Below are 72,089 nucleotides of genomic sequence, written 5' to 3'. Positions count from 1 at the left end.
CATACGCACTTCTCACTTCACTCTGCTGCCTGTCAACCAAATAAATAAAATGTAGGCATGCGCCATCAGGGGAGGGAGCTAAGTCAGGCAGCTCTCTACTCGACGTCTCATATGTACAATCTCATTTAATTCACAGATTCTACCAAAGCTGAGGCCAAGACGGTAAGGAGGGAGAATGCAGAAAAACAGAGTGAAAGGAAAGTGCCTGTTTTGTGTGGAAGCACCAAGGGAAAGAAAGGTCACATTGCCAGCTGGTGCTATGCTGTCTGTCATCAGGTTTTATAATATGGTGTAAACACTGGGGTCTGTGACACTGAACAAGGAGGGAATAGCTTATTCCCTCCCAAAATAGCACAAATGCCAAGCAACTTTAAGTGGCTTAGCCTCAGGATATTTCTCCATTCTCCAAGAATGTAAGGTCACATTAAATTATTTAGAGACGTAAGGCTTGACTGTATCAAAAAGCTAAACATTGGTGCATTATTTTGATGATGGTTGATTGAGGACTTGCTGTGCTCTTGAGTTCAGATTTCCTAAAGAGGCCTAATATTAAATCAGTTGTTGAATTATGAAAAAATAAACACAACATCTTATTAAAGGAAAACGGAACTATACATGTATTAGTGAAAAACCTACTTGGCATAATCCTCTGAATTTAAAATAAAGAAGCTGTCTCCCAGGCAAAGGTTGTCATTCCATAGGGAAGACTTGAAATGAAATTATAAATCCCCAAACAGAGATTTTATTAGAGTGGAAAACCTGACAGAATCATAACCACAGAAGCAGAGTAGCAAAGGCTATGATGAGCACTGGCTCTCTAAGATTCTTAAACAATTAGGACAATAGAGAGAAGAAAACATTAATTAATAATTTTATGTGTACTCATGGATTTCACTAAAGTGGTTATATTTTCCTTTTGTAAAACTAATTTTTGATAATTCTGCTTGAGAAGCTATTTGTTAAAAAAAAAGAAAAGAAAGAAAACTCTGAAGAAAGTTTCTAACTTGAGAAAACTTTTCTATCTAACCAAAATGCCTATTTTTCAGAATATTAAAAAAACAAAAAACAAAAAACTTCCAAACTCAGTCTTCAAAAAATCTGTGATATTTCCTTCAATAAAGGGAAGAGGTTGCTTATGCAATATCCATGTCTTCACTTCTATTATCCATCTGCCACCTACCTATGCCTCTTACCTAAGGGCAATGCTGCTCAATCTTGAGCAGTGGGATCCTATGTTTGAATACAGTTGTGTCTAGAGACCAGATACATAAATCAAGGGCAAGGTCATCCAGAGAGTTGAAGACTGGAAGCTGTGAATAGGGAACAAAGCCCACTTCAAATGGTTTCTTCTCCCCACTCAGAAGTCCCTAACTCTCCAAGGAAACCATGAGAAAAATGCCCCCAACCATATTCTTAACCAGATTTGACTTGTTCAGGTTCCACTCCACTCCATTCTCTGTGGTTAAATGCCTGGTCATGTTTCTAAACTCCTGCCACATGTTGATCTTCAGGAAAAATAACAGATGGTCACAATGATAAACCATAAGTCATTTTTTTTTCTATTATAGAGTTAACTAGCAATTTTGAAGTTTTTTGGATAAAAAAATGGAATCATAATAGCAGGTATTAATATTATATACAAATACTGTAGTAAGAGGTTATTTTTCAATGCTGTATCCGGGGGGGTGGGGGAATCAATGGTGTGTGTGTGTGTGTGTGTGTGTGTGTGTGTGTGCTGAGACATTTATTTCAAGGAATCGACTTGTGCTTGTTAGGGCTGGCAAATCTGAAATCTGTCCAGGAGGACTGCAGGTGGGAAGGCCTAAGGTCTTAGTTTTGAGGCACAACTTCTTCTTTTTGGGGAAATTTCAGTTTTTGCCCTTAAAGCATTCTACTGATTGGATGGGGTCTACCCACGTAATTGAGGGCAATCTTCTTGAAGTCAAATTATTGTAGATTTCAATGACATCTTCAAAATACCTTTATAGCAACACCTAGATTAGCTTTGATGAAATAATTGGGTATTGTAGCCAATACATAAAACTAACCATCAAAATGAAATGTATAATAATTTTCCTTGATATATACACACAAAATAAATGCTAAATAATGTATTCATTTAAAGGAAGTACAATACATTTAATATTTAAAATTTACTGAACTTGAAGTTTTAAAACAGAAAAATACTATGCCCCGATAGTTGATCTTTGTTTCATGAAAAATATTATAGGTGAAGAAAATTTTTTTTCATTTTAGGCTTTTATTAATGGAATTGTTAAGGTGAGTTCAAAAGCATCTTTTAATTGGTGTCATACAAACTCATTTCCATTTTTAAGAATGAAAAGATTTGTGTGCTTGTTCTAATTTGGTTTTACTAGTAAAATCAATATTACTTTTGCTAAATTAGATTTTATATCCTTTTATGTGTTCAGAGTATTACACAACACTCACATCTCCTATAGGAGACTCCTCTATTAAAGCATTTACAAAGAACTCTAGCTTTTAGTGATGAGTCCAACACTTAAAAACTCCAGGAAACATCACTGGATAATATTCAAATGATTTAATATTTGGTCCTTTTCGAAGGGCTTAGGACATATATCAAATTTCCATGTTTAAAGACTTCTTTTATTTCTAAATAAAATACAAATTTTGGGTTATTTCTTAGAACACATCTTATAGGAGTTATATACCTATGCAATTATTCATATTTATTTTATCTGCAAAAATTCCACACTGTTCGCAACAAGGTCACATCACACACAGGGCAGGAGCCCTTGACAACACTAATTGACGAGACTGTGACCACTTCTCCGTGTTCCTAGTTCAGTTCCCAGATATGTCAGCGTCAGTCAACCTTCAGCTTTCCGTGTCCATATGTCCTTCTCTTACTTTTTTTTTTTTTAAAGATTTTATTTATTTATTTGACAGAGAGAGATCACAAGTAGATGGAGAGGAAGGCAGAGAGAGAGAGAGAGAGAGAGGGAAGCAGGCTTCTTGCTGAGCAGAGAGCCCGATGTGGGACTCGATCCCAGGACCCTGAGATCATGACCCGAGCCGAAGGCAGCGGCTTAACCCACTGAGCCACCCAGGCGCCCCAAAAAGTATTTTATTTATTTATTTGAGAGACAAAGCAAGAGAGAAAGCACACACACACACACACACACACACACACACACACACACACACACACTGTGGGGAGGGGCAGAGGGAGAGGAAGAAGCAGACTCACTGCTGAGCAAGGAAGCCTGAGCACAAGGGCTAGATCACGGACCCCTGAGATCATGGACCTGACCTGAAGGCAGAGACGCTTAATTCACTGAGCCCTGACACCTCTTAAAAAAGACCCTGACACCTCTTAAAAAAAAAAAAAAAAAATCTTGAGGCAATTTTAGGATTCCCCAGTCCCTTCTCTGGGGTGAGGAGATCAGTATTTGTTCAACTAAATAAGTCAACACATTCCCTATAATAACAAAACAATCCTGATTCCTCCCTCCTGTCCCTATATTATTGTCATTTGTTTTACTTGTATGTAAGTCCATCTACAAAAAGGCACAAACTTTCAGTTATAAGAGATATAATTTCTGGGAATCTAATGTATAGCACGGTGACTATAAAAAAATAAGAAAAATAAAAGTTTTTATTTTACTTCACTTATTTCTTCTTTGATGTTCTTCCTCTCCTTATGTAGCTCCAAGTTTCTAATCTATATTACTTTTCTTCTCTCTAAAGAACTTCTTTTCACATTTCAGGCAAAGCAGGTCTGCCAGCCACAAACGTTGGTTCACGAACTCAGGAGTTGCTTGGGTAAAACCTGAGACTGGCTTCCTACACGGAGGGCAGGAGAGACCTAAGAAAGAGGCTGCCTCTCCAGACCCTTAGGTGGCAGGTTTCATGAGCAAGGGAACTTACTTAACGAGGCTTGTCCCTCGTAAGGTGGCAAGACCCATGTATCTCAACACCCACTCCTCAGAATCTGACACGTTTATAGAGAGGCCTTAATGGGGTTCCACCACGTACACTGCTCAGATGGCCTCCACACTTGCTTGCTCAAGGCTGCATCGTTGAAGACATCCGGCTGTGTGGATGGGATGCTATTTGCTCACTTCAAAGACTGAGAGGGCGCCGGAGCCTCCAATAGTCCAGGGCAAACTGGAGGGTTAAGCCATGGCCACGTTCTGTCCTTGAATTCCCCGGACACCCCAACCCTCAAAACCGCCTCTTATACACTCTCACACACTTCCCTTTTCTGCAGTGTGCATAGCAGGGGCAGCGAGGGCCTCTGCTAGCATGGACGGGGCTCTTTGGCTGCACTGGAGGGAGATCCAACAGCAACAATGCAGGTTTGAGCAAGAGAAAACACAGATTAACACAATGATCCCCAGAATAAGGAATTTTTTTTGTTATTGTTCCCACCAAGAGCCCAGTTGGATTACACAGTGATTTCATTTGTGTCCTCTTGTGATTTAAAGAGAATACGTTATCAGGGATGCCTGGGTGGCTCAGTTGGTTAAGCAGCTGCCTTCAGCTCAGGTCATGATCCCAGCGTCCTGGGATCGAGTCCCACATCGGGCTCCTTGTTCTGTGGGGAGCCTGCTTCTCCCTCTGCCTCTGCCTGCCACTCTGTCTGCCTGTGCTCGCTCTCTCTCTCTCTCTCTGACAAATAAATAAATAAAATCTTAAAAAAAAAAAAGATTTAAAGAGAATACGTTATCAGACTCATCAGGTATGAACACATAACCCTCCGTCTCAATAATGACCAAGTACCTTTTTGGAAGGCAATAATGATGGCCAAGGCAATTCTGTTTTGGAAGACAGCTTTTCCAATTAGAGACCTGTAGTGTCTGGTAAGGACAGGCATTGCCAGCGACCATTTAAGGCTCATCAGTGAATTTTGTAACAGCTTCTATATGTCCTGTCACAATCCTCAAGCCAATGGAGGGGGCAAAAATGGCAGCTGAATGCTCATACCAGTAGAAAACAGAATGCGCCCTCTTTCTTAAGGATAGAGAGGTTGGCAATATTTATTATTGAGGGGCAGATTCTCCTCTGTGCCCAGGGAGAACTGAGGGTGCAGTGCCCCAACCACCCAAGTGTAAGCCAAGGACAAAGATTGTGCCACATAGCCTCTGGGTCCCATTCAGGGCCACCAAAGGACGCCTGAGGAGGAGTGATGGGTCATTGCCAAACCACCTGCTATCCTTTAATCTGACAGGATGTCCACATGGTTCGAGTGATCTCAATCCTATATTCCTAATACAGTTGGGTTGTTTCTGTTTAAAGCGATTTTTCTGTTCCCAGCACAGGGGAGCCCTGGTAGTCAAATGGCCATAACCTTTCGGTGAGCCACATGAACTTATCCCAAAGCTGAGTGCACCACCCATGGTTCTGATGGTGGTAGTTTTAGGATCTTCCTGATCAGCAGTTGGATGGGCTGCCTGTGTGGTTTGCCAGAAAAAGATTACCCATGCCCAACGTTCCCAATCGTGTGTGTCACAGGCCAGTTTTCTGGATCAGGACTGGTAATATCAGATGAATTAGGAGTACAAATTCTAGGTTGTTTCCCTTAATGTACTGTTCTGAACTTTCCAGTTTCCTCCCTGACGTGGTGATACCCACCATGGCAATCTGACAAACTTAGAGAGGGGCAGCTGCCAACATACCATAACCTTTGGGCCCACTGTAGAAAAGTATTTTCATCAAGTGCCCACCCTGGGATCAGACACTACAGAAGGAGCAAAAGTCCAAAGGAGAAAAGAGAGATATTTAGTAGGAACTTGTGTGGGAAGATCCTCTTCGTCTATAGTAATTATATCTGTGATGTGATCCTTAGACGTTAACATGTCCGCAGCATTAGAAACTTCACCTGGTTGTATATCCATACATGTTAGCTGGGGAAGGCAGAATGCAGGCATGAGGAGAGATGGTGGGGTGGGATATGTCTGATTGACCCTCCTGTATTCTCCCCTCTTGCAATGGTGTGTGTTCTATTCTAGGTATAGGGTGTTTCTAGAGGTCCAGCTTGCAGCAGGACAGTGGGATCCTAGTGGAGACTGAATAGTTGCCCCCTTACCCAGGAGTTTAGAAATAATTCATCCATCCCAGTGGGGCATCCCGTTGCAAATTCCAGTAGATTCTCCTTTCCCAGGAGTGATGGACCTGGTATTCTCAGCAGCATAGCATGTTGATCTGATCAGTAGTGAGAGTCTGGCCAATTTCTGTCTTCTGTGACTGCCATACCTTTAAGGCGTTGGGTGAGTTGGCAGTGTTCCCAGTCTGGCATAAGGGGCAACAGACTGCACCGGGTAATCATTCAAATGTAGTGGAGCCTGGACAGTAGTTGAGTCCACTTAGCCGAGTTGGTTTTACCTGTTAGTAATTTAACCTGCTGCTTTAATACTTCATTTTTCCTTTCTACCAACTCTGATGCTTGTAGGTTACAGGAGACATGGAATCTCCATTCAATGGCATGTTTTTTCCCAGTCTTGGACATCATGACCTGTGAAATGGGACCCCCAATGACTGATTATTTGATGAGGGTATCCATTCATGGTACTCGGTTTCTCTAATCCCTTAGTGGTGACAGCCTGATTTTCACTGTGACAGGGGGAAAGCTTGGGTGAGACCAGAAACAATGTCCACACCAAGGTATACTTAGAACCATTATTTGAAGGCAGGGGACACTATAATCAATTCGCCATTCTCTCACCAATTGAAAACTCCCGTGGATGGCCCAAGACTCCTTTGGCATTTGCCTTGGATGTTGTTTAACTCAGAGGACATGCTGTTACTGCAGTACCCAAACCCTGTATTTCAAGGGTAATCTAGGGTCCTGGGCAACACACTGTCCTAAGTGGGCACAACAGTCCTCACTTTTCCTACACAGCTAATCTGCTTTTTCTCCTGAAGAGTCAGTTGCTAGGGTTCCTACCTGAGCTAGGGCATTAACTTCTTGAATGCCAGGAACATTTGTTCTGTTCCATGGTCGATCCCCGAAACATTTTTTTCTCCATTATCCTCACTTTCCTGGAGATTCCAACCCTTGGTGTCCCAATCAGGCTTTGTCACAGCACCTGGACCTTAATCCCATCAGCCTGCGGCCTCTTAGCTTTACTGAAGTGCATGCTAGGGTCTCCAACTGCTCTCCTGCTCTGCCGCCTTGCCTGTCAGCCCTGCAGCCAGCGGAACTGTGGATACCACCCGTCTTCCTCGAAGCTTGACTCTTCTTTCACTTCTAGAACTCAAGCTTCAGCCTACCCAGTCCTGCGGCAGCCGTTCACCTGTGTTCACCTCTCTCTTATGCACAAAAAAGAGTTGTTGATTTTTCAGTCTGTCCCTGTTTCACTTGTTGTTAGGATGGAGAGACAACTTCCACAGTCTTCACCTATGACTTTTTCACTCTTTATTAGCATACTAGTTACCTGTTGCCATGTAACAAAGTGGCCAAAAAAGGTGTCAGGTAACACAGTGCCACATTCCCCAAAAACAATGCATCAGGAATGTGGGGGCAGTCAGATTGGTTGGTTCTGTCTCTAGGTCTTTCACAGGGTTGTGGTTGCAATGCGGGTCAAGGCTGGAGCCGTCTGAGGCTTCACTGGAGAAAAGCCCACCTTTAAGCACGCTCATGTGATTTTTTTTGTCAGTCACATTGTAAGCAGAGAGTTATGGGAAGAGGACGCCATGACAGGTAATGATTCTGGGGAAAGGTGAATGCAAGGCAAACCAGGTTGGATAAGTATGACAGGTCTCATGAAGGAGTTTGGTCACTTTCTTCCAGTGGAGAACACCTGCAGGCTTTGAAGCAGGGAGGGCATGGGAAGCACTTAGTAAAAACTGTTCAGAGAAATGGAATGTTAGTAGCTTCATTGCTTTATAGTGTGAGATCAAAGGGCGTTAATTAGGGTGGCTGGGTGGCTCAGCAAATTAAGAGTCCAACTCTTGATTTCAGCTCAGGTCTTGATCCCAGAGTTCAGGAGATTAAGCCCCATGCTGGGCTCCATGCTCAGTGTGGAGTCTGCTTGGGATTCTCTTCTTCTTCTTTCTCTGCCCCTACCGTGTCTCTCTCTCTTGCTCTCACTCTTCCAAATAAATAAATAAATAAATAATTTTTTAAAAGGTGTTAAATAGCAGGTATAGCAAAAAGACCCGTTGGTCAAGGTTTACGTCAAGAGAGACAGAAGGCTCAACAGAACTCAGCTGCCCCTCTGCCTGCAGATCTCAGTAAGCTCTGAGCCTCCACAAGTTTTAGGGTACTCTCTCGTCAGAATTAGTCTCTGAGCAAGCTTCAGAAACTAGAGAATGTGTCCCTGGGCTGGGCTACACTATATATCAAATATCCAAGCATACCAGCCATTGTATTCTTCCGCTTTGGATGTTTTCTGCGGCTCAGGCAATAGGAAAGTTAATATGTATCAAACACTTATCAGTGGCAATGCTCACATAAGTGCTTTATGTGAATTAATACCTTTAATCCTCATAAGAGTTGCTTGATAAGTTACTATTATTACTCACATTTTATAGATTAGATAACTGAGACGCAGAGTGGTTAAGTGGTTCATGGTTACAGAGATAAAGGGTGATGTCGAAATTCAAGCCTAGGAAGTTAAACCAAAGACTTGATCTCAGCCTTCTCATTGATGCTACTTTCAGGGAAATTACATAAATACTCAAGCTTGGAATTGTGCTTAGATGAATTAAATCTCTGCTGCAGACAGCTCAGGGGAAGTAAGCATAAACAGTCTAATCTAGCACCCAAGATAAACCAGGGTCTATTTTTTACTGTTTCTAAAGGACATTTTTCCTTGAGTTCCACTGATGCCAATAGGATAAGAGAAATGGATTGTCAAAGTCCCATGTAAAGGCATTATTGGTAAACACTAGTGTAATTCTTCATGTTAAGCAGCCTGTTTTGTTCTTTCCACCTCCAGAATCCCTGAACCCCTGAATGTGTCCCATTTCCAATTCTCTGTAAGATGATTTGCCTCTTTCTCCTCAAAGTCAAACCACACCGTAACACATGTAATTAGTCCACTACTTATCGAGACGAAATCTCTATGTCAAAGCAAATCAGTTACACTGCTACATGGGTGTGGCTTAAACGGGGAATAAACCAATGTAACTGACACTGACAATCACCTTTCTTTTTTGTTACACATGTATTCTAGACCAATGGATTACGAAATATGTATCCAAATGTAAGTCTGTGTTTATTCTTCTCAAAATGGGGAATCACATAATTCATATTATATGCATATCTTCAATTTGTTAGTCTCTAAATTTGTAGCTGTTATTGTGGCTACTTCTGACCTACACCTATTTCTACTTAATGAGGGCCTTAGGTGTTAATTTTTTAGGTGTAATTCTCAGTTTGTCATATGAAGAATGAACTTTGTCTCTAATTGGACTTGTACAGAGTATGCATCATAAAAAAGAAAAACTAAATACTTTTTTACTTTTATTAAATTAGGTGTATGAACCCTTTCAAGCATATTATCTTATATTTATACCATTTTTAATAAGTTTGGAAGATTAAGGGCATTATTTCTTGGACAAAGTTGGAGAGAATCAAATCCTTTTTTTTTTTTTTTTTTTTTTTTTAGAACGTGTTACAAACAGTGTCTTCACAGCTGCCAGGTATGTCATAAATTACATTTTTCCACACTGTTTGTTTTTAAATAAGAGGATTTCATACATTGCCAATCTGCTGTAATCTCACTAAATTGCATTTTAACCAAACTCTACAGAATATAACTAAGAAGGGCCTCTAAAGATTTTGTAGGCGCACACACAATGACCAGCCATGTTTTCCAGTTCCTGCTTGTACCCACCAGGGAAGAAGTAGATGGTGCCTTCTATGACACTAATGGACCTTACTCTTTTATTTTATTTATTTATTTATTTATTTATTTATTTATAAGATTTTTTTTAAAAAAATTATTTATTTGACAGACAGAGATCACAAGTAGGCAGAGAGGCAAGCAGAGAGAGCGGAGGAAGCAGACTCCCCATTGAGCAGAGAGCCCAATGTGGGGCTCGATCCCAGGACCCTGAGATCATGACCTGAGCCGAAGGCAGAGGCTTAACCCACTGAGCCACCCAGTCGCCCTGGACCTTACTCTTAATGGTGACTCCTGTAGCCGGAACACAGAGGCCCTGGGAGTACCCAGCGCACTGTAGGAATTCTTCCTGCAACAGCCTGACAGGTGCTTGTCCAGTCTTCCTGACTCAGAGCCTCTGCTCTTGCGTTTCTCTCTGCTTAGAATAAAAGCAAAAGATCTGCTTAGACCTTCACATGGGTAGAGCCTCAACTTTAAGCTGACTCAGATAATACTTCCTCAGACACTTTCCCTGGTAAATGAAAGAAAGAAAAAAAAATTCCAGCAGCTCCAGTGACAATGGCTTCTTACACCATGGGTTAAGCATTGCATCGTTCGGAGCTCTAACTATTGAAACATCTGTATTAATTTGCAAGGACCGCTGTAGCAAAATACCACAGACCAGGTAGCTTAAACAAAAGACATTGATTTTCTCACAGTTTTAGAGTCCGAAACTCTGAGACCAAGGTGTTGGCAGGTCTGGGTTCTCCTGAGGCAACTCTGCCTGACTTACAGATGGCCTCCTTCTGGCTGTGTCCTCACACAGTTTTTCCTCCATGTGGACACATCCGTGGTGTCTCTCTCTGTGTCCACATCTCCTCTCCTTACAAGGACACTAGTCAGATTGGATTAGAGCCTGCCCTGGCGGCCTCATTTTAACTTAATCACCTCTTTAAAAGCCCTATCTCCAAATACAACCACCTCCTACAGTAATGTGGTTTAAGCCTTCACCAAATGAATGCGGACGGGGCACAAATTCAACTCAACACCATTCTTTGCTCAACGGATTCTTTCCGATTTCTGGATGCCTCTTTTATGTCAATACTCATTTTTGCAGCATTATCTCATGCCCTTCATGCACAATACTTCACTGAACTTATTTGAAAATGTCCACTCATTTACTGTAGCAGAGGACAGAGTGTGCCTCTTCTATTTCCTACTGCAGTCACCACGAGTGACTAAAGTCCTCACTGGTGCCCTCTGAATCCTTTGCACCACACCAAGGTGGACATTCCTGTTGGCTGTTCCCAACCAATGACTCAATGCAGCAATGACACTAAGGCAGATTCTTTCCTATGAGACACATAGCTCCTCTGGCTAGAGACTTTGGTTTGAGGATTCTCATAAGTCTCAGGAAAATGTCTTCAAACTGTTCTGCAGGCTAAGACTTTCCTTCTATCCCTCTCCATCACGGGGGTGAGATCTGCACTAGGCTGATAGCTTCCCATCCTCCTCTGGCCGCCTTCTCATTTTCCCTCTCAGGCATTTCTCCCAATAATCGCTTGCACATCTAATCATCTTGACATCTTCTTGGAGGACCTGGACAATTTGCCTCCACTGAGTAAATGATAGAGGTCTTCTCTTTTCTGAGAATGTGACTTAAATTGAGAGAATGGATTCAAGAGTGGAAATTCTAGCAGGCAAGGGGAAATATATATATTTTAGAGAGCCGAAATGCCCTTGAAATAATTCAGCACTTATAACAAGTACATGAATTTAATTAAAGTGTTTCTTAGACTTCTAAATAAATCATTAGACATTTTAAAATATAAATTTATTTTATATGAAATTTTTATCCTGAACACAAGAATATTTTATTCCTCTTTATACTTAAACAAAATATACATTTTTTCCTCCCCAAATTATCAACAAGTCCATAGGGGTCTGCAGGGATTAAGACCACACATTCAGGATAAAACCTTCCCATTTGAGCCTTCAGAACATTATCCTCAAACCTAGCCCGAGTCCCACAGCCCCACTATCCCTGCCTAGTCTGAGACCAGTTAGAACTAATGTCATTAAGCCCATTACCTGTTTGTGTCAATCACCACAGGGAGTCCCAGGCTTCCAGGTTTCCCTCACTGCACACATTTTAATCACTATATGTCTTTGCATATCCTTTATTATGTCTCTCCCTTCCATCTTCCATAACTCCTAAAACCTCTCTAGTGAGCCCTCTGGAATTTATCGTCCATCATAAATAAAACTCCCTACTCTCTTCTCTAAAAATTACCTTCCATCCACTCTCAATGAAACTTAAATCTCCCGAAAGGATGTGGCTTCCTCCGCTGGTACTCAGGAGGAAACTGTTTTGTCTCCGTCTGCCCTCATCCCAGTGGGTTTGAATCTGGCTAAGTGTTCTCTTTGACCTTACTGCCAATTACAGGGTGCAAGCCCTCTATTGTCCTAAAACTCTGAAACATTGATTATGAGGCCATTTGCCTTGGCCACGTATCTCCAGTCCCTCACTAAATCTGCTCTAACCACAATGGTCTCTGGAATTTTCCTCAATTTCCCTGGAAAATGCCACTCTTGGGATCATAGTACTTCTTACTCCCTTTCCTATAACATGTTCTCAAATATTTGCTTAAGTTGGCCTGTCTCTTCCTCTTATTTAGAATTTTTTTGGTCAAATGTCAAAGAAAGTTATTCTCTCTGCAATATTTAACATGGCAACTGCTTTCTACAACTTTTCTTATAATCCATTGCTTATATTTTCTCCATGGCACCTGTTTTTATTCATATCCTCTATCAAGACCTTAAACTTCAAAAACATAGGTTATGCCCTTCCCTGAGGAATAACCAGAGTCTACTATAGAATAGGCACTCAACCGACATTTACTGGATGGATACAATAAATTGAATTTATGGAGATTATAATCTTTCTCCCCTCCGAAGGATAAATTAAATACTCTTTTAAGAAAAATCACATTGATGGGCGCCTGGGTGGCTCAGTGGGTTAAGCCGCTGCCTTCGGCTCAGGTCATGATCTCAGGGTCCTGGGATCGAGTCCCGCATCGGGCTCTCTGCTCAGCAGGGAGCCTGCTTCCCTTCCTCTCTCTCTGCCTGCCTCTCTGCCTACTTGTGATCTCTGTCTGTCAAATAAATAAATAAAATCTTTAAAAAAAAAAAAAAGAAAAAAAAAAAAAGAAAAATCACATTGTTCTCTGTCCTTCAACATATTCCTATTGTTTTTTCTTTCTGTTATGTGTCTGATATTCTGCTAATAATGCAAACATGAATAAAGCCTGATTTCTTACCTTAACATGTATGCTTTCTAGCTATAAGACAGAAATATATACAGATTGTCATAATAACAGGGATAAATATCTATGCATATTTAGGTTTTACTTTTCTCTGGCAACTATGTATAGGATAGATTTGAGGGGGACAAAAGCAGAGACCAGGAAACTAATTAGAAATGCACACTATAGCCAAATGATAGACAATGGTATCCTATGATAAACTTCTTATTTAGAATGGGAAGGGGCAGAAACATAAAACATATTTAATAGAAAAAATTCAGGAAAAATAATTTTGATTATATTTAAAAAGTGAGAAAATACAAAAGACTGTGTGATAAAGAGTCATTAGAGGAAATCAGTGGAGAAAGATGAGAAATTAACATTTCATCTGATAAATGTTGGTGTCTATGTGAGATACCTAGAAGAATATATCCTGGATATTGGTCTCAGTATAAAGCTTGCTGGCGAAGTATGTGATGGAAAAATACATTTGGGAATTCTCAGTGTGTCTGAGCCTTAGAAATAAATTTAGGCCTTAGAAATAAATGAGATAGCCCAGGATAACATATAAAGCCAAAATAACCAAGGCACAAAGACTAACACTGAGGACAAGAACTTGGAACACTTATAGAAAGTAGGATGATTTTATAGAGAGAATAAAATGTCAGAGAGATCACTCTCCAAAAAAGCATAGTGTGGTATGACACAAACCAAGAGATTAGAGAGTATGAAGGATGAGAAAGTAAGCAGAACTCCCAAAAGCAACAGAGAAGCTCAGCAAACTCAGAAATGACCATTTTCATTGGATTCAAAGTTAGGAGACCACCAATGACTACCAAACCAGTTCCAGTGCACGGGAGAGAGAAGCAGGCAGGATGCAGGGCCCTGGAGCACTGAATGGGTTTGAAATTGTGGTCAAGTGTGGCAACAACGCTTTCATTAACTGCAGAGGAAGGCGAGTCAGACATGGGGCAGCAGCTGGCTGGAAGATGCCAGGGGAGGCTTGGGTATATTTAGAGGCTAAGAGGAAGAAGCAGAAAGGAGAATGGTGAAGATGCAGTAGAGAGAGCAACTGACGGTAGGAAAAATATTCTGGACAACATCGTTCAGGGGTGGAATAAAGAGCTGAATTGGAGGGGCCAAGAGAGGCCAGAGGACTATGATGGTCTTAGGCGTGGATGTAGATTGGCTTGTAGGAAGGGCACAGCCTACCCGATGTAAATTGACACTAATAGTCTCATTTTCTTAAATTTAATAAGAGAAGTAAGTTTCTTGCTGATAATCGTAGGCAAGGGGTTCCAGCATTAAATAAGACATCTGTGAGAGCTTGGAATATTCATAGAAGGGAATGGAAGAGAACGATAGTGTTTATAAGTCATTGGAATGAAGACACAAACGTCTTGGGGACAACCTGCATGGGTGGGTAATATCCTCCAATAATCCTTAGCATCCCCAACCGCGAATGTTAAGGCAGTGCTGACATTGATCCTGATTTAGAGTTTTACTAGGAAAGTGATGTAAAACAAGGTAATTGAGAGACCAGAGGGGAAAGAAGTAGAATTGATGATTGCTCCTGCTTTCTAGGTGGAACCAGGAGGGAAGAAAGGCCAGCAGGAGTTGATAGAAAAGGAAGAAAAGGATCAAGAATCTTTAAATTTCTTGCAACCAGAGTAGAAATGATAGGTATAAAATCATGGGAGATTTGGGAGGATGGGAATTTAAGATTAGAGAGACGGTTCTTGTGGAAGAATCTTTCAGGAACATTTATTCCAGATGATTTTACATTCAAGAAATTTTCTGATAAGAAAAGGGGTAAATTTTATTAGATTTAAGGATGTCCATAAATTTGAGAGTAGGTAGGGTTTGGGAATCCAAAGAAAATATAGAACTATTATAGTTTAATGTCTAGACAAGGGATCTGAGAGAGAAATAACGTGTTTGAGGGCACACAGATACTTTGTGGAAGAATCTGGATCAGAGCAAGAGCCTCCTGATGGATAGAGTAGATTTTTTTAGATTTTTTTATTTGTTTATTTTAATGTTGCTTCTTGTTATCTAATACTGGGGAGTATGGTAATGGCTTCTGATTCTTCCCTGGAGTTTAGGAATCAAGTGCTTGAGGTACGTGGTGGGCTCTTTGTGAATAATAAACATTAGGAAAAGTAAGCAATGATAAGAAATGAAGATTTACTTTTCTTTTGCTCATGAATTCATTCTACATTTTTTATTAATAAAAATCCTCTCTCTCCCTTTTTGCATATACACCTTATAGAAGAGGAAAGTTGTAAGGCTGGTTAGAGATTTCAAAGGAATTTATTATTGTCTTTTATTACTTTCAAATATTAGTCCAAGAGGAAATCTAATAAACGCATTATTAAAAAAGGAAAACAACTTACATTTGCATATTGAGTTGTATGTGTGTTTGTGGCATTGCTGCAAACATTTTCTCCAAATTTCCCACGTTGACTCAAAGTTATTCTAGAATTCCAGAGTTGGGGCGCTGATATGCTGATTACCTGTCTCCCGTGGAAAGAAAAGTCTACTTTGAAGGTGGTTTAAGGAGCGGCACCATGCACAAATTTGCACACATTGCTAGCTCTTTGGCAACAGGTGTCTTGGGAACATAGGACATGTAACACAACTCACTGAGCTGACTCCCACAATGGATTTTTAGTTAGCTTTCAAAAGATAAATAAAATTGCCTTCTCATCGCTTGAGGAAGATAACGCATAAGCACATGCCAAATGACTGTGACTAATTCTACAAAGTCACCTGCCACAAGGAGCAGTTAAGCATACTTGGACTCTTTGTAAGGAGGGAGGTACTCTTTTATAGTAATAGTATGAGTAAGGTAATTTACTGAGTCAGTAATAAATTTTGGCAGATACAGTTAACTCTAATCCTCTTAGATAATTGGTATATATTATTAGTTAAGTAGCTTTAAGGCCTAGTGTTTGAAAATACAATAGATGATGAACGTGTATCATGAAACTAATGATAATACCTTATACTAGCAAGTTGAAACCACAAATACATTGAAAAAAATCATTCACTATGCTCATTGGGATTTATTCCTGGGGCAAAAGTGGTTCAATATTTGCAAATGAATCAACAGGACATATACCAAAAGAAAAAGAATAACAACAATATCAATAGATGCAGAAGAACCATTTGACAGAATTTGTATTAAAAGTGTTAAGGAAGGGGCGCCTGGGTGGCTCAGTGGGTTAAAGCCTCTGCCTTCAGCTCAGGTCATGATCCCAGGGTCCTGGGATCGAGCCCCACATCGGGCTCTCTGCTCAGCAGGGAGCCTGCTTCCTCCTCTCTCTGACTGTCTCTCTGCCTGCTTGTAATCTCTGTCTGTCAAATAAATAAATAAAATCTTTAAAAAAAAAGTGTTAAGGAAATATATTTATTTATCTGGTATTTGAGGCATATGAGTTTAGAAAAGCATTCAAGGTAGGTGATGCTCAACTTGATATAAGACTTAGAATTTGGGACATGTATGTCAGGTAGAGGGAGCATGGAGATATGAAAGAGAGAAGTATGCTTGGGGAATAATAGCTACTTTTTAATTAATGGAACATAGGATGTGTGTGAAGTAGGGATAGAGGCAAAGCTAAGGCTATGCTGGAGGTAGGCAGGGTCATGGTCCTAAAGCAATAATTGATTAGGTATAGGGTGAGATCAAAGTCAATCAAGGAGAATAGGAATTGGAAATATTATTATGCACAACAACTGAAGTAAAATTTAGAATTCACCAATACTATTCTCTGTAAATATCATGGAAACTGCAGTGAAAGTATTATCTTATATAATATGGTTACGTTATCGTCATTTTCCAATGAATGAAAATGCACAATTTATCTCAAGAGACATGCTTCTTGAAATGAAATTGTGTGGCTTATTCTCAGTCCTTAACCTATTTGATTATTTTTCAGTATTTTATACTATGAAATATTATCATCATGAAAATCTTTCTGATTGGCCTACATAAAACTACACTATCTAATCATTTCTCCAGTGCCTTCTTCAAACCTGTGCTTCTAGCTGTAACTAACATTTCTCCTGCCCTTCCAGTAAGTAAATGTGTTAACTTTCCAATAACCTCACTCTGGGCCACCATGATTGCCCGTACACAGCACACTTACCTTCACAGGGACAATCACCTCCCCTCTCGCACTTGTCAAAACCTATTCGGGTCAAGCTCCAGGAAAAATGCTACTCTTTACTCGAAGTTCTAATTAACCAGGAAGGTCTTCCCTCTTGCTCCCACAGGTGTGTATAACTCTTTAATCCAAGACTAGTCTTGTTACCTTCTTTCTTGAATTATCTATCTGCCACAGAAACCTCCAATACAAGATGTTAAGTTATTGAGGGTTCAGGCCCTGACCATCGTCATGTTCCCTAAGACATCTTTTTTGTTCAGTTGCCGATTTCTGCATCCCTCCTTCCCACATATCTCGGGTGGTGGATCTCTGCTAGATATGCAGTCTAACCCCGGTGCCCAGCACTAGTTCTGAACAAACCAACTTTCAGGTATCATGTATTTAAGCCATATACCCATCCATACTGGCCATGGATACATCCATCCAGTTTTGTTCTAAGACACGAAACTGTCTACCAGTTACTCTGACTCAGCTACTCAGCTGATCCTTCCCCTATCCCTTTACCCTTGACTGTTCTGTTGATATTTATAGTAAGGAATAACATCTTCAAGTCCTTTGGTCTCAAATCAGTGAGACCCAGGTCACTGATTGTTCGAGTTTGTAGACAGTAGCTGTTCAATAAATGTCTGTTGGAAGAGTAAATGTGTGCATGAATCAGTGAATGAATGATAAAGACGTGGTAGATACACACATTGATTGCCACTGTCCTGCAAAGGACACTCGGCATAAACACCACCCCTCAGGTATAAACTTTTTTCCACTATGGAGTTTTCCTTCTGATCAGAAGGGTGTATTATTTGAGGAATGATCTGCCAGAGTAAATCCTGCCCTCTCTGTGTGATAAACACGAGGGGAGACTCCTACTATAAATGAACTATCTGGTATTCGATAATGTCACTACACATATAAGCGTGGCAATATAAACTTTTTAAAGCAGTAAGGGAACCTTATGATTATTTACAATTTACCCTTTACACAAATGAGTCTCCTGAGAATAAAAAAGGTCAAGCTACTTGCCTAAGTTTCAAGGAAAACTGCAGTAGAATTGAGACAAAAGTCATGGTTTCCTAACTTATTATCCAGTGTTCCTTTCATTATAAGTACATTTGCTTTATGACATTAGGAATGAAGTAATTGACTATCGCTTCGTTTTTATGTTTCCTGAATAGTGATTAAATTTTTAGTATGTTATTACTGTGCCACGAAATTACCAACAATCTTGATAAGGATGTATTGTTTAAAGGGTGATTTTTTTTTTTTAATACATCACTCTTTTCTTGACACAAATGAGGGCTTCATATGACGTTTTTACCACAAACTGTCTGATCTGCCCTACAGCTTATTTAAAAAAGCAGTAAATGTAGAGTTAAAAATTCAGAGTAAATACTCTCTCAATTCCCAAGGCAACAACTTACAAAGGGAAAACAACAGAGGCCAGTGGAGGAACCCCTAAGATGCCTGTTTTGTGGCCCTAGTGGAACTTTGCACTTCCTGAAATCTCTGGAGGAAGGGAAGCCATTTGTGTTAGCACCGCTGGGGTGAGATGGTCCCTGAGAGTAAGTCAGGGCACTGCTTTGGATGTTGCTCTTTGCTCTTTCCGGCCCCTGTGAGACTTCTCAGCACACTTGAAGCAATAAAGGAAGGAATCAATTCAACTTTTGTGCTTGTAGAGCAGATTCAGAGATATACTTGTGTGAAAACATTTTGCTTTCGCATTGCTAGAATTTATGGTTGTACTCAGTCCTGTTGTACTAGTTGCCGGGACTGCCGTAAAAAAGTACCATGGATGGAGTGGTTTAAACCACAGTTTGTTTCTTCAAACAGGGGTACATGGACTGGCCTGGCTGGCAGCAAGGATCAGGGGAATGTCAGACTTCAGAGAGAGCTCAGCCTCATGTCTACCCACAGCCGTCCACCCCATGGCTCATAGACCCATCCTTTCCTACTAGTGCCCTTGCCTTCCCAGAGGAAGGGAGTCAAGGCAAGGATGGTTAAGTAGGCTGCAGGGTCATTAAAACACAGCAGGGTTGGATTTGGTGGGTTTGTGGTGTTGGCCAAATACTGGACCGAAAAATGGCCCCTCTTCCTCATCTTTGCACCCCAACAATCCCAGGACCAGAGGAACAACCTTCTCCTGTCCTCAGAAGTCATCCATTTTCCTACCTCAGGATAAGTGGGAGTTCCTTTTTTTCAGGAAAGAAAGTGTTATACTCTGTTATGTCCTGCACCCAGGAAAATCCATTTCTCTTAAAAAAGTTGACACAATCCTACGAGAGTCCTTTACTGGGAATCAAAGTCAAGCACAGCTGGCAGAGCGTGTGACCAGAGCACTCCTGGACAAAATCAAGAGGGAAGGGGACAACTGTAGAACCATGCCTATCTGTGGGGAGTTTGCCTCAGGCACCACAGAATTTGGGTGAAAAACTGTGTATTCAGAAAAATCCATCTTGTTATTAATTTTTGAGAATAAAATAAAATGATACAAACAGTGTTCATGCAATGGGACAAAATCATTCTGATTTGCTATCAGAGTACCCAAACCTGAACCTACTTAAAAATAGATGAGTCAATCTGCCAGTGAGTCTGGGAGCGCCTGGCAATGGCAGGATTTGTGCTTGGATTATTCTTTCAGTAGATCTGACCAAATGGCATTAAAGTGATTTGAACTCTGAAGTTCCAGCCAGAACCTAAAAAGTCTTTTGCTTGGTTCCCAGTTCCCCTGCTACCTGGAAATCACCGAGTTGAAAACGCCTCCAGTTCTAATCCATTAAAGTTAACAACTTTCAGAGCCATTAGAGATAACAACTTCCTCTGTCACAGTTTCTCATAAGAGCCCCCTGTGAAGGATTTATGCAAAAAGTGGATCAAAGGAAAACAAACAAATTCAAATGTTGTGACACACTGACAGGAGAGATGAGAGGAAAGTGCCGGGTCCAGACTTCTGCGTATATTCTGCTCTGACATGAGTCTGACTGTGTCGTCTTTTACTTCAGGATGGAAATCCGTGCTTGAGAGTGGTGATCCAGGCTTTCCCTTTCTCCCCTTGGTGTCCACCAACAATGGCAAGATGGGAAGAGGGCCCACCATGGCAGAGGCTGAAGTCCTCTGCTGGAAACTCATTCCTTCAGAGGGATGATGTCCCCTGGACTCCCTCAACTAAGCCTGCCTCTTGGGGGCGCAGAGGTCACACAGCTCCTTCAGAGGTTCTTCCTGGTGAAGCTGTCTCTTGCCGGAATTTGAAATTTGCTTGTTCTAAGGCTTAACTGTATTATTTGTATTCTTTTCCATTTTTCAGTGGTCAGAGAGCACAGCTTCTGCCTCAGAGAATGTGCCCTCCTCTCTTCCTACCACATCCACTCCTTTCTTAGGCTTGACCCAATTCTATATCTTTCAACAAGAAACAAAATCCACAATATTATGAAAAAGAGGGCCTTCCTCAGGTGCTCCTTTAAACCTACAAACATTCAACATGTTTTTCTTTATACTGTTGTAGACTTTTTAAACAATTCAATAGGAAAATGTCATGTTTAGAGTACAGGAGCCTATACTTCCATTCTACTTCAGAAACAGTATCCAACATTGGACAATAGAAACAGAGTAGCTCATGGACAAGAAGTCAGACTCGACTCAGTTCAAATCCTAGAGAATCTAGGACTGGATAGCTCTGTGACTTGGGAGAAATCGCCGACATGTCTGCGCCCCAGCATCCCTGTCTCTAGGGTGAGGGCGGGGATACTACCTACCTCACAGGTAGCAAGTGTGAAGCTCTCAGCCTGACAAAAGGTAAAACATTTGCTATTTCTGTTCTGACCTTTTAAGTATTAATCAACCTGCAGATTCCGAGCTAAATTGTATTCATGTTGCTGAGACTAAAGAAAGAATGCTTGTGTCTCTCAGTTGGCTCACAGAGCCGCTATAGATGTATTAGTGACAGCCGCAGACCGCCCAATGATGATATTCACAGCCTGTCTGAGATAGTCTGAGAGTCACTTTGGAATGGCAGAAACCAGAGTAAAGGGGATAATAATGATGAAAGGAAGAGACTTGAACATATGAGATTTAGGAGGGTCAGTCAGAATAAAAAAAAAAAAAAATCATGTTTTCTGAGTAAAGAGGAACAGGAGAAGAGAACAAGGGAACCAGATCTGGCCAGTCTTACCAAATAGAAAGCAGAGCATAAAGAACAGATGAGAAAAGGTTGTTTCTCTGACAAAACAAACAAACAAACAAACAAAATCAATCAATAATAAAAAAAGATATAAATTAGCTTGCCTGCCAAAGCCATGCCTCCCCTCATTCTAACCTGGTGGCTTTGGGTGCTGGCTCAGGGAACAGCACCTGTTACATCACTGGAGATGTCCCTCTCACCTGTTTCCCTCTAGACAAGCACACGGGCTATGCTGTTTTCATGCTTCTAACATATGAGTAACTGCATGAGTAATTTTGTGTGTGTAACACTCATTTTAGCAGTTTATTTTGAAATATTTTGGGCTTACTAAAGAGTTGCCATTTTTATAGATCATTCATCCAGCTTCTCCTAATCTGAGCATCTTATGTTACCACAGTACAATTACTGATACCAGGAAACCAATCCTAATGCAATGCTATTTGCCAGTTTTCCCATAATCAGTACAGCAAACTCCAGGAAAATCTAGCTCCTACCATCACATTGTGGGTTAAGATTCAACATACGCATTTCAGGGGAATGCAAACATTCCATCTGTAACACTAAGCAACCTCTACATCAAGGAATACTCAGATGAAAATTTGTTTGACTAGTAAGTAATGAAAAATCCAAGAGAAAATTTCACTTGTTAAAATGATTACACCTTTGCAGTTCTGACAATGAATAAGATTCTTTTTTTTTCTTTCCCTATAATTTAACAAAAACAAAGTTAATCCTTATGTTTCATTAACAATTAACTTCCAACCATGACATGCTGCTTACTATGTTTGCCCACATTTTTAAATATCATCCTGAAATTACTGAACCTACATGATGAAAAAATGTAATAAGTTTCCATGTGGTATGAGATTTTTGAGAATGTGGCAGGATCCTTTGTAAGCCTTATCTCTAACAGAATCTTCTTTCCTTAAATTCATATCATGTAACAACTGTAGGAGGCAAACATTCCCTGATGATAGGAGACTAGACCATGGGACCCTTCAGGATACTGTCCTGTGTCTTTATCCATAAAAAACAAAACAAAACAAAACAAAGTACAGTAGGAGGGAGGGGGGCCATTCGGGGGATATCAGGTCCTAAGGGTAGAGCCCTCATGAATGAGATTAGTGCCCTTATAAAAGAGACCCCAGAGAGCTCTCTTCCCTTCTCCTCCATGAAAGGCTATAAGAAGTCAGCAGTCTGCAGACTGGAGGAAGCCCTTACCAAAACCTTGTCCTCAGGTTTCTACCCTCCAGAAGTATGAGAAATCAATTTCTGTTGCTTTTGAACCACCCAGTAATTTGTTATAGCAGCCTACGCTAAGACACTTAGCTTGTTACACATTGTAAAATAGAGTTAAAAGTTGAAGTTTCAAGGTCTTTGTTCCTATATACCACACATCTACAATTTTTTGTCAGATTATTTTTAATGTTAGCCAGAGTGACCAACAAGATTTATGATCTCACTTTTTTTGGTAATAGTTCAAGTAGCATGTTAGGGGAACTCATTCGTAAGTGTACTGTATACAACCCTTAACTGTGGTTGATTTTGATCATCAGCTCAATTGGTGGTATGGCTGATCTGTACTTTGGCACCATTAATTTTCAAATCATGTCTATTGCACCATAAGGATGATAAAAGCCTAAGGAACTTGAAGTTAGACCGCACATGACTTCAGGGTCATAAACATGTCATGTTGACGACACTACAGTCTGTCAAGCATTCTCATGCTAGCAGAGATCTTAAATCTTTCATCGCCCACTATTTCACATGACACAGGATGGAAAAGATCCCAAGGTCTTACATTAAGCCCACTCTTAAACATCTTGATCTTAACCATTTTGCAGATGTCTTTTTTTGTTCCTAGCATTACCAACTTTGTCTTTTCAAATAAAATCTTCTCCATTTATGTGCTCCATATGACTTTAATTCTCCCTGTTTAAACCACTGGAAGAGGTTCTCAGTAAATCACCACTTCTCTTTCAAGTTATATCAATATTTAAAGAAGCAAATTTCTTTTAGCTCTTTCGACTAGAAATGGAGTTATATCAATTGTTGACCTGTGAACCGGTCCCTTATATATTTAGAAAGTTTTGATGTAAGAAGGAAATGAAGGTTCAGAATTTTAAAAGTTCTCTTTATTATTTAGCTTCTATCCTCCAGATCCTTGATTCAGTGTTTTATACAATAACGTTTTTGGTGGTTTGCTTTAGTCTACTCATCACTGTGGCTCCCTTCTTAATCTTGGATTCACATTTTCAGTTTTATGTTTCTGATCTTATGCCCTATTGGTTCTTCCGCTTGCTTCTTGTTATTGTTTTGCCAGACTCCACATCCTTGTTTTGAGTTGAACTTTTAACCAAAAGTTCTGTATGGTCTAGAAAACAGTACTGACTCTTTTTTAATTTTTTCATTTATTATGACAACTTTCTTACTCAAACATAATGTACATCCACTTTGATAGAAAAGAAGATTGCAGTCTTGCCTGTCCTGAAGACATTCAATCTGGTGGAGTAGATAAAAGAACTAGAATACACTATGGAGAGTGTTAGGACTGAGGTTTGGACAAAGTGATATGCCACTGCAGAGAAGGCACAGCAAAAGGAGAAGACCCTTCATTAGCCGGGGGTGCAGTAGGGAGCCATTAGAAAACTTGACAAAGGGGCTGGCTTTTGATCGGAGCCAGGAAAAATTAATAAGAATTTAATAAGCTCTTTCTTCCCTGTCTACTAACTCTTAACTTTTGACAAAAGCTTTGATTTTAAAACATCATTTTTTATCCTTTATGTCTTTCTTCTGTTACCATCCTATTTCACTTTTTTTCTCATCAGGGCTCACCTTCTTGAAAAAATAGTCTGCTCTATTTTCCTAACAACCAAGCACTCCTCCATCACAGCTATCCAGACTCTGCTCCAGCCATGAACAAAAGCTATCTGTCAATTCTCATGGATGACGTCCTAATTGCCAAATTCAATACCAACATTTCTTTCCTATCTTATTTGACCTTTCTGTATCATTTGGCACAAGTTACCACCTCCTTCTTGAAACTGTCATCTACTTACTTTCTTGTCACCACTTTCTCTAACTTTCTTCATCTCTGGGTGGTCTTCCTTAGGTAATTTCTCTTCCACCTTGTACTAATTAAAGAATCCTACAGAGCTCTAGGGTTCCCTTGATTAATTAGATACTTTATTTAATAACAGCTAAGTGTCTGATCCAGAACTATCTAGAGCTGAGGGCTGGACCTGCATTTCTCTGGAGCAGATGCCCTGTCTGTGGGGATATCACTATTCTCACATCAGTGGATGCACATTCAGTGTCTGTACGCGGTCTACTCTGTGTAGAGTCTAAGGACAAAGGAGATGTGTACACAACTAGTTAACACATTATATGTGAATATCAGTGGGGTTATATTTGTTCTCCTTCTTCTTCTGTTAATATTCTTGGCTGTCTTATTTGTTTGGCAGAGATAATTCTGGCTTATATACTTACACTTGCTTTTATTAAATCCATTGGGCTTATGGTTCTTTTCTGTTTGCAATATTTCCAGAAGCAACTGACTCAACTCTTATGCAGTCCTCCGTTATGTATTAGTTACTCCTTCTATGTCATTAAGAATAATGCTGAATTGGAAAAGGATGATGATCTATCCTAATAGTACCTCATTAGACACTCCTCTCCAACTGTATGGTGAGCTATTTATTCAGTCCCCGTGACCAGCATCCACTTACCTACAATTCATCAATAACAACTTTAACCAGGCTGTCATTATTTACCAATTTCCCAAATTTCTTTTCTTCATTTTTCTCTTTAAAAAATAGAGCCATATAAAACCCATTATCAATGGCTCATTGATTTTTATGTCCCTCCTTATTTGTTAGCAGGCTTTTATTTTCTCTGCCCTCTTTTTTTTTTTTTTTTTCCACTTTCAATTTTTAAAAACTCTACTCACTAGCTCGGTCTGCGTGTTTTCCTCTGTCAGTCTTCCCCACCGGAAGTTTCCTTTTTCAGATTCTGTTCTTTGGTCCTTAACAGACTTTTGTTTGTTCATATATCTTTTAAGTGCCATACTAGACATTAAACTATTGGAGAGATAGGAAAAGACAATGTGCATGCTTTTAAAGTGAGTGTTTCACGAATGATGTCTTTTCAAGGTGATGATGAATGAGAATCACAAACATGTTTTATGAAATTATTTCTTCATGTTCAGCTTTTGGCAGTGCTTATTTTCAGAGACAGTAGTGAACTCCTAAGACACGGAAGGGGTTGGAGGAGCTGAGAATCTTTAGCTGTAGGAGCCACATTTCAAGGACTTTGCTTTGGCTTTGCATCTTGCTGTTGCAACAAAGATTGTTGTCATGGATCAACACCTCCCTAAGTGCTGGAGAAAATGTTTTCCACAAAAGGAGCGCCATCTGCTGAGTTTCATATCTTTTACAATTTTCATATTGTGTATTTAAATATTTTAATTGCTCGTACCTTTTAGTTTTCATGTGCTTAAGAATTTTTAAAGCAAAGGGCACTACTACAACACATTAAATAAAACAACAGTTACAGGGAGTTATGTGGAAGGATGTGGTAGAAGTTACCTGGATTCTCCAACAAGTTATTGCATGCCACTCACCCTACATAGAAAACAATCTAATTAAACCTTTCTTATAATACAGCATTATGAAAGGGAGAACTGAATCTTATAGCTCTATAAAGATTATACTTAGAAATTTTGATTTTCAATTACATTTGATTTGTGTCTCCTAAATCAAAGATACTTTAAAATTTCTTTTCTTCTTATACTTCTAACCATTATATAGACCTTATTCATTATAATATTACCTGCTTTTTCTATATTAAAAAGCCAAAAATAATTGTGGGGTAATGTTATTACATTTCCTTTTCATTTGAGCATTTCCTTTCAGTTCTCAATATTTGCTAATTCCATTTACTTTGTTATTCTTCAGTGGCATATGAGAACTTACCATCTTACAGCCTCATTAAGAAAGGTTTTCCTAAGATGGAAATGTGACTATATACAGGAAATTTAAAAAAGTGAAATTCAGCCTCAATAATATTATTCCTGTATACCTCATCTTATCACCTCCAGTATTGACTTTTCTTTTCTTTCTTTCTTTTTTTTTTTTTTTTTTTTCATTTTGGGAATAGATTTCTTTTGAAATTATCTTTCAACTTTTTTGAGTCTTATCACTTTCAAAACCTAATGAGGAGTAATGGATGCTGGAATTTCTATCCCACAGTAACAACTAGAAAACAGAATGAAATATATAAATAATTGTTTTCAGATACCGAATAACAGAACCAGGCTCTGACTCTGAGTGGAGGGAAACAAAGTGAGTCCTTTGATTGGCCTTGGCTTTCACTGTGAATTTGCTTTCTGGGCTCTAGTATAGGAAGGAAGAACTCAAGGAGATCACAGAAATTTGTTGCCTTGAAGAGGTAGAGATCAGACACTGGGGAGACCAAAGTGGCAGGTAACTGTGGGGCACAGTGGCACAGAGAATGGAGCTCTGCATGTAAAGAAGGAGATCAATGAATATTTACTGGGATCACCTGGAGTCTTGCTGAATACTAAACTGTGCAAACACTGGTCCTAGAAGATTCTATTCAACCGAGCTCTATTCTAGAAGCAAGCTAGTTCTAGGAAAACTAGCATAGAGCAATAATCAGGAAGCTGTAAGATAAACTGTTCCCAGCTCTCAAAAGTGCTTAGAGGCATTCAAGTGCCAACAGAGCAATAATGGAGACACTTTGTTAAACACTGGCATTAACTAGAGAGACCAAAGTGGACATATTTTACTGTAAAGGGTAAAATAGCCCTGGAATGAAGACTATGTAGATAAGTTCTGACAAAGTCTAAAATTAATAGGTCTACCAACAAATAAACTCCACTGCCTAATAAAAGACAGCTCTATTCTACCTTTTTAAGGTAAGAATGCAAAACTTAGACTCTTGATAATGTAATTATCACAATGTTAAACGTCCTATTAAAAAATCTAGATATGTGAGGAAACAGTGAAATCTTGGTGTAATTTAGAGAAAAATTATAAAGAAATGCAGAACAGGGGAGCAAAGGCTGCTGGGGAGACGGCAGAGTAGGAGGATCCCCGGCTCAGCTCTTGCCACGTGGTCGCCTAGAAAGCACCCCCATTGGCATAAATAACTTGGAGAGCAACCGGATAGCTGGGAGAATGGACTTTCCGCAGCCTGACATAGACAAGAGGCTACTGCGAAGCAGATCCACCCTCTCCAATCGCTCTTGGCAAGATCCTTCAAAGCACTGCCCCAAGCCTGACAGTTTGTGAGCAGCCCAGACGAGGGCCAGCACCACTCCAGAGAGTCCTACCCTGGGAGAGTGGAAGACAACCACACACCAGCCTGCCTGCAGGCCCTGCCCACCACCAAAAGCTTCTTAGGGGACAACACAGGAAAAGTGCCTGCAGTTTGGGGCTACTTCATCTCTGGTAGATGCCTGGTCTGACTCAACTCAAGCCCAGGGCAGCCCCCGACTGGCCCACTAACACCACGGTGACCAGACTCTGCCCACAGCAGGCAGAGAGTCATTGCAGGCAGGAGTGAAGGCAAACACAGCTCCACCACAATGGTAGGGACACCCCTGGGGTAACAACATGTAGGAGACACCCCTGAAGTGCCAGGTTCTAGGGAATGGAGACATTGCAATGCAGGACCTTTTTGTCATAAACGCACTACTTCCAAGTGTGGGAGACGTCGCTGACTTTCCTAACACAGAAAAACAGACACAGCAATAGACAGAATGAGGATACAGAGGAATATGTCCCAGATAAAGAACAGAAACAAATCACAGCAACATACCTAAGTGAAATGGAGATAAGAAATATGTCTGATACTGAATTTAAAATAACATTCATAAAGATCCTCACTGGAATTGAGAAAGGAATGCAGAACTTCCATGAGACCCTCCACCAAGAGAGAGCAGCCTTAAAGAATGAATTAGAGCTAATGGACTTACCTTATGGAAATAAAAATAGACCACCTGGAATAAATAGCAAACAAGAGGAAGTAGAAGAACAGATCAGCCACCTGGAGGACAGGGTCTTGGAAAGTAATCACGCTGAGCAGATGAGAGAGGGAAAAAATACACAAAATGAAAATAGATCTAGGGAACTCAGGAACAGTGTCAAGCATAACAGTTGCATGACAAGGATCCCAGAAGGAAAGAGCAAGAAAATGGGGCAGACTTGTCTGAAGAAAAAATAGCTAAGAACTTCTTGAATCTGGAGAAAGAACGAGAAATCCAGATCCAGGGGCACAGAGAGCCCCCAACAAAACCTCCAAAGAGGTCTGCATCAAGACACAAAGTAAGTAAGATGGCCAAAAGTAGTGATAAAGGGAGAATTTTAAAAGCAGCAAGAGAAAGGAAAGCAGTGACATACATGAGAAACCCCATACGGCTGTCAGTGGCTTTTCAGCAGAAACTGCAGGCCAAAAGAAAGAGGCATGATAAATTCCAACAACTAAAAGGAAAAAAATCTAGAGCCAAGAATACTCTATCCAGCAAGGCTTTCATTTAGAATAGAAAGAGAGGTAGAGTTTCTCAGATAAACAAAAGTTAAAAGCAAAACCAGCCACGTCCCTATCACCCATCAGCTTTTGGGTCCCAAATTCACAGACCAGCTGCCCTCCTGCCCAAGTGAGCATGCCACGGATTGCCACCTACTCAGTGCCAAGTCAACATGCCTTCACCACAGATTGATGAGGATACAAACTGACTCTCTTCCCCTCAAATTTTAGCCCCTGTGCTCAAGTTTGTGCAGAAAAGTGGGCATAATTATAACAGCAGAATAAAGCCTCCCAGACAGTGACACTAATTCTGTGGAATATACAATAGATAAAAGGAATGTGCTAGGCTGCTAACATCTCCAACACGCACATCAAAGAACAATACACACAGCGTGAGGCTAATTACTAAAAGAAACAAACCCAGGAAAAATAAAACAGGATGAAATCAGAGAGGGAGACAAACCATCAGAGACTCTCAATCATAGAAAACAAATGGGGGGTTGCTGGAGGGGAGGTGGGTGGGAGGATGATTCACCTGGGGGATGTACATTAAGGGGGGGCACTTGATGGAATGAGCACTGGGTATTATATGTAACTGATGAATCACTGAACTCTACTTTTGAAACTAATAATACACTATATGTTAATAAATTGAATATAAATGAAAAGGAAACCCACCAAAAAGAAAAAAAAAATAAAAAGAGAGAGAGAGAGATTCAGAATTGACAGTGCAGTGGAATTGGTGAAGACAAAACTTTAAAACAATGTAAAAGATCACTGAACATGAATATATTGACAAAGAAACTATTCCAAACTGAGAGAAAAAAAGGCTGAAATGTATAAACAGAAATTTTGAGACAGATCTAATGATATCAAGGGAGATGGAATGTGAGTCCCAGAAAGTAGGGTGCCCAGAAATAAAATGGAATTAATAAGGGTCATATTTTTCAAAATTTGGTGAAAAATTTTAACTTTTAGATCTAAGATATTTAATAAATCACATGCATAATGTCAATGTTACATTATAAGAAGATTCGCATGTAGGATGGGACCTATATTTGTATGACCATTCTTGGAAAATACCATTTATGAGCACAACGTCAATGTACAAAAATCAACTGTACTTCTCTTTATACGAGCAATGAAGATTTGGAAAATAGATGATCAAAAAATAGCACTTGTAATAGCTTAAAAATAACATGAAATGATTAGAAGTAAGTTGAAACTACATGTGGAAAACCTGTACAATGAAAACTACACAATATTGTTGAGATAAATAAAAGAGGACCTACGTACATGAAGAGATATACCCTATTCTTGGGTTGAAAGTGTCAGTGTTTTTAAGATGACAGTTTTCTCCAAACAGACCAGCTGACCCAAGGGGATTCCATTCAAAATGCTAACAGGCTTTCAAAGTTAAATTTATTTATTTAGGGGGCGCCTGGGTGGCTCAGTGGGTTAAGCCGCTGCCTTCGGCTCAGGTGATGATCTCAGGGTCCTGGAATCGAGACCTGCGTCGGGCTCTCTGCTCAGCAGGGAGCCTGCTTCCCCCTCTCTCTGCCTGATTCTGTGTAGTTGCGATCTCTCCGTCAAATAAACAAAATCTTTAAAAAATTTTATTTATTTAGGAAGGGAGTAGAAAATGACAAGCTGATTCTAAAATTTATACAGTATTGCAAAATATCTATAATAGTCAAAAGTAGGTTACAGAAATAAAAGTTATCCACTAGAAGAATTAGTGGAGGAAAGGTCAACATTGGTATATTAAAATATTTAATTTACATTTTTAGAAACCTGAAGAAAGAATGGTAATAAAACTTTCTACATGCTTACAGATTATTTTTGAATTTTTTACTATTGGAGAATGTTTTCTGCATTAATAATTCCCTTTGTTTAATTTTTGAGTATAAACATCTGTAACAAACATTTTGTATGCAGATATACAATATGTAAGTGGGAATATAAACTCTTAATATTCCCAATTTGCCCATTTTAAGTATTACAGATGGCGCTACACATAAAACTATTTACTTTATGCCTAACAAATATGAAATTATTATTTTTGTTTTAATAAAAAATAAATTGCATCTAGGCATATTATTCCTTCACTTCTTATAGAAACTAAAGTCTCAGGACCAAATATTATTTACAAGGAATCATAAACTAAGCTACCACCACTTTACAACTGGATATTGGTCTAGAAATGTCTTTTTCTGGCTTACTTTTGATTCATAAGAAAGACCTGCATTTGCAGTGTTAGATGCTTGAAGGAGATAGAAACTTATATTTGCTTAAAATGTTATAGGATAATGACCAGAAATTTTTCAAAAATGTTTCTAGGAAATTATAGATACATAGTGAACAACGATACATAGACATCACTTCATAGCCTTCAAACCAGCAGAGTAGAAATATAAATCCCATGACACTACCTGCCCCCCTACCCTTGACCAAGTAAAATTGTTTTTTTTTGTGCTTGAATTTATAAAACCATTTTGGGTTTCTGTGTCTTCTGTATTTGACCTATATGATTTAATGTTTTCCCCAGTAGCAGGTTTTCCCTTTGTTTGGAAACAAAATGAGTTAATCATTTGACATGTCCTGCTGTAAAAATCTGTATTTATTTCTGGTGATGAGGAGTAGAGAAATATCGTGGTTTCAAATCTGTATTTCTTTGGACTGATACTTAATAATTAAGAAAAGTCTCTGAATTAGCTCAGACATATTCTTTACTGTGGTGATCTATTGTATTATTTCATAGGCTTAAACATATTTCAGGGTATATCAACCTTTAAAACTTATGTGTACTATTTTATTGCATGTTCAGAATTGGCCTTTTTCTTAGATTTTTATCTTTTGAATTTTCTAAATTTGTGAGTTTAATTTTAACTCCCATCATTCATAATTTTACATATTTCCATTGAATTTATTAAATATTTATAATTGAAGAGATGAAATACAATTGAGATGAAACATTTGAAAATTGCCTTCTTTTAAGGTAGTGCTTTCAACAACCATTCCATTAACATTATAGATGACATTAGCAAATAAAGCCTGCTTATAGGAACAATACTTTGCTTCCCTCTGTGATGGAATAGAATCAGAGCTCTACCAAATTTCATTATATGGATCAAACAGTATCTATTAAACACTATTCCACATTTTGTGAAATTATTTTGCTCATATTGTGAAGTTTACTAGCATCATGCTTTAAGAACAAAGAAAAAAGCAGAACAGCTGTTTAGAGGTATTAAATTGTTTCTTAAACTCTCCCTTCCCCTAATAGTGTTCAATAAAATTTTACCAGATTCAATTTGACCTGATAACTCTAAGAAGAAGCAAGCAAGGCAATCATCAAATAATGGTAACATAAAAATATGGTGTGTGTGTGTGTGTGTGTGTGTGTGTGTGTGTGTGTGTGTGTATACATATATATAATAAAACTTTTTTAAGCTCATCTACTAAATATTTGCTGAATACCTATGTACCAGGAATTTATAAAATATAATACATATTTTAAAAATGATTTACTGGGCGCCTGGGTGGCTCAGTGGGTTAAGCCGCTGCCTTCGGCTCAGGTCATGATCTCAGGGTCCTGGGATCGAGGCCCGCATTGGGCTCTCTGCTCAGCAGGGAGCCTGCTTCCCTCTCTCTCTCTCTCTCTGCCTGCCTCTCCGTCTACTTGTGATCTCTCTCTGTCAAATAAATAAATAAAATCTTTAAAAAAAAATGATTTACTATTAGCATGTAAGTCATACTTTTTTATAAATATTTTATTTATTTATTTGACAGACAGAGATCACAAAGTAGGCAGAGAGGCAGGCAGAGAGAGAGGAGGAAGCAGGCTCCCTGCTGAGCAGAGAGCCCGATGCAAGGTTCGATCCCAGGACCCCGGGATCATGACCTGAGCCGAAGGCAGAGGCTTTAACCCACTGAGCCACCCAGGAGCCCCTGCAAATCATATTTTAATTACATATGATTTTCAAAAAATTAAAAGGATATAAAATATTTTAGTATCCTTTCTCTTCCTGTGTCTTTTGAAGCCACTCTCCAAAGGAACCTGTCATAAAAATTTGGTATATATTCTTCCAAATTCTGTGATTTTTACCATCACATAAACAACATTTGTATTCATTCACATTTATACCAGATTTTATATACATCTGCATATATAAACAAAATCATTAAATAAATTATGTTTTATTTGGTTTAGTTTTCCCAGGAGTTGTTTTTTTTTCCTACTTAAAATATACCCTTAAAACATAAATATTTAAAAGTATTTCCATGTCAGTACATGGAGTCTCAGTATTTTTAACTTCTTTTTTTTTAACATCTCCTTTGTAACCCTTTGTGTGAGAATATCAGAATTTTTCATTATCAGGTACAATACTGAAATGCATCTACTCATGATTTGGTTACTACAATTTTCCCTCCACTGATTCCTGGGGTTTGAGCAATGTGACTGGCAGGAAACACAAACTCCTCTGGAGGAAAACTCTCAGGGAACACAACACATTTCCCGCAAATAGAGTCTGAGTACTGCAAACCCACATGAGATCAAGCAAGCTAGTTCTAAAGCCATCATTCACCAGAATGCAGCTAACAGTGAGTACTGCTTACTTTGGTTCTAATTTACCCAGGGAATTTGACCCAGATCATCATCTAAAGTAAGTTAGTTTCTGCAACCTTGTTCCTCTATATTTTCTATGTGGTTTTAATGTTGTACTTACAACAGTATTTCCTCCTCTTTTTCTAAGACAATTTTTTTCTTCTTTCACCTAAACTATTGCATTGTTGCGGGGGGGGGGACGGCTATGTCTCCTTTATCATAGTTTCCCAAACACTGAGAACAGTGCCTGTGAGCAGGGATCTTCCAGAAGGGTTCCTAATAACTATATATTACATATACTCCTTGTTTAATTTATTTCTGTGGAAGGGAAGGTGGTACAACTTCAATGTCATGCAAAGCCATGATACTTTGGTTCATCAACACGAGAGCTATCCTATCATTCATTTAGAAAGTTGGTTTCAGTTCATTGCTTTACTTTTACACAGGAAAATAAAAGGCGATTTATTTTTTTGTGAAACCAATTGTCTTAGGAAGAGAAAGGAGGAGGCATTTTGTAATTTTGTTGATGTTGGTGGATTTAGATATTTAGATACTTTTGATCTAGTAAGATTCTGAGATCCTGCATCCAGCTACACTTTCTGAGCCAGCTCAGTTCCTTGGAGGCTCAGTTTCCTCCTCTTTAAAATGAATATAAATGTGGTTTTCCCATAGCGAGTATTGTGTGGATTAAATGAGATACAGCCTGAGTCATATGTCAAGTGCCACAGTCTCTGACAATAAAGAGGGCACTATTAATACTGGGATTACATTAATTATGACAGCATATGGAGTGATGAATAATAACAATGAGTAAGAATAAGAATAGGCATAATAACACTTACTGAGTACTTATTGCGTGCCAACAACTGTTTTCGGTTCTTCACATACATTAACTCATTCTGTCTTCATTACAACACTTTAAGATGGGCACTGCTGTGTCCCTATTAGATAGATGAGAGAACTAGGGCTCAGAGGTAAATAAATGAACCAAGATTATGTGGTTAAATAGAGAAACCAGGCTTCAAATTCAGGACTCACCTGCTGGTGATCCTGGAGATGACAGAGAAAGAGAGAATGACTGCTATCTCTGCGTGAGTACTTCCAACTATTGTCCTTGTGTTAAAGCCGAGTGAGTTAGAATGATTCTAGCTTTAAGAATTATGCCAAATGTAGGGGCTCCTGGGTGGCTCAGTGGGTTAAGCCTCTGCCTTTGGCTCAGGTGATGATCTCAGGGTCCTGGAATCAAGACCCGCAGTGGGCTTTCTGCTCAGCAGGGAGCCTGCTTCCCCCCTTTCTTTCTCTATCTACTTGTGATCTCTCTCTCTGTCTAATAAATAAATAAAATCTTTAAAAAAAGAATTAGGCTAAATGTAATAATAAGTTCATAATTCTCAGGAGATATAAAGTTACTGATCTTTTATTTGCTTCTGCTAGTTGCTAAATTTTCATCTTGCTGTTAGATTAAGCTATGTCATAATGAAACACATAAATCTACTTGAGTAAATTAAATGTATTAATTGACTCTGTAAGACCATGTCAGTAACCTACATCCCTATAGTAATGCAGTAAAATTTCCTTCCATCGAATTTCCATTTTTTTCCCTTGTCTTGTCCTTTATGTTTGTTATCTGGATATTGATACAAACAAAAACACTGAATTTCTACTTACAGTATCATGCATTTGGTTAATTATTCCTCACACTGTTTAACATAGTGTCAGATTAGTTCTAAATTTTTATTTTATTTTATTTTATTTTTAAAGATTTTATTTATTTATTTGACAGAGATCACAAGTAGGCAGAGAGGCAGGCAGAGAGAGAGGAGGAAGCAGGCTCCCTGCTGAGCAGAGAGCCCAATGTGGGGCTCGATCCCAGAATACTGGGATCATGACCTCAGCAGAAAGCAGAGGCTTTAACCCACTAAGCCACCCAGGAGCCCCAGCTCTAAATTTTAAAAAATTAAGGAGAAAATAAAAACAGGATTTTACAATTAGTATTTTTCCTTTATATGTCTTGATCTGATAAAAAGCTCATATTTCATAGATGGTCAAGGAAATAAGGAAGAACATAATAAGAAATGCATTTTTGTATTTAAATATCATTTTTAACCTTAAAAGAAAGAAAAGTATATAACTAATTAATTGTCTCCTTAAAAATATTAGAAGTTAGGTTAAGCTGATGATTCTATTAAAGAAATTAGATAACTCTGCTCCACCCAGACCCACACTACTGAGAGTGCTTGTAGCCATATCCATGAACATAGTGCTCATACTAACATAGTTATTTTCATTATTTACTGGGAAATTCAACATTATTTGTGTGGAATGTGGGATATTCAGTAGATGGTTTTATGGGGGGGATTATAGTATTCAGTTTTCAATTTGTAAGTATGCAAAGGAAAAGATTATTGTTATCCTTATGGAATTAAACTCTATTTGGGAAGAAAAAGTTTATACCTGTGGATGGCTTGAAAAACATTTAAAGGAGCATATAATGTACGGACATATGATTGTAGAAAAAGTAGGCATTCTGAGTATGGGGAAGATATAAATTAAAGATGTGGTTTGAACTGCACCACAGAGGGAGTAAAGAATAAAGGTTTGTGGAATAGTTTCTTCCAAGCCATGCTTTGAAAGGGTTGATGTTATCATCAGAAGTTTAAAGAAAGATCATTTAAATTCCATTCTCTACAAATCTACCACTTCTTGTCCATATAAGAAAGCTGCCTTTACCCACTCCTTTGCAGGAAAAATAAGATCAAAGCTGATAAATAAAAAGATCCCTGAACTTTCTCTCAACATCCCTATGAACTTAAATGTATGCGCAATGATTCCCATATTCCCCTTTGAGGAAGGAACTGATGCTTAAGCTGCTGGGTGTGCTGTTCCCAGACAGTCTGCAGCTGAAATCTCTTCAGGGTCGGTCGCAGCTACAGAGAGCCTCCCTGCCAAGTTCCCACCTTTACCAAGACAGCAAGCCCAGGGACTGATCATAGTAGGACTGTACAGACCCTGGACAATCTGATGGGGCATTCTAGCTCCAGGGATCCCTCTGGGATGACTCAAGGCTGTCATTAAACCTGCTACTTAGTTTTCCTTCTTTTTCTTTCTAATAATGGTCCCTTCCCCTCTTTTCCAAAGCAAGATTCCATTAGTTTCCCTTAATGAGCACCCTGCATAAAACATTTAACATTGTCAGCCATAACTTTTGAAACAGTCTGTCCCCTTGTCTTTGAAGTCAATACATCCCCTGATTGTCTTCACAGTCTCATCTCCTTCACCTAGCTTTGTCTTTTCTTTCTTTTCTTTTTGCTTTTTTCTTCTCTTCTTTTCTCTTCTCTTCTCTTCTTTCTTTCTTTCTTTGAAAAAGAGGGAGGGGAGAAAGCGATTCGGGAGGGCAAAGGGAGAGAGAGAGAGACTCCTAACAGGCTTCACACCCAGCATAGAGCCCAATGTGGGGCAGGATCTCACCACCCTGAGATTATGACATTAGCCAAAATCAAGAATTGGAAGCTTAACCAACTGCATCACCCAGGTGTCCCTTCCTTCACCTAACTTTTAATTGTTTTCCATATTAGGATTCATCTTAGATCCTCATGTACACATGATCTCCCTAGACATGAATGAACAAATCACATTCATTTCCATGGTTTCAATTATCATCTATATACATCACAAAACTATATCTTCAAGCCAATATTTTTCTCCTGTAATCAACATCTACAAATAGAACTCCTTATTGGCTTTATAATTGGAATGCCCACCGTGGCCTACAGCTCTTATTTATGCCGCCGTGATTCAGTGAATCACTAAGTCTTGTTGCATCTACTTCAAAAACGCTTTTGTATTCTAACAGCTTTCATTTTCTTTTCCTTTCTTTTCTTTTTCTTTTTCCTTTTCTTTTTTTGGTTGGGGGGGTGGTTGTTGAGGATCTTCATCTTATTAACTCTAGTTCAGGCTATCAGCATTTACCTTTCTGTATTCTCTTCATTTTCATTTATCTCTGCACCTTCCCATTGATTTAGAACTGGGTCCAGAAAACTTTCTTTGTAAAGGACCAGACAGTAACTACTTTAGGTTTTGTTTGACTCACACGGTCACTGTTGCAAATTCTCAATTCTGCCATGGTAGCATGAAAGCACTCACGGGCAAAATGAAAATGAATGGTCATGCATGTATCTCAATAAAAGCTTGTTTAAAGAAGTAAAACAGGGTAAAGGGCCAGATTTCCTTTATAGCCTGAATCGTTATTCTTCCCAGAAGATTTCCCTAACTTCTTTTTCTTTAGATCTCAACTTAGATATTACCTGCCTTTGTTTCTTTGCATGTGTTTCCAAAACTTTATTTCTCCTATTACATTTTATTTCAGTTATGTATTTAATTGACTGTTAACCCATTAACTTACAAACTGCAATAGAGTAGCAACTACACCTATCTTGATAATCTTTGTATCCCTAGGACTTGTACAGTGTTTGGCCCAAGGCAGGCACTAATAAGTATATCTGGATGAATGAAAGCACACTCAAAAGTATGGATTTGGGAATAAGCTAGGTGTATTTAGGGGAAACCAGAATTGCCTAAAGGCAAAACAGGCTATGAGTATGGGTAACAATTTGATGTGAGATATGATTATACTTTCCTAGAAGATGCATAGAGTCAGTAAATTATCTTGAAAACATTCTAGGGTTTGAAATAGCCTTAGGAATTATATATTGCAGCAGTGAAGTGGACTCAAATTTTATTTTTCTTCCACATGATTCAAAGGTATAATGCACTTCCATCAATACAGCACACCTAATGAATTTTCAGTGTAGGTTGGAGGGGTTTTGGTGAGCGTAAAGGAAATTGGTCCCAGGACCTGAATGCCTGCCCAATTTGGACTCAATCTAATTGTTCTTTCTCATGAATATTTTCTCAAAGCCAAATGCCTCATTTCAATTACTTTCACAGGCATTTTCCTCCCTGCCTCTGAATCTTTTCATCTGCTATTACTTCTGCCTTAAGCAACCATCTCTCTGTTCTTCATTTAGTTTCTTCCTTCTCAGTCTTCAGAGTTCACAGGGGGTTCTTCGGGTTAACTAACTACATATATACCAAACATCCTAACCCTGTAGTTCCTTTTCAGTGTATCAGATTCCTTTTTAGAATCAATCATCAGCTATTGGAAATTGGCAGTGTTACTGGAATTGCATTGTGCCCCACATTCTCTGTGAGGAGAAGGTAATGATGGTATTTACCACACTGGTTTATGTGAGAATTGAATAAAGCCTTGAAACGTCTCTGGAAAATACTACAGATTGACTATGTAAAATAAGGATGATTAATTTAATTATTAATTATAGGAATATTGATAGTGATTGTATTACTACTTACTAATTAACACATATTAGCTATTGTTTTTTAATGATCGCCCTCACTAGGCTGTATAATCAATTAGAAAGGGGCCATACGTGATTTTGTTCTAAATTATATACCCAGTGCCTATGATTGTGACTGGCACTACAGTTACTGTTGGATGAATGAGACAGTCCTGATAGCCTTCTCTCCACTGCCCCGGGTGAAACTCCTTGAGCTAACCAGTATCTGGGGCTAGACCAGGCAGCAGAGGCTTACAGAGGGCTGTACCTTGCTCAGGTCACCTAAGGAGCAGGTGTGAAGTGAGGAAGTAAGCTGGAGAAATTTATCTTCTCCAGGTCTGCCTATGTCAGGTTTTATCTCACCAACTGTTAAATATTTACAAGGTTTTCAATGCCACCCAAAGCTTCCTGTTTCTTTGTCAGTTTCCATTTGTAAAGCCTTGTATATAGAAAGTTTTCATTTCAAATATTGTCTATCTCCAAAGTTTGTTCCTACATCCCAGTTCCTGAGCACAAGGGGGCACTAGATAAGCCAGTTGTTTGCTTTTGCCAGAGGTTGGTTGTCACTAGTTCCCTCTGGTGTACATGTTTGTATATCTATGAAATTTCACAAATAGAAAATTTCGTATGGGATTGGGAGGGAGACAAACCATAAGTGACTCTTAATCTCACAAAACAAACTGAGGGTTGATGGGGGGAGGGGGTTGGGAGAGGGGGGTGGGGTTATGGATACTGGGGAGGGTATGTGCTATGGTGAGTGCTGTGAAGTGTGTAAACCTGGCGATTCGCAGACCTGTACCCCTGGGGATAAAAATATATGTTTATAAAGCTGTAAAAAAAAAAAAGAAAAAAGAAAAAAAAATTACAAGTGGGGAAGAAACCAATGGCAGCCAGTCAGGAAAAGTGGGAACTTCATGGTTCACATAAAACGAATAAAAGCATTTCTAGTATTAGAGGGTGAATATTCCAAACTACATAGCTTACACTTGAATGATAAATATGAATTTGTAATACTTGACTGATGCTAAAACCAGCACTTAATTCCTAAGAAAACGGTTTTGAAACTATTGCATAGATACCAGAGGAAAAGCAGCTTATCTATTTTGGAAAATAAGACTGTTCAATTTACTTTCAAGTATACTGGTAAACAAACATTCAAGGTTACAACTTACAATGTACTTTTAAGGTAACAATATTTCCCATTAAGCGCAACATGATAAATCTTTTTAAGGCTTTTTTGGATGTATTTTTCTCTGAGCTTTATTTAGCCTTGAACAAGGCATCCTGATGAAAAAATTTCCTAGAAACCGATGTTGAAAAACAAGAACTTATGAAATCCCATTTTATCTACAAAGAGACAGCAATGAAAAGAAAAAAAAAGAAAAACTTATTACAACAAATGGAAAATTGTAACTCCTTTGCTACTAAAAATTCCTTTTATTGTATTAACACACTGTCAGAACACATAAACCTATTTTGTATAGCAATCAATTCTAAAACAATTACATAGCTTGTACCACAGCTCTGGGAAAGATCTTTTGAGTTGTCCTGGCTGAAAAAATTCTCTGAAAATAATAGACTATAATTTTGAAGAAAATGACCAAGGAATTGTTTTTCCAAGGGAAAAATATTTTAAAAAATAAACATTTTTTAGTCAAACTAGAAAACACTGATACACATAAAAATAGAAATCATCTTTAATATTTGGTATCCATGAGTCATTTTTGTGGGCATTTGGGTATATAACCATTTGTTCTTTTTATTCGTATATATATATATATTTTTTTTTCTCATTTGAAAGGGTTGCCACTAACTCTAAAGGGATACTATTTTGAGGAAGTTCGAGTGTTTTTCTTTCCTTCCCTACCACAGAGCTAGGTGAATGTTATCCTCATAGAGAAACTCTTTTGCCAATATGGTACTTAAAAAAAGTAGAGTAACAATAACCGAAAGACAGATAGATAAAACCCCTTGTTTCTCAGTTCTACACATAATCTGTAATGTGTAAAAAGCTTACCATGAATATCTCTAGAAGAGCACAGAAGTGCATGAGGTTAAATTTGCATATCTAGATAAACCAGAGATTAGGAACAGAAGTGTGTTCTGTAGGATTAGAAGCCCTGTTGGGAGCCATCAGTAGAACTAAGTGAAAAACAAAAAAGCAGATGCAATGAGCTACCTACCAGAATGGAGAACAGCAATCAGACCAGATGACCCTCCCTAGAGGGACCCAGACACTTAAGCTCTTGTGGAAATTCAGATTAATCCTAGGGAGAAAAGAGGTGAAGAAATTTAAAATGACAATAATAATCACAAAGAGACTGAGATTGCATGGGGGTGGGGTGGGGATCTGTTTCCATGAATTAGAAAGCTTAACTTTTTTGGCAACAGTCAACAGAGGGGTCCTGACCTGACTTGAGTGTACTTATGGCTAAAGAGACCTCACTGCACATCCAAGATGCATATCTTAACCTGTTGTGTATACCTTCATAAAGGTAACACTGTTTCTGAAATGCTAATATATTTATTTTAAATTTATTTATTTGTTATTATTATTATCATTATCATTATTATTTAATAATCTCTACCCCAATGTGGGGCTAGAACTCAGGACCCCAAGATCAAGAGTAGCATATTCTACCAACTGAGCCGATCACGCACCCCTCAAATGTCAACATATTTTAAACATTTTTCCATAGCAGTATCTCAACCAAATAATTCAAATTCAATGCCCATATAATTTTTCACTGTATGAGTTTATTGTCATATATTTAACAAATTCCTTGTTTTTGGATATGCCTTGTTTCACACATCTTTATATAGGTGTACATAAACTATTTTAATCATTTCCTTTAAATTAAAAGTCTAACTCTTTACTTGCTAGATCACATGATATCTACCTTTTAAGTTTTTATGTGGAATATCAAATATTCCTCTAGAAACATTGTACCAATACATATGGCTGAACAGTATCCACAACAGATCTCTTCACCTTTATCTGGGGAGCAATGAATAGGAAAATATTTGGAAATTTGATAAACATTTAACATTATCTCAGGTTTTTAAAGTCACTTTTATTACAGGTGGATTTAAATGTTTGTCTCTAGGTAATTGGTTATTTATTTTTCATTTACTTATTTTTCAAATTACATTTATCTGTTTTTATATATAATATTAATATTGATTCTGTCTATACCATATTAAAATATTTCCAATTATCTCTTGCTTTATTTTTAAGTAACTTTTTAGTTATAACTTTATTTTCTTTAATTTCTTAAACTTTAATAAGTTTATATATTTTATATATAACTTTATATAACTTTAATTTCTTGTAACATTACATACATAGTAAACAGCGCTCTTGTATACCCTCTAATTTTCCCTAATGTTAACATCTTAAATAACTATGGTACATCTGAAAAAAAACAAGAATTTCCCTCCAGTACAACATATTAACCAAATTATAGATTTCATTTAGACTTCACTGGTTTTCCCAATAATGTCCTTTTTCTGTTCCAGAATCTAATCCTGGATACCCCATTCCATTTGTTATCCTGACTTTTTAGTCCACTTCAGCCTATGATAAATTCTCTGTCGTGCTTTTCATGATGGAAACTTTCAGAGACTACTAGTCAGGTGTTTTGTAGAAAGGTCTTCAGTTTGTGTTTGCCAGATGTTTTCTCATGATTACACTAAGATTATTATGGGTGTGGGGGAAGAAGACCACAAAGGTGAGGTATACTTCTACTACAGTTAGTCTTATAAGTCAACTTGGCTGGGCTATAATTCCCAGTTTGTTTGTTTGTTTGTTTGTTTGTTTGTTTTTATAAGATTTTATTTATTTATTTGAGAGAGAGACAGTGAGAGACAGCATGAGCGAGGAGAAGGTCAGAGGGAGAAGCAGACTCCCTGCGGAGCCGGGAGCCTGACATGGGACTCGATTTCGGGACTCCGGGATCATGACCTGAGCCGAAGGCAGTTGCTTAACCAACTGAGCCACCCAGGCACCCTAATCCCAAGGTTTTTTTTTTTTTTTTTTAAAGATTTTTTTATTTATTTATTCGACAGAGAGAGATCACAAGTAGACGGAGAGGCAGGCAGAGAGAGAGAGAGAGGGAAACAGGCTCCCCGCGGAGCAGAGAGCCTGATGCGGGACTCGATCCCAGGACCCTGAGATCATGACCTGAGCCGAAGGCAGAAAGCCTAACACACTGAGCCACCCAGGTGCCCCTCCCAGTTTTTTTTTTTATCAAACACTAATTTAGGTGTTGTTGTGAAGCCATTTTGTACATGTGATTAATATTTACAATCAACTGACATTAAGGAGATTATTCTAAAAATATGGGTGGATGTCATCCAACATTTGAAAACTTTAAGAGCAACAACAGATTTCTTGGAAAAGAAGGAATTCTGCCTTAAGGGTACAGAATCAAACCCTGTCTGAGTTTCCATTGCCCTACAAGTTTTAGACTGCCAGTTCCAACAATCATCTGAGCCAATTCCTTTAAAAAAAATCTATATCTTTGTATCACCATATCTATCTACTGTCTACTGTCCTTGTATCTACTTTCCAACCCATCTACCGATCTATTACTATTACTATTTTCTGGAGAATACTGACTGACACATTCTTCCCCATTTATTCATTTAACCTTTTATTTATATCAATATTGATGAATATATACTTATTTTGTATTTTGGGTTGTAATACCGTATTATCATTTATTTTGTTGCTCAAATTTTTCTAGGTGTGGCCTGCTCAAATTTTTCTAGGTGTGGCCATTGGGAATTCTTTTAATGGGCTCCTGTGCCCTTTTTACACACCCCCAGCTTTGCTTTGCTTTCATTAAACTTCCTTTCTGGCACTTCAGGGTCTCCCAAATACTCTTGTCATATTTTCCAAGCCCCAAGAATCAGTCATTTTTCCAAAGACCTTGGTTAAACTTACTGGGGAACTGTCTTTGGGAAACAAGAGCTGAGTTCTCGGTGTGCTCACTTCTACAGATATGTCATTGTTTATAGGTCCTGTCAGTGGACAGTGCTAAAAAATATGTGTGTGTATACAAAGCTATGCATATGCGCACATGTGAAGTGTTTCCAGTGCTAATCCAGTACCACAAGACATTCTAGACTTCCTTTCTAGACTCCCTCTCTTGTTTATTTTTAACTTTTTTATTTGACAGTGAGGAAACTGGTTATCATTAACTATAATTTATTTACTTGTTGCTTTCACTGTGGCATACATGTAGTTTCAGACTTGGTAACCCATACTCATGGGAAATCAATTTAATAAATAGAGTATGATCTTTATATATGGTTCTTTTTGTCTGCAGCCTTAGAAATATTCAGTAGAAACATTGTTTCCCAGCTACTCAGGTCAGTTACATTTTACCTTCACTTTCTTCATTGAAGTCAGACTGTATATTTATAATACATTTAGATTTGTATGTCACCTTCTGTACTCCAGGTTAGAATCCCTTGACATTATGGTTGTTATTTTAAATTTTGTATTCCATGAAGTTAACTCTCCATGGGTTTTGACAAATACCAACACTATGTGCCACACTAAGTTTCATACAGAACAATTCCATAACCTTAAAAATTCCCCTGTGTAGCTTCTTTTTCATTAATCAATTTCTTCTGCACCAATCCCTCTGATGGTTTAGAAAAAAATTGTTAATCTGCAGTTTCTTCTACTCAATGTGGGGACAATGCTCCTTGTAATTCAGCACATCATTAGTCTGGAATTGTTGATAAAGGCTTTAAGGAATTCAATGGGAAATACTTTTTTTTTAAATATTTTATTTATTTATTTGACAGACAGAAATCATAAGTAGACAGCGAGGCAGGCAGAGAGAGAGGAGGAAGCAGGCTCCCCGCGAGCAGAGAGCCCAATGTGGGGCTCAATCCCAGCACCCTGGGATCATGACCTGAGCAGAAGGCAGAGGCTTTAACCCACCAAGCCACCCGGTAGCCCCAATGGGAAATACTTCTAAAAAAATCCTATGAGATCAACTGGATGTCATATACTTTTTAAAGTTGACCATTAATTCATACCATACTCAAATATTAAAATGGACTATAGATCTAAAGGTTTAATCAGAAATCATAAATTTCTTAGAATAAATTCATTAAAAATTTGGGGTAGGTAATGTTTTCTCAGAATACAAATAATGGAAATGCTAATATATATCTTTAGAACTAGGTCAGAATCACATATCTACATCTGTATGTATAAACTTGACTTCATGAAAATGAAATGTTTTCTTTCTGAAAGACACTTATGAAAATAAAAAAGGCAATAATTAGATTGGGAGAAAAGTACTTATATGACGTTTATCAGACAAAGAAGCTATATGCAGAATATATAGACATCTCTTACAATTCAATATTAATACATTGATAAAACCTACGCACCTGCGTGGCGTAGTTGGTTGGGTGGCTTAGTTGGTTAAGAGTCTGACTGAAACTTTCCGCTCAGGTCATGATCTCATGGGTCCAGAGACCCAGCCACACCCTCATACACCACCCCCCTGCTCTCAGAGAGTGAGTTTGCTTGGGATTCTTTCCCTCTGCCCTTCCTCCACTAGTGTGCGCCTGCACTCTCTTTTTCTTTAAAATAAATAGATAAATCTTTAAGAAAAACACTGATAAAACCTCAGGCACTTCATAAAATATGCAAATGTTCAATAAGCGCATGAAAAAAAAAGCACAGTATTATTACTTACGAGGGAAACTGCCAAATTAAAATCTCAATGACATAGAACCACAAACCAATTATAGTTACTAAAATTAACTTGAAAAATTCTTACTATGATTTTTGTTCTCAAGGATGTGGAGCAACTTGAACTCTCACAGACTATGGGTGGAAATGTTCAAGTGGGACAACCACGTTGGAAAATACCTCCTATCTTTTTACAAAGGGAAGCATACACGTACTGTGACTCTTTGGTACTTACTCAAGAGAATTAAAAAAAAAAATGTGTATAAAGATGTTTACATCAAAGTTATACCACCTTCATTTCCAGAAGCCCCAAACTGGAAAGTGTTCACCCTCAGATGAATCAATACACTGTGGTACACTTAAAAGTAAGTGCAAAAAGGCAAGGGGGAGGGTGTCAGTGGCAAACTCATGGTAAATACAGATGCATCTCAAAATGGTTATTCTGATTGAAAGACTGGGTGGGGAAGCCTATAGTAACTGATTCCATTTGCAGATAATTCCTGGAAATGAAGACTAATCTGTAGTGACAGAAAGCCTATCCGTGATTGCCTGGGGATCTATTAGTGGAAGTGATATGAAGGGATACAAAGAAATTTTTGAAGGTGACAGCAATGTTTCGTGTCTTGGATGTGGGGATAGTTTTATACAGGATGCACATACGTTCTGAAAACTTTAATCCTACAAACATACTTGATTAAAACTGTGTTGTTAACGTACCAGGTCGGGTAGGAGACAGGTTCTGAGCGGTCTGGGGTACGACGACTCGGTCCCAGCATTCCTTCTGTCCTGCCAGCAAGATGGCGGCGCCCATGTCACAGCTCTTCTGGGCAGGCCGGAGCTCTGGCACCCCAGGGCCCACAGAGGTCTTGCCCTTGGGGCCGCGTGATGCCACTCGGGCGCTCGTGGTTGCTGGGAGCGCAGAAAACTCTAGTGTTCAAGGAGTCCTAGCCCGAGACGGGAATGAAGATGGAGCTCCTGGAGCTCCCCCACGGTGACGGGGCGGGCGACTCCTCTGACCGTCCACAGAGGCTTCAGAACCTCGGCCGGGCTTCAGGTGCGGCATCTGGCGGCGCCGCACGGCTTGCTTCACTACCCGGGAGCCTGCCACGAAGCGAGCGCCCTGGCGGGGAGGCGCCACCTTGCTCCTGGGACCTGAGCGGCAAACCAAGGAGCCAAGGGAGCCGCACGCCTGGTGTCGTCGGGGGCTGAAAGCCCGGGGGCGCTAATGACCAGCGGCTCTTCCCAGAGGGGCCGACCTGGGGCTGCCTCGTGGTGCTGGACGACACGGCCCGGGACCAGAACCACCAGCGGGTGGCCTCCTGGCGACAGTGGGCAACCACTGTGGCGCGGGCATAGCGCTGGTGCATCTGATTGGCTGGGCGACATCGTGCAAGCTCGTCCACACTTGACAGGAATCTGTCCCACGAATTACAACTGGAGCAAGTCTGGTGAAGTATGCGGGCAGTTTGGCTGCGTAGACCGAAGGCATTCCATTTGAATTCTGTCGATTCTTTACTGGGCGGCAAGATGAGTCGCTAGAAGGGCCCCCGAAGGTCTTCCCCTTAATGTCCCTTCCAGAGATGGAGCACATGATGCAGCTGCAGGTCAAGAGAGACAGAAGCGGGCTTCTCAAGAACGACTTGCTGCTGAAGGTAACAGAACTGGTTCATGGACAAGAAGGACTGGGTTTTGCTAAAAGGCATAGAAGCCCTTTGCCTTTGTAGCGTAGATGCACTGGAGGTCACGTGTGATCAGGAGTTAGAATGGCTGTTTAAAGATTTATTTTCTTTATTAGTTCTTGACCCTGGAACAAGCATCCTGGATCCAGGCCTCAGAGCAAATGCTATTCCAGGGTATTGAATGATAACCCCGGGCAGAGTCAGTATGAATCACAGACAAGTAACAAATCCTGAGATGTTTTATTTGTGGGACAACATATTCTTGAGAATGACTTTCATCAATTAAAATGGGAAAAAGGAGCTACAGTATGAAATGGCTTCGGCTGTGATGGAAATCCTTCTGACTGTTCAAAGTTCTCCATTATTCATTCTTAAGATGTGCAGAAGTTTGGCTCTTAACACCGTCGAACTTCACAGCGTCAGAGCAACAGGGAATGGAGCTCACTCGAGGCTTACAGTGTGAGTAATTTCATTATTGATGTAGATTGGTTAATAAGGAAGGTGTTTGTGTCATGAGGGGTATTTTATTTTCTGATCTGCAACCACAGAAAACCATGAATTCCTGGGTTAATCTCTTTTAAAAATAGTACTTCATGAAAAAACTAAATGCTGCCTTTCATATCCTACCTTTCTTGCTCTCATTTTGGAGATGAGGAACAGCAATGAAAAAGACGTGTGTAAGGGATAATGGACACTTTTATATCGGGGACTACACATAGCTCATTGGTCTTACTTGTGTACCGTTCTAAAAGCAGCAGCACCTCTAGTGTCCATGTCACATCAGAAATTCGAAATCTGGGGGCGCCTGGGTAGGTCAGTTGGTTGTGTCTGCCTTCAACTCAGGTCATGATCCCGGGCTCCTGATATGGAGCCCCACATTGTGCTCCCTGCTCAGCGAGAAGTCTCTTTGTCCCACTGCCCCTCTACCCGGTTGTGCTTTCTCTCTGAAATAAATTAAAAAAAAAAAATCTTAAAAAAATAGAAATGTGAAATCTGGTGTTGGAAACTTGTAAATCTCTAATTTTTGTGTTGTTTAGGAATTGAAGATAGTTCTCCTTCAAAAGAGGAAAAATATTAGGTAAAGCCAAGTTGACATTAGAAATTATACCAGACAATGTATCCTTTCAAAGAAAATAACAAAAACATCAATACTTGACTTTTCAGAAAGTTTCTAATTCTGTTTTCTAGTTCTTTGCCTATGTTCTGATATATTTAGATATTTTACGGTCTTAAAAGAATGTACCAAATGGACATTACTGAACTGTAGAATCCATCTGATGAAATTAAGCGGCAACTTGGATATAACAGGTTAAAGAATCCAAGAAATGAAAGCAAATATAGATAGGTTATTCAAATTAAAGCATGTAAATAAAATCTAAAAAGACAATAGTTTCAGCTGTGGGACAGTATCAAGCTAGGTAATGTGTATGTCTGTGGACTAGTATTAGAACTAATAATGTTGCCTGCTTAGAGTAGTTTACTACCACATCTAATTTCTCGCTCAATATACAGCTCCAGGGCTTAAATACCCCCAATGATTTTTTGACCCCCAATCCTCCCATTCATATCAATGCCTACTCATTCTTTTGCAATTCTTAATTTTACAGTGTTATACTTTTATTTTTGTATCTTTAACAATTCACGGAATGTTTTATTTACATTTGCTCTGCCACTATAAAACTGAGACAGGGACAATATCTTATTTATATTTATTTACCTAGTATCTAGTACTGTGATGACACATTGTTATTTTAAATTATTATTCATCAAGTGAGGGAAAGGATACAAAAAAAAAAAAAAGAAATTTGAAAAGATAAAACACAAGGAAGAAAATACCTGAAACTATTACTATGAAACCTAAATGGATATGAGAAACTACTCCATGAAAGAAAAATAGGGCAAATTATTATGCTTGAAAAATAATTGATAAATAAATAAATATAAATAATTCCAATTCCCTTAAAATTGATGTTGGGTAGCATGGAAAACAGACCACATTTTGAACGATAGAGAGCACGGCTTGTGAACCAAAACAAATGAGTTGCTTTGTGTTTGTGCAACACATGTTTTTCATTGACGTCCATCTCCTTTTTCCTGTCTGATAACACATTAAATTGGTTAGCATAGGTCTTTCATTTACTCTGTTAACTTTAATCTACTTTGGGGTTAAAGTGTTTCTTCTCATTTTAAAATAATTTAAAAGCAATCGTCTCTAGCATGCAATGAGATAGCTGTCTTACACTGGTTCTTTGCTGACCTGCGAAGGACCTCTCTCCCAAGGCTCTTCACTGGGACATGGAGGTCTCATGTATGTGAAATGATCTTCTTGAGAGTTTCCTTTTTTGGTGAGGGACCTGGCTTAAATGACTTTTCTCGACTTGGGGAATTTCCATATCACATTCTTATAAAAAATGTCATTACAAACGTGAGACCAGAATTTTTTTGCAAGCTCCCATTTCTTTATTTTGACCATTGCTTCCTGAGTCAGGTATATCCTTACCTTATACTTTGATCACACATGAATATCATGCATGACCTATACAATTAAGAACCGAGGAGACAAAAAAAGTCCCGTTGGTAGGGATGCTAGGTATCAGGTGGAGTGGACTACATGCCATTATATGTCTTTCCACTTCTAGGACTGTAGGATGCTCAGGAATCAGCAGGATCTCAAGGAAACAACAGGCAATGTCATCAAATAATAATGCTGGTGGAACAATCAAATATTTAGAGAGTACTACTATCTAGCATGGAGTGGCTGGGATCTTTAATTTTTTTTTTTAATTTTAGCAAAATGTATGCCTGTAACACTTTTTTTTCTCAGCATGATTGTGGCATACATGCTCACTCTCCGGAGTTTCCATGGAGACTTGGCACTACGGTTTGTTTTCGCTTTGTTTCCCTACTTACATTTTTCCTTTTAGTAATTTTAGTTTTCCCAGTGAACAAATTTTGTTAATGATCTTCAAAAGTGTAATTCTTGGATTTGGAGAGGTTGTCTCCTTTCTTGTCATTATCTATTTGTCCAAGTACTTTGAATATATCAATCCCCTTGTTTATTACATGGACATTGCATGAAAGAATATATTTTATTAAATATTAAAGAGTTCTGGGTGTTTATTTATACTATGTTGCTTAGAATTGTAAAGTCTAAAAGCTGGGATGATTTATTTAATCCTCTAATGTTATGTATTGGGGAACTGAGCTGTAGAGAACTGAAACGACGTGTGTTAACCAGTTTGCAGAAGTCCCAGGAGTAGCTAATTTCCTTGTCGGGTCTCTTCTGCCATGTCAGATATATTTGGTTTGTCCCTGTCACCTTTTGGATTGTAAAAGACACTTCTCTGTTTCCCCACTCATAGAATTGTTCAAATGAAATAGATTGCTTCTTGGCGGTGGGTGAACTCAGGCGTTCCTGCTGCTGAGAAATTTACTTTTGCAAACTGTGACTCACTATGCAGCAGCTGCTTGGAGGGAGAACACCTGGTTCTGTGTCTGGTGTCTGTGCTCTGGCATCTTCTCACCATCTCCGGTTGTAGTTAGAGCAACAGTTTTTGATTTTAGAGGACACCAAGATTCTATACAATAACTTATTTTTCTCTTGGAGAGAAGTCCCCTTTTGGAATCCCTGTGCTTTCACAACATGTAAGGACCCATTTTTAGGTCCTCTTTTGTGAAGTTGTGGCTGGACTGTAAAACATTCCTTACTCTTTCCTGTGGTAAGCCCATCACTGTGGGGAAGACATATGTGATTCATTTTTATCTCACGTTGGAAGTATATCCTTGCCAACAGGCAACTCTTACAATCTCACAACTGCGAGTTTCCAAGCAACCTCACTGGGACATGTGCTATTTTGCTGTTGGACACCGTGCATTATCATCATAATCATTGGTGCTGGAAAGACAAACACATTAAGTGTAATATAGACCAAATAGAATACAAAGTTTCTGCCTTCTGGGAACATGAATTTTAATGAATGCTATTATTTAACTGAAAACATATTATGCCAGAAGGTATTCCAACTTACTGTGAAATAGGTTGATGAAAATGTTATTTTTCATAACAAATCAAGGAAAATTGAACAAGCAGAGGGACTGAGCAAATTCCATTAGAAGGTGTAGTATATCTCATTCAGAGTTTAGTTTATGGGTTCCTTTCCTGTATCCTTAAAGTGGAGATTCATAAAATGTTACCATTTCTCTAAATGAGATGACAAATGTAAAAATCTCCTTTATTCATCATTTCTTACTCTGAATCTATCCACACTCATCATTTTCAATAGCACAGTGGTAGATACTCAATAAAATAACTGATATATATACGTTTAGAGGATTTTGAAGCCAGGTTGGGGTTTGAATATGTTATATTTGATGGTATTTGTTTAACAAATGAGTGGTTTCCCCAGTCCTGTCCGCCAATCATCTCTCTTATAATGAAATCCTCAAGGGAACTGAATAAAAAAGCTAAGAGCAAGTGAGAATGAGCATGTCATTTTATTGCTGGCTGGGTAGATACCAAATTCTAGTGAGCAGCTTGAGGCACATGCTTTATGTTGGAGGCCTTCAGGGGCCATTATCTCCCTTAAGGTTTAAATCTCAATTTTGAGAAAGTATAATCCTCTGGTTGCCTGCATAATCTTGGAACCTGAAGGAATTGCCAGCATATGTAAGTGTTCAAATGGGGAAAAATACAGCCCAAAATATCTGAGAATGGTAGCCTGGGGCCCATATATCTCTCTATTTCCTGTAGGAGAGGACAAGAAAGAGAGCATGGTTTTTATGTTAAGTCCTTCTTGGGTCTTCTCATTATATAAAGGTAAACAGTAGGTGGTCATATCTTGCAAGGAAGCCAGTAAATTCAGAGGGTTTCTACATATGGCTGTATATGCCCTTAAATGCTATTCTGTAGTCTGAAATAATAGATTAATGCTTTAGTCATCTTGAGGAAATGGAGGAATGGGGAGTTGCAGAGGCAGGCAAGACCTCTTTCTAGAATAGAGAGCCTCCCCATTGCTCCTGCAGAAACAAACACTGACTACCAGATTAAACTGGTATTCCAAGGAAATACTTTCTTATTCCTCCCACAGAATCACAGAAATATAGTCAAGTCTTGGCATTTTGTATAGGGTACTTCTCTCATTAATGGGAGATAGCTTCTGGAGATTTTTAAATTGTACAAATACCGGAGTATTTGTATTCTTAATGGATTTTTTGGGGGCTAACAGTTTTCTATTCTCTTTTGCAGTTTACTTTCATTTCTTTCAACTCTCTGTTACTTCCCTATGTCACTAACAAACTTAAATATCTGGAAGAAGCCAAAGTATACCTCAAGTCAATAATACAAACTCTCATGAAAAACAGAACTTGCTTCTATTACACTAATAGACAAAACTCTCAGGTCTTTACATATATTGTCTTATCTGAGTTTGCAAAGAAGTCTAACAATCTAGATTATACAAGATCTCAGACTGTAGGCAATTAGAAAGAACAAATCGAGAAGGGGTGACTTACGTGCTATTTATTGAGAATAGCAACAGATAGCTTAGTAGCCTGAAGATAAACCTATAAAAAAGGAAGTAGAAGAATCTTATAAAGCATAGGATCCAACTCATTCCCTGTAGGAATAAGCCAGGTTACATGACAATTGACCCCATGTTATTAGGGAGAGTTTGATACATTCAATATTGTCTATTTATTTCACAGATTTCTTAATCTATATATAAAATATATAAAGATAATTAAATAAAAATAATTATTTCATTTTATCCCTGTCTTATTACATACAAAACATAAATCAACTGTTTGTAGAACCATATATAAACTTTAACAAATAAAAATTAATATATTAGATATTTATTTCATGCTGTAAGTTTTAGTTGTTTTTAGCAAGTATGGAGAATTCATTTTATCATTCTAGATATATGAGAAGTTGCATGTAAGAATAGAAAAGGGGGACTTCAGAAGAATAGTAATTAAAACAAGGCCCTGATGTCTAATGAGCCTGTGTTCAATCCCTCGCTTTGATATTTGACTCTCCTGCATTCTAGTTTCTTCCCCTAATACCATCATTGTAAGGATTTAATGCTTATTCCCATCATTTAGGCTTATTTTGATCATTAAATGATAATTAATAGAGACTATTTGGGCTATCTATTGAGTAATATAGAATAGAGGAATAATAGATAATGGGTATAGCTTATTCAATTTATGTCAACATAGGCCATGAGAATTAAGCACTTAGAACCAGTCTCCTAAAAATCTTACTTATTTGAGTGAATAAATGTGAATAAATACAGGACATAGAGAAAATCTGTTCTCCGGTGCCTGCAACTCTTGAACCCATAGCAGGCATCGTAGTATCATGGCACCCGCACTGTCCTTCAGGGTGGAGGTGGCTGAGGATAGATGACAATTGCACGGCTCCTCTTGGAAAAATGGCTTAAAAAATGCTTATTTCCCAGAGTTAGTCACTTATCTCAAGAGAGTTGGGTTGAACCACAAAGCATCATCCAAGCAGAGAGTCTGTGTGCCAAGGCAGCCCCATATCATGACCAAATCCTTTTTTCTTAGTGCTTGTCCACTAAGTGAAAGGCAAAAGTCGGGCTACCTTCACAGTAGCCTGTGACATCATACATTATGTCTCTAAGGCTGGGTCACTGAAACCAAAGCATTTTTTTCTCTGTTCAACTGCTTTGCTTAATGTAATGGTACTATCAACACCAGGAATTACATTACTGCTCTCAGCAGGTTCTCACCAGTGTTGTCAATGTTCATTTTATGTTTTTTTTTTTTAAAGATTTTATTTATTTATTTGACAGAGAGAAAGAAATCACAAGTAGACAGAGAAGCAGGCAGAGTGAGAGGCAGAAGCAGGCTTCCTGCTGAGCAGAGAGCCTGATGTGGGGCTTCATCCCAGAATCCTGAGATAATGACCTGCACCGAAAGCAGAGGCCTAACCCACTAAGCCTCAAAGGATCCCCTATGTTTTTGTTTTTTTAACTCAGAGTTCTTGCCTTCTATAAACTCTCTGGCACTTGTTCTATTTTTCACATATATTAAAATGTGAAAACGGCAGAATTTTCTAAATATACCAAAGTTCAAATGTAAATATTAGACCCTTTCTGTTTGAATATGAATTGCATACTATTGTCCTGGATTTTTTTTTTTTTTAAGATTGTTTATTTTAGAGAGAGTATGTGTGAGATGGGAAGGGACAAAAGGTGAGGGAGAGAGAGCTTTAAGCTGACTCCATGCTCAGTGCAGAGTTGGACAGGACTTGATCTCACAATCCTTAGATCATGACCTGAGCTGAAATCAAGAGTCAGATGCTTAACCCACTGAGCCACCCAGGCACCCCAAGACCCAGTTTTTTTTTTTTTTAAATGAATCATTGGTTCAGAGAATTTCAGTCTCATATCAATATATTGTCTTAAAATACTAGATATGTTTATAGAACAATTAAACCCCCCAATAACTGTCAATTTGTGTGTTTAACTTTTCATCAAACACTGTTGTCATCTGGAGTTCAGATGTTCAGTTGTTGAACACCTTTACCTCAATAATGGGGCAAGGAGAGCTGAAGATTCAATCATGCTGTGTCCTGGATGCTGCATATCAAAGTAAAAAAGCTAACTGAGTCACCTAAGGATACATGTGTGAAAGCAAGGGAAAACGGGTTCTCAGATAAACATGTTGCAAATTTCAGAAAGTTCTGGTTTCATGGGATGGCCCAACTGCACGTTAGGATTAGTGCAGTTGAAATATTAAGCATAAGTTTACACTGGCACTGCATGTGGGGTTGAAAACTTATGCTTCTTAAATCTATAGGGACACAACAGTGAGGGAAGGGCACACTTGAATTTCAAGAACAAGAGATTCTCAGTATTACTCCTTTCTCTAAAGACTCACCTTTACACATCTGAAATCCAGAGACAGTGCTTGTTAACATTTTGGCAGATACTGACCTAATCAGTGCTTTTTTGGTATATATCATTTGTATTTTAAAATTTGACATTTTTAGGAATAGGTAAATACATCATAATTTTTACTATAATATTTTTTAAATTGTTAAATATTTTCAAAATTGTTCAAAACTATAATTCCATTATGTTTGGGTATTTAGTTTGTTTCCACTGGTTTGCTGTTATAAACATGAACATCTCTGTGTACACATTTGTGTACATAGTATTGTTAGAATTAGAATTAATGGGTCAAAGAATATTAATCTAGTTTTTTTTCAAGCACATATTGGACTTTTTTCTGGATAGTTTATATCTATTTATTTTTGCTGGACAGAAATGCTTTACCACACACTTACCTTTACTGGGTATTATTAACATTTTTCTTAGAGTTTTAAAAAAATCTTGGGATTTGCTTTCTAAATGAAGCAAGATATATAAGACATCATTCTTATATAAGATAACTTGGGACCCCCAAAGATACAGATGTAGTGAAAAGAAGGGCCATCTGTACCCCAATGTTTAGAGCAGCAATGGCCACGGTTGCCAAACTGTGAAAAGAACCAAGATGCCCTTCAACGGACGAATGGATAAGGAAGATGTGGTCCATATACACTATGGAGTATTATGCCTCCATCAGAAAGGATGAATACCCAACTTTTGTATCAACATGGACGGGACTGGAAGAGATTATGCTGAGTGAAATAAGTCAAGCAGAGAGAGTCAATTATCATATGGTTTCACTTATTTGTGGAGCATAACAAATAGCATGGAGGACATGGGGAGTTAGGAGAAGGCATTTGGGGGAAATTGGAAGAGGAGGTGAACAATGAGAGACTATGGACTCTGAAAAGCAGTCTGAAGGGTTTGAAGAGGTGAGAGGGTGGGAGGTTGGGGGAACCAGGTGGTAGGTATTAGAGAGGGCATGGACTGCATGGAGCACTGGGTGTGGTACAAAAACAATGAATACTGTTATGCTGAAAATAAATTTAAAAAAAAAAAAAAAGATAACTTGGGACCATGTAGAGGCTAGCCTTCTGGTTCTTGTATGGATTACTATTCTACTACCAGGCAAGAATGGTGGAAAATCACCGTCCTTCTAGATCTGTGCCAACACAGAAGACTGACTATAAGTTAGTATCTGCTGAAGAATGAAAGGAGAGTCACAAGAAACCCTTTCCTTCTTGCACATGAAATGAGAAAGACTTTTCATGGCAATACTTTGTTACATCATTACGTAGCTTTTAATAATGTTTCAAATGACTTAAAACTTTCTTATGTCATTCACATCATAATGGTACATCATTAAGAAAAGTCAACCTTGGTCTAAAGTAATCATTACTTGTAGTAAACAGAGGTTTCAACTTTCTGAATATTATTTTAAGACTTCTGGATGAATCAACACTAAATAAACATAATTTGAAGCACTGTGCTTTTTAAAGTTTGCTTTATGGTTTTGTGTTTTTTTTTGTTTTTTGGGGGTTTTTTTGGTGTAGGAAGTCTGATATTTCACCTAGTGCTTTAACCACCTGACTCAACTTACTTTTGCTATCATTTCAGACAGGACCAATCCTGTCAAAAACAACTTTAAAATATAAATTTATAGGTCTAGTGTGCTGAAGCTGAGTTAAATAAATCTAATAATGATGATAAAATTCAAATGATGAAAACTGATTATGACATGTAACTTTTAGTAAACAATCTGCAGATGATATAGGAGTGTCTTAGATCAAAATCAATATATATTAAGGACAAAAGAATAAAATCAAAGAAAGAATCCTAATAAATCCAAGGAAAACTGTTCATAAATTAACCTCAGGGTTTAGGACAGCCATGAGTGAGAGTCCTGGTGGCAGGATTCACACCTGTATTTAGATGCTAGTGCCCTATATCCTCAGGGAACATTATTGCAGTTGTAAGCAAGTGTAAAAATAATGTCCATAAACACAAATTGTGGGCTGAGGGCAGGCTTTGGGATATAGGGGGCCTTGCATGGCTCCTGGGAGGCAGTCAAACTTGAGTAGTAAGTATGACCTCTATTCATTGTTCTAGGCCAAGAGACAAACCATGTTAGTTTAACTGAGTGCCCTTACTTTATTTTGGGAACATAAATGAGCAATTAATTAGTTCCATGGGGGGATACTGTGCAATTATTGTCCTTGTAGACTTGCTCTCTCTAAAGTCTTGTGTTACTCATCTATTTTTGTTGTTTGCTTTTCAATATTTGTTGCCTTGAAATATTATATACTTAGGGTGTACAAAATACAGATGTAAAGATAAGCAGTTTACAGCACAACAAACACCCAGTTAACCATCATGAAAGTCAAAAACAGACTTGAAATGGTCCTCATACACTCAAAATCCTCCTAGTGCTCCATTCTAGAGAGTTATCGTTCTCTTTCCAGAGAATGCACACTCTATCCGGATCTTTATGGTTTTTTTCCATTTTCAGGATTGTTAAATTAACATATAACGTATTATTTGCTTCAGGGATACAGGTCTGTGAATCATCAGTCTTACACAATTCATAGCACTCACCATAGCAAACTCTCACTTTCTTTCTTTCTTCCAATGTCCATCTCCCAGTCACCCTATTTCTCCCCCTCAAACCCCCAGCAACCTTCAGTTTGTTTCCTGAGATTAAGAGTCTCTTATTTTTTAGAGTATTTTTAGGTTCACAAGAAAATTGAGCCAAGGCATAGAGAATTCCCATATATCCTCTGATTCCACTCATGCATAGTCACTCCCATTATCTAGAACCTCCACCATTGTGATACATTTGTTACAATTGATGAACCTGCATTGCCACATCATTACTACCAAAGTCCATAGCTTATTTTAGGGTTTGCTCTTTATGTTTTATATCCTGTGTGTTTGGAAAATGTATGATGACAAGTATCATTGGCCATTATAGTTTTATGTATAGTAGTTTCCTGTCCTAAAAATCCTTTGTGATCTACCTATTCATCTCTCCCAACCTCCTAAACTCTAGCAACTACTGATCTTTTTTTTTAAAGATTTTATTTATTTATTTATTTATTTATTTATTTGACACAGCAAGAGAGGGAACACAAGCAGGGGGATTGGGAGAGGGAGAAGCAGGCTTCTTGCTGAGCAGGGAGCCTGCTGCAGGGCTCCATCCCAGGACTCTGGGATCATGACTGAGCCAAAGGCAGACACTTAACGACTGAGCCATCCAGGAGCCTCACTACTGATCTTTTTACTATATCCACACTCTAACCTTTTCCAGAAAGTCATATTGTTGGAATCATATAATATGTAAACTTTTCAGATTGGTTCTTTCACTTAGTGGTATGTACTGAAGTTCCTTCCTGTCCTTTCATGGCTTGATATCTCATTTTAAAGATTTTATTTATTTATTTGACAGAGAGAGAGAGATCACAAGTAGGCAGAGAGGCAGGCAGAGAGAGGGAGAAGCAGGCTACCTGCTGAGCAGAAAGCCCGATGTTGGCCTTGATCCTAGGACCCTGAGATCATGACCTGAGCTGAAGGCAGAGGCTTAACCCACTGAACCACCCAGGTGCCCTGATATCTCATTTTAGTATATAACATTCCATTGTCTGGATGTACTGCCGTTTATTTGTCCAGTTACCTATGGGAAGTCATCTTGGTTTCTTCAAGTTATGGAAATTCTGAATAAAGCTGCTATAAACATTAGTTTATACGTTTAGGTTTTTATGTAGTTACCAGTGTTCAACTCCTCTCACCAAGGAGCATGATTGCTAGATCATATAGTCAGTATATATTTAGTTTTATAAGATGCTGCTAAATTATCTTCCAGAGTCTCTGTACCATCTTGCATTACCACTGACAATAAATGAGAATCTCTGTTGCGCTACATCCTTTCCAGCATTGGAGTCATCTGTTGTTAGTGTTCTGGATTTTGGCCATTCTAATAGATGTGATGTGATGTTTCATTGTTATATTAATTTGCAATTCGTTTAATGCAGGTTGTGGACCATTTCTTCATATGCTTATTTGCCATCTGTGTATCTTCTTTGGTGAGGTGTCTATTAAAGCTTTAGGCCCGTTTTCTTAATCAAGTTGTTCATTTTCTTATTTTTGAGTTTTAAGAGTTCTTATAAGAACTTATGTATTATGTAATACATAAGAACTTATGTATTAGGAGTTCTTATATTATTTAAGTGTTCTGATAGCAGTCCTTTATGAGATTGTAAGTATTTTCTCCAAGTCTGTGGTTGTATTTTCATTTTCTTGACAGTATCTTTTATAAGACAGAAATGTTTCATTTTAATAAAGTCAACTAATTGAATTGATAAAGTCAATTAATTTAGTAAAGTCAAGCTTATCAATTATTTCTTTCATGGGGTATGCCTTTGGTGTTTCTCTAAAAAGGCATTGCTATACCCAAGAATATTTGGGTTTCCTCCCATGTTATCTTCTTGGAGTTCTGTGGTTTTGCATTTTACTTTTAAGCTTGTAATCCATTTTGGATTAGTTTTTGTGAAAGGTGTAAGTTCTGTGTCTAGATTCACTTTTTTGCATATTCCACATAGCACCATTTGTTTAAAAGATAATTTTGCTCCAGTGTATTGCCTTTGCTCCTTTTTTAAAGATCAAAGGAATGTTATTTATCTGGCTCCATTTTTGGGCTTTATATTCTCTTCCATTGATCTGTTTATCTATTCTTTCATCATTATCCAACTGTCTTGATTACTGTACTTTTATAGTAATTCTGGATTCAGGTAGTGCCAGTCCTCTAACTTTTTTCTTCTCCTTCAATATTGTGTTCACTGTTCTGGGTCTTTTGCTTTTTCATGTAAGCTTTAGAATCAGTTTGTTAATTCCATAAAATCACATGTTAGTTTAAGTCAGGAAGAAGTAACATCTTGACAATATTGAGACTTCTTATCCAGGAATATGGGATATTTTTCCATATATTAGGTCTTTGGTTTTTGTTCATCAGAGTTTTATAGTTTTCCTTGTATGATCTTGTATATATTTTGTTAGATTTACACTTAAGTATTCTGGTTTGAGGATGCTAATGTATTGTACCATAAATGGTATTGTGTTTTTTTTGTTTTATTTATTTATTTATTTATTTTTATAGTCTTTTGTTTTGAATTTTTTTCCATTTTATTTTACTTTATTTCTTTTCAGTGTTCCAAAATTCATTGTTTATGCACCTCTCTCATGGTTTGTCTCCCATTCCGGTTTCCCCCATCTCACTTCTCCTCTCCATCTCCCAATGTCCTCCATGTTATTCCTTATGCTCCACAAGTAAGTGAAACCATATGATAATTGACTCTCTCTGCTTGACTTAAATTCCTTTTGTTCATTGCTGGTAAATAGGAATTAGATTGATTTTTATATTTTAATCTTGTATCTTATAATCTTGCTATAAGTGCTTATTAGTTCCAGGAATTATTTATGTTGATTCTTTTGAATTTTCTGCATAAACAATTATACCATCTAGCAACAAAAATTATCTTATTTCTTCCTTTCCAGTCTATTTTTTATTTCCTTTTGTTATTGTAGTTGCTAGTCTTCTAGTACAGTTTGAAAAGGAAGTGGTTTGAAGGGACATCCTTGCTTTGTTCTGGATTTTAGTGATAAAGCTTCTAATTTCTGACCATTGAGTATGATGTTAGCTGTAGGTTTTGTAGACGTTCTTTATTAGTCTGAGGAAGTTCCCCTCTATTGCTAATTTATTGAGAGTTTTTATTATAAATGGATGTTGGATTTTTGTCGGATACCTTTTCTGCATCTATTCATATGACTATGTGATATGTGATTTTCTTTTTTATCCTATTGTGATAGATTCCATTAATTGGTTTTCAAGTGTTAACCAGTCTTGCATACATGGATAAACCCCTATTGGCATGGTATATAATTCATGCTTTTCACTACTGAATTCAATTTTATAATATATTTTTAAGAATTTTTGCATTTTGTCCACATAAAATATTGATCTGTAGCTTTCTTTTATCATAATGTCTTTATCTGATTTTGTATTAGGGTAGTGCTGGCCTAGTAGAATAAATTAGGAAGCATTCTCATTGCTTCTGTCTTCTGAAAGAGACTGGAGAGAATTGATACCCTTCATTCATTAAAGGTTTGGTGGAATTCACCAGTTAACCCATCTAGACTTGGTGTTTTCTGTTTTGGAAGATTAATAATTACTGTATCAATTTCTTTAGTAAGTAGAGGGTTATTCATATTGTTGATTTCTCATGTGAGTTTTAGCAGACCTTATCTTCCAAGGAATTGGCTCATTTCATCCAGATTATCAAGTTTGTGGCCACAGAATTTTCATAACTTTCCTTTATTATCCTTTTAATGTCCTTGGGATTTGTATTTATGTCCCTTCATTTCTGGTATTTTGTAGTTTGTGTCTTCTCTCCTTTTTTCTTGTCCTGACATTAGACTTGTCGATATTATCCATGTTTTTAAAGAAACAACTTCGGTTTTATTGACTTTTCTAGTGGTCTTGTTTTCAACTTCATTTATTTCTGCTATAATTCTTATTTTTCTTTCTCTGCTTATTAAAATAAATATAAAATAATTTTTTATCTTTCTCTCTCTATTTCTCTTTTCAAGTTTCCTAAGGTAGAAGCTTAGATTATTGATTTTAGATCTTTCTTTTCTTTCTAGTATATGCATTCAATGATATAAATTTCCCTCTAACCACTACTTTCAGTATATCCTACAACTTTTGTCAAGTTATGTTTTCATTTTCATTTAGTTCAAAATAGCATTTAATTTCTCTTGAGATTTCTTCTTACCCCATGTGTTATTTTTATAAGTGTGTTGTTTAGTCTCCCAAGTGTTTCTGAATTTTAAGCTATCTTTCTGTTATTGATTTCTAGTTTAATTCCAAATTGGAAACAGACATTTTATGATTTCTATCTTTTTCAACTTGTTAAGGTAGGTTTTATAGCCCAGTAAGTGGCTATCTTGGTGAATATGTATACCAATTGCATTTCCACCAGCACTGTATGAAAATGTTGATCCATATCCTTACCAATTGTGGGTTTTAGTTTAAATTTATTCTGGTGTGTTCTTAAAGGAATGTTACTGTGGCCTTAATTTATATGGTTGTCTTACACTGAGTTTTTTCGTGAAAGCAGAGCCTAAGAAAAGAAGTTATACACAGGATGCTGTCCAAAGAAGTAGGAAAGAAGAACCTTAGGGACTGACTGAAAAATGAAAACCCAATATAAATGTGTGTTAGAAAGGTCACTACTATGGGCAACTGGGGTTTGTTCCTTTCTGGGACCTAATGAAGAATGCACAGAATGTGATTCAGAATCCTCTGCTCAAGGATCAGCTAGGAGAATAATTATTTATTGACTATAACCCTCCTTTGTAGAGGATTACTTATGCTTCTTTGCACTTCCACACTTGCTCAGTAGGCTTTTACTGGTGTTCTTAACATTGGAGAAGCCCTGAAGCCGGCAGAAATACATGAGACACCTTTTTTTTTAAATTTAATTTTTTTACTAAATGTTTTATTAGTTGCATAAAATGATGAATGATATTTTATTTCATATATTAAATAGATTCTTTAGCCAATCACAGGTACACTGTACAAAATATATTTATTTACATTTATTTTACATTTCATTATCTTTTTTTAAAATTTAATTTTATTTTTTCAGTGTTCCAGGAGTCATTGTTGATGCACCACACCCATATTTTTTTTCAGTGTTCCAAGATTCATTGTTTATGTGACACTCTTAAGGCAAGACGCTCTCTGAGCAAGACTGAAAGACATGACTGAAATTAGATATAAAACAGAGGGGATATGGAAGGTGCTTCTTAGGCAAGTTCAATGATAACTAATGGAGCAAAGCATATTTTGTGCTTATTGACCATTTGTACTTGTCTTTTATAAAGTGATACTTGAAGCTTCTTGTACATTATTTTATGATATCATCTCTGTGTGCTTTACTTTTCATTTGTAGAAATGTTTTATATAAAGTAGTTATAATTACTTTATCACTTATATGTGCTGTAAATATCATTTCATCCTTTCACCTAACCTTTCTACTTTCTTAACTATGGGTTTGCTGAACAGGAGATCCTATTTTAATGTAGTCTAGTTTTTCAAGCTTTGTATTTGTAATTAGTATTTTTATGCCTTACTTCAGGAATCTTTTCCTATAAAAAGTGAAGGGAGATATTTTATATTATTATTAGAAGGCTTTTGCTTGGGGCACCTGGGTGCCCTGCTGGGGCACCTGGGTGGCTCAGTGGTTTAGGCATCTAACTCTTGATTTCAGCTCAGGTCATGATCTCAGGGTTCTGAGAGCCAGCCATGCACTTAGGGCTCTGTGCTCAGCACAGAGTCTACTTGTCCCTCTCCTTCTACTCCTTAGTCTCCCACCATCCCCCTCTCATTCTCTCTCCTCTCTCTCTCTCTTTCAAATAAATAGATAAGCTCTTTAAAAAAGGAAGGATTTTGCTTGTCTTCCACGGTGAGCTTTACAAGCCATGTGTATTGATTTTTATATATGATGCATTATATTATATGTTAATGTGTATTTTATATATTTATACACACACACACACAACATATATAATACATGTATGTTTTGTGCCCAGCTTCATCCTTTCTCTTTCTACAGGGATCTCTTGTACATCTCACCCCCATGTAAATGGTAGCCTTACAATTAGTGATTTTCTTTTCTTTTTAAAAAATACTTTATTTACTTATTTGAGAGAGAGAGAGAGAGAGCACATGAGCTGGGAGGAGAGGGTAAAGAGGCTCCCTGCTGAGCAGAAAGCCTGATTCAGGGATTGATCCTGGGACTCCAGGCTCAGGACCTGAGCCCAAGACAGATTTGAGCCACCCAGGTGCCCCAGTTAATGATGTTCTTATAAGACCCACGTTTCTTTGCCAAAATTGTTTGGATCAGTTATGGAGGCTTGTTCTAAATTACCCCTTTTTTCTCTGGCAGTGGACACTCCAAAGTGAAAAGATTGGGATCTACCTCTATGTTTAAGAAACAATGAGGAGAGACTTGAAACCTAGAGAAAAGGGGTTGGGTTGGGGAGAGAAAGCACTGAAAACATTCTAGTCCTTAGTCTCTCAAATTTTCACAGTAACAGTCCTGCTTTTCTTCAGATTTTATTCCTCAATTCATAAATCACTGAGTCTTCCTTTTGCCTAAGCTGGAGTTGGATGTCTCTCGCAAGAGCAAAAACCTCTGTCTATTTCTGTAGACTAGATTACTAGAAGTACTAGAAGTAAACACATTGCTCATAACAATTCATATTTTATATTTTTATTTTATTGCCAGTTGCCTTCCAGAATGAGTTTAAATAATCGAATTTCAATCAATTATGTATGAGTAACGTTTTTCCTTACACAATTTTCTACCACACACATTATTAGCTTTTTTCTCTTTTACTTTTTCTAAATCTATTAGTCCCCCTAATTTCCACGATTGTTGCAACATTAGCCGTTGGTTCAATAAAGGAAGGAAGGAACAGATTATTCTTGTAGAAAAAGAGAAACAAGTGCCTAAAATTCAAGAACAACAAGATTAGGGAAGATTTTTAATTTTTTGTTGTTGTTGTTGTTCCCAGAATTGTTTTAATTTTTTTCTCTAACTTAAGCACTAGTGTTTGACAATCTTGGGCCCAAAAATAAATGGAGAAGAATGATGAGAACAGGCTGGAGATTGACCATTACAAATGTGTTGGTGTTCGGTGCCCCTGGCTGCATAATGGGACAAGCATAAGAGCCATTATATTCCCTTATGTTACCAAGACACAACTACTTTTTGGAAGTAATGCTTACATTTTGAAGTTGAATGATTCTTATTATCTCAGTAGATATTTTATTTTTTTCTCACATAGATATTTTAAAATACATAGCTCTTTTCTCCCATCTGGTATATCTCCTCTGTTCAAAACTATAATTTTGGGGAGGACCTGAAATATGATTACATGTCTAATTTTAATAAATGAACAGAATGTGGAGGACTGTGCTGGCCTCATGATGACCTGTAATGACAAAAACATCTTCAACAATAACAGGCAATGTTTAAGTGGGACACACATTTTACATTTGATAGTTATATTACCTTCCACAATAGCACTAGGAAGTAGTTTATTCTTTTTCTTTTTTAACTAAATACCCCCCTTTTTTTTTAAATTCTAGACAAACTCCATAGAGATAGGTATTAACTTCTCAACTGTTCCACTGGCAGCTTCCATGAGTTAACCTGACATCATTATAGGGAATCAGAGGAAATTGTACTCTTGTTTGAAGATGGAAGAATGGAGATGTAAGCTCCTGTCTGAGGTTTGAGGATGACCATTCTGTTATCACCCTGGAAATGTTGTAGGACGTATAAAGCTTAAAAGCAGAATATTTCAGGGTAGAGAAAGTGTCTGGGAAAGTGTTTTAGTCAATGTAGAAGAGAGACATCTGATAAATGAGGTAGCAAAAAAATTATTTTTTACTGTGATATGCAATAGGTAGTATAATTCTAAATTGAGGACCATAGGTTTTCTAATTAGTTGTGTTTTTGCATAAGTTGGATTCCTTTGTTCCTACATTGATTCATCTTTAAAATCAAGGTAGCAATATATTGATTTAACTAATGAGGAAACATAAAAATATATACATATAATTTAGTCATTGATAAAAACAAGGCAGTGTGGAACTAATAAAATAGTATTCAATTAGAAGGTGTTTCCTGATTTGATATTCTGGAGCTATGGATAATTAAGAATTTCTGTCAAGCAGAATATCTGAACAAAGGATTCAGTGGTTGTTAATTGAATCATTTCTATGTGTTTGTTACTTCCTTTTGTTTGCTTGCATCCATTTAAGTTCACAATAATAGATACATTAAAATTGCTTACCATCCTATGTTTGCTGGTTAAAGGATTAATTAAGTCAGGTTGAATGAAATTCAATTAATGCTTTTTATCTGGCTGCTATTTGTTTGCTTCTAGATATTTTTGCCAGTGTCTAAAGTGAAATCAGATACCAGCCATAGGTTTTAGGTATGGCAGTAGCAGTCAGAATGCCTGGGACTGGCAAGATCATTTCTGTCAACTAATGCCATCTCACTGAGGTATACATTTAGGGGTATGGCAAAAAAATGAGTGATGCAAAAACCAAAAAAAACCCAAAAAACCAAAACAATTAAAAATAAAATGATGCAGCTGTCAGCTTCCAACAAAAAGTACAGATCTCACCTGACTTATGATGGGGCTATGTCCTGATAAATTCATCATAAGTTGAAAATAACAGAAGTCGAAAATGCGTTTAATACAGGTAACCTCCTGAACCCTGTAGCTTGGCCTAGCCTAACTTAATCATGCTCAGAACCCTTACATTAGCCTGCAGTTGGGTGAAATCATGTAATACAAAGCCTGTTGTATCATAAAGTGAGGAATATCTCTTATAAATCATTGAATACTGTATCGAAAGTGAGAAACAGACCCCTGTACGGGCACAGATGGTTGTCAGTGTATGGGTTGTTGACCCTCAGCATCACCGGCTGATTGGGGCCTGCGGCTTACATACGGAAGAAGATTGCACCACATATCCCTGGCCTGGGAAAAACTCAAAATGAAAAATTCGAAGGCCTGTTTCTACTCAATTGAGTACCACTTTCACACCACTGTAAAGTCAAAGAATCATTAAATCAGGACTATCTGTATTCCCTAGGTAGCTTACCTTCTGTATTCCCTAGGTAGCTTACCTTTGTTTTGGACATAAGAGAGAGGGCACAAAACTTTGAGAGTTTGTCTCTGGTATCTTTAAGTTTTCAAGATGGTTTGTAATGGAATGGGAGGAGTTCTGCCCCGTGTCTATAGACACTGCAAAATTCTGGAATCAGTTGTGTGTGTATGTATGAATAGGGGCAGTTTCACAGCTTTTTATCATTTATCAAGAATGAAACAATTACTACACACATTTTCGTCCCACTTGAAATATTGAGTCAGTATCAGTAGAGGAAAGAAAACCCAGTAATGACTTGGTCTTTTTATTTCTTTAGAATGAATCTTTGGGGAGGCACAATAAATTGTTTCACAGCATAATTCACTGGGGGCTCTTGAGCTTCAGTTTGTATTATATATTCATAGCTTTTTGTGGCAGCCATAGTCCATGAGTCTTAGGTCTGACATGATGAGTCTACAGGGAGAAGGCTGCAGTTTGTGTTACAGATGCCCTTAAGAGAGTTCCCAGCTGTGTACTCTACTTTTAAAATGGATGCAAAATTAAACTTACCATAATGACTTCTGTCGAAGTCTGTGAGAATTAGTCTTCAGCTATACAGGTGCTACGAGATAAAATGACTTATTTAAGCACTCATAAGAGATTTCTGCAATTGAGAATTGAGAAAATGAACACACAAGTTTATGTCTATGCATCTTTTTTTAATCCTTGAAATGAATATATAAACTTCTGAAAAAGAAAAAAGAAACCCCTATCTGAAGCCAGGCTAGGTGAGGGGAATGAATGCTATTCTAAAATTCTTAAATTCTACAAGGAAGTCTTCCAAAGAGGTTATATGAGAAAGATTGTTTAGAGAAATCTAACTTAGGGAGAATCTTACAGAAGGTCTGTTGTTGGGTTTAGAGAAACAGAAGTCCTTTGTTCTACCTTAGGGTAAGATTGATAGATGTTTCTGCATGGTACATATCTATGGATATGGCTTCAAAGGGCTCTCTCTAATAGAAGGTACGCATCTGTATCAGGGTTGAAAATGGCATTATTTTTGTCAAAATCTTGGTCGTGATATAGTAGGCACTCTTCCAACATTAGTTAGAGTGGTGATAGGAAAGATCCTAAGGAGTATTCTTCTGAAGAATTTTAGTGGCACATTAAGAATAGGGAAGCAAAAGCACTATCTGGAATTAACTTGATCTTCACTTCAGAATCCTAGAAAGTACACCAAGAAATGTGGAAACATCAGTTTATGAAAGTGAGTGCAACATTGAAGAACCATGCTTGATGCAAGTGTTTTTACAATACCAAACCCAAGGTGCCACATTGCTTTTAAGTCATCTGGGATTATGAAGCCACTACAGCACCCTATCCTCTAGCCATATAAATAACAGTTTCTGTATTATTTGTAAGTTCACACAGCTTTTCTCCTGGGCTGCAGATAAAACAAGCTACCAAAATTTCGCAGGAACAGGTGGTTATCTGGAGCTAGGACTCAGAGCAACCTTCCTAAATATAGGAATTCTCCAAGATTCTCCCAAGATTCTGGGAAACATGGAAGAAACCTAGACAACTAGAGCAGTAATAAAATACAAATTAACAATAGAGTTCCTGATCTTATCTTAGAGAGGTTTCTGATCAGAACTTGAGCATGAACTATGTAGCTTGGCTGTTTCCTGGGCAGATATATCTCGAACCTAGAAGAAATACTGATGGTGTTTGGAGCTCAGCAAACCTTGTTTTTATGAGAAGCCAGTCAGAGTGAACTTGCCCTGGTTTGCATTTATTTGCCCTTCCAGATGTACTTGACCCTAATGCCATTTATTCTTGGTTGCTTGCCTTGCTTCCTGGATGAGAGACCCAGAAATGCCTCGGGCCACTGCAGGGTCATGAAGTTTCATCCCACCATTATTACCTCATTTCCTATTATGATCTGTGACTCAGACTTCCTGATGGCAATGTCAAGATTTTGGAAATCACAGCAGTTCCCAATTCCAAAATCCCAATGTGAGAGGACACACAGAACCTCTGAGTATCTCAGGTAAGGCCCACAGAGTTGGAGAAATACAGTCTCCACTGGGGTTCTGTCTCTTGGGAAAATTTAGGCTGATGTAAGAGAAGTGATATAAAGGTCTGGGAGAGAAGGTTTTTCACTTTTCTTTTCTACTTATGTGTTGTCCTAAGATACAGCAGTGTTCCATGGTCTCCTAAAGGTATCCTGAAAAACAAAAAGTTATATTTTCCTGAGATATTGTTTGACTATGTACAACATTATATTTATGTATCTTTTCTTTTTATCACCTACTTTCCTTTTTCCCTCATTTTTGTTTCTTTCAGTTGATCCCTACTCTCAATAAAGCATTACCATGTGAGTTTGGCCTCAAGTTCTGTTTTCTAGATTAGATCTAAAATAGAACTTAACCAAAGAAAGGCAATGAGATAGACAAGATTAACCTAGTCATTAGAGCTTAGTTTAAAGGAAAAACTATGATTATAGAATAGCATCATTTACTTCCCAATTTAGACTCTACTGTACCTATGTTTGCCATGTAAAATAGTGGAACAAGGGTCTGGATTAAATATGAACAGCAACAACAACAAAAAACCCTTACTCTCTTAAACAGCTATGCGACTGGAGCCCAAACAACATTATGTTTAATGCCCTATGAACACTGTACCTTGTAACTATAAACTTAACACTAAAATAGTTAGATTTGTGGTTTAGAACCTTTTCATGTAGCAAACCCCATGCCCAGTTGGCGTCACTGGATAATGCTACCAAACACTTTTGGAAGAAGTAGTGTTTCTACACAAACTCTTCTGATAAAAAATGAAAGGAGGGGATTTTCTGATCTTGGACAATTTTCAGATTCTTAACAATGTCCATATAATTCTTGAGTTGTGAATGGAAGAAAGGAATTAGGCATTTTTTACCCCTAGATCAATCAAACATCGAATGGGGGTTATACTTGGAAAGGGATTAGTCTCAAGCAAAGCTCCTTCTTTTGGGTAAAGGCAGTTCCTGGGGAGGAACTGGACTTTGGGTTCGTACCACCCAATCTTTCTAGAAGCTCATTGAACGAACGTTCTACCCTGAAGCTGGGTGTCTGTGTGGTACACTGCAGTGCCCACCACAGATCTATTAGTACATGACTGATTATGATTTAGATTGAAGATTCTAGAGGGAAAAAAAATTGCTTCAGCAGTTTTAGGTCTCTACCACATCACAGACTTGGTAATGGTCAGTTAAGATTTGGAAGTACTTGTGAGCAGGAGGTAAAGACGCTTTGGGAACAAGTGTTAGCTAGCAAAATTGGTAGAGGTGGTTTGTCTCATTGGAAGCAGCAGACCTTGTGGAGTATGGATGCCTGCCAGTAGATGGTGGACAACAGGAACGGATTTCCCTGGAGGGGAGAGAAGAAATACATGGCAAATGCTAATCAGTAGTTAATCTTTATTTACAAGAATTCATATCGCATTAGAATACCTCTAGGTCTTGTTGGTGGTGGTGGTGATGGTGGTGCTGTGTGGAAACCTTAACTGAGACTTCTACTTTCTGGAGCTTCAGCTTTCACTTTACATCAGCCACTGTGTGGCTCCATTCTAGAGGGTCCTGTTCCCATTTTTCCTTTTCATTTCTGACCTTTGAGATGAGGCACAGTGACTTGACCCTCACCCACATACTGCTACTAAGCTGTTTTCCACTATTCCGAGGCCTTAAATAGGCCATATTTACTTTTAAAGATTTTTTTTAATTTATTTATTTGACAGAGAGAGAGATCACAAGTAGGCAGAGAGGCAGGCAGAGAGAGAGAGGAAGGGAAGCAGGCTCCCTGCTGAGCAGAGAGCCCGTGCGGGACTTGATCCCAGGACCCCGAGATCATGACCTGAGCCGAAGGCAGCGGCTTAACCCACTGAGCCACCCAGGCGCCCCATATTTACTTTTAATAGGTACCCAAACCCAAAACGTAGAGCATCACTTTTTATAAATCTATGCTTAATGACAGTAAGTAACCATTGTTCATGTTATTTAAACAGATCCTTCTTGCTTGTTTCCATAATAAATTTAATTACGTTCTAAATAGTATACTTATAAATATTTTTTAATGAAGGTACTCCCAAATGAGAAAATGGAGTTTTGCTGTTAAAGAGTGTATGCTTTCCTGAAGAAACAATCACACATTCTGTAATAAACAAGTCCTATGGGAAAAATAAGTTCGAGCCAGACCACTCAAAATCTGTGCAACTTTATATTCAGAATATTATTGAAAGCAATTATTAGTTTGTCAACAGGTACCTTGAAGAGTAGCCAGACACCTCGGTGTCGCTGAATGCTGCGTCAGAAGCTTTAAAATGCATTAAAAAATAGTGTCGAAGTGATAGCTTCTGAGCTCTGAAAGAATACAGTTGGACATAGAGCTCTGAGTACAGGAGAAAGTGCCAGCTGCCAGAGGTGACAGCATGGTGTGCTTCTGGTGGATGAGGCCTCTGTGCAGCTAAAAGTGCTCCTGTCTATACAGTAGCCACACTGAAGGTCTTTCTTTTTCCTGCAGAAGATTAAAATTCTGTACAAACTATTTTAGCTTCAAGTTGCATAGGGACCAACCCAAAACTCAACTTAAACTGACAGAATTATCCTATTGCATGATCATGTAGGAACTAATTCATGTAAGAGAAATATGTGTTTTATCAAAATAGACTATAACTCCAAATAGAACACAGGCAATTTATATTGCTTATGGGCTTAGTTTTAAGTATGGACCTGAGTGACATTTGCCATGAACTTATGGACTTTGTAAGGGAGATTCTGCATATGCCATATTCACTTACAGGCACAAGAAAGAACACCATGCTTTGAACTTAAGTAGTTGTTTAAATTTTGATAGACCTTTTTTTATAGTTCAAACAGAAACTAGTATCTCATATTTGCATGCTCACTAATGTTTTCATTTACATTAATCTGTGAATTATAGTAAGTTCATTACTGAATTTTTACATATATGAATATCAAATCTCAGGGACTTCATTGACTAAAACTAGCATTAAACATTAAAGTGAGGAGTAAAAACTCCCACAT

General features: G+C 38.0%; 1 long non-coding RNA gene across 2 annotated transcripts; it reads right to left on the bottom strand.

The window, feature by feature from the left end:
* Positions 1 to 15,520: 15,520 nt before the first annotated feature.
* Positions 15,521 to 46,722, bottom strand: LOC125082254 (uncharacterized). 2 transcript variants are annotated; one of them, XR_007121932.1, is made up of 3 exons: positions 46,413 to 46,722; positions 34,460 to 34,558; positions 15,521 to 15,640 (listed from the first exon to the last, which is right to left on the bottom strand). It is a non-coding gene; the product is annotated as an uncharacterized LOC125082254 (long non-coding RNA). The 2 variants fall into 2 exon arrangements; XR_007121931.1 differs by having other exon boundaries at positions 15,521 to 15,636.
* Between the last annotated feature and the right edge of the window lie 25,367 nt (positions 46,723 to 72,089).

The sequence above is a fragment of the Lutra lutra genome, chromosome 12, assembly GCF_902655055.1.
Source record: "Lutra lutra chromosome 12, mLutLut1.2, whole genome shotgun sequence".
Taxonomy (NCBI): domain Eukaryota; kingdom Metazoa; phylum Chordata; class Mammalia; order Carnivora; family Mustelidae; genus Lutra; species Lutra lutra.
The sequence above is the reverse complement of the archived record's forward strand: the minus strand, read 5'-3'. Positions and strand labels throughout refer to the sequence as shown.